Source organism: Lactuca saligna, chromosome 5 (genome assembly GCF_052625555.1).
Source record: "Lactuca saligna cultivar CGN05327 chromosome 5, ASM5262555v1, whole genome shotgun sequence".
In the NCBI taxonomy this organism is placed as follows: domain Eukaryota; kingdom Viridiplantae; phylum Streptophyta; class Magnoliopsida; order Asterales; family Asteraceae; genus Lactuca; species Lactuca saligna.
The window spans coordinates 121,002,501-121,056,103 of NC_136421.1; the positions used below are offsets into that span (position 1 = coordinate 121,002,501).

At 37.8% G+C, this 53,603-nt stretch overlaps 1 protein-coding gene and 2 long non-coding RNA genes across 3 annotated transcripts; all 3 read right to left on the reverse strand.

Annotated features, from left to right (window-relative positions):
* Positions 1-11,258: 11,258 nt before the first annotated feature.
* LOC145045655 (uncharacterized) lies at positions 11,259-13,617 on the reverse strand. The gene is made up of 3 exons (XM_078993978.1): positions 12,158-13,617; positions 11,884-12,073; positions 11,259-11,798 (listed from the first exon to the last, which is right to left on the reverse strand). Exons 1-3 carry the CDS (start codon positions 13,615-13,617, stop codon positions 11,259-11,261), a joined length of 2,190 nt encoding a protein of 729 aa, XP_078850104.1.
* A 5,657-nt stretch (positions 13,618-19,274) lies between these two features.
* Positions 19,275-23,203, reverse strand: LOC145046476 (uncharacterized). Its single transcript, XR_013682007.1, has 6 exons — positions 21,634-23,203; positions 21,113-21,368; positions 20,872-21,008; positions 20,045-20,741; positions 19,667-19,970; positions 19,275-19,554 (listed from the first exon to the last, which is right to left on the reverse strand). It is a non-coding gene; the product is annotated as an uncharacterized LOC145046476 (long non-coding RNA).
* A 4,764-nt stretch (positions 23,204-27,967) lies between these two features.
* On the reverse strand, positions 27,968-28,848 carry LOC144998784 (uncharacterized). Its single transcript, XR_013660428.1, has 4 exons — positions 28,814-28,848; positions 28,666-28,699; positions 28,316-28,537; positions 27,968-28,149 (listed from the first exon to the last, which is right to left on the reverse strand). It is a non-coding gene; the product is annotated as an uncharacterized LOC144998784 (long non-coding RNA).
* Positions 28,849-53,603: the final 24,755 nt, after the last annotated feature.

Genomic DNA, 53,603 nt, shown 5'->3' on the forward strand with positions numbered 1-53,603 from the left:
TTGAACCAAAATTTTCAAAGCTACAATTCAAACTTTAGATCTATCAAATTGGTAAACCCCTACCATTTGTCTCTCTTACAAATTCATACACATACATAGAAAGATGAACAAAATGAATATCTAGAAACCATATGAAGATTAGAAAATTCAACACAAACATACATATAAATCCCAAATTTAATTGGTAATTTCTCACCCACTATTCCACCGACGAAGAAAGGAGGCTACCGATCACCACCTTCGCAGCCCCTCCATTCTACGCCTCCCTCTGATCGTGTAGAACCACCAAACACTCACCATTTCACCCACTACTCTGCTGACCCCCTTAATCGATGGTAACAACCTCGTCAAAGGCTTAACAGACGAGAAGAAACTCACATCCTAACCCTCAGAAATAAAAACCTTAGCCGCCAAGAAACCCTAACTTTAGAGTTTGCAGCAGCTCAAATCAAGTTTCTTTTGGGTTTATAGTCATCCCACTGGATACTTGCATCTGGATATGTAGGCGGTGACAGGTGGTCGGAGACAACAACATTGATGGGTGCTGAAACGGCGACAAGTAGTGGTAGCACATCAACTCTGTTGCTTCCATCTTCCCAATACAGTGATGATCGCAAAGAAAAGAAGGAGCAAGGATTGGGGTTTGTTTGGGGCTGCTCAGATCAACAGAAAAGAAAGAAGATGGGGTGAGGCTAGAATGGTTCTATGGTGGGCGGAGATGTAGCGGTTCACGGTGGAGTTTGGTAGTCGAATGGAGGCTAGCAGGTGGTGCGGTGGCTATCTCCAGATTGTCGGAGGTAGCACAACCTCTTCTTGTTCGTTGAAATCAGGAACGAGAGAAAGAAATGGGTATATGACCCGGAGAGAGAGAGAGAGAGAGAGAGAGAGAGAGAGAGAGAGAGAGAGAGAGAGAGAGAAAGAGAGAGAGAGAGAGAGATTTATTTTTTTAATTAGTTAAATAAATAAATAAGTATTTAGATTTTAAAAAAATGAAAGAAATGAAAAATAAATGAAAAATAAATAACATAAGGGTATTACCGTCATTCCACTTTTTAGGGGGACCAAAAACGCAATGAAACTAGCTCAAAAGGACCATCAATCCAAAAAATGCGTTGTTTGAACTAAAACCCCAAAAAAATGCATACCACAGGGACCATTTTTGCAATTTTGTCTTTTAAAAATTGAAAATTTAGGATGCCTAAACCAATGTGACCGTCTTTGACTTGTTCTATTGTTTGTTTAAATTTTATGCTTAAACGTATTTGACAAAACTATCTAAAATGATAACTTATTATTATTACTTTTATAAAAACGATAGCTTAATAGATTTTTTAAAAGCAACAAATTATTTTTAATGTTCTTTTACGGTTTGGTTTATAATCTGAACCGTATAATAAAAGTACTACCTTTAAAAGATATTAAAAAAACATATAATAAAAGTACTACCTTTAAAAAATGTTTAAAAGAAAAACTATTCTTTCAAGTGACATCAAAATTCTACATCACCATAAAACTTATATTCTTTGAGTATTTTCTTTTAGTGTTTATAATTTATAATTTACCGTTTTGAGTTTAGGGTCTATATATATATTCAAGTTTATCATATAGAGTTTAAGTGGGCTTACGTTGACACGCATAAAGTAAAAATAATAAATGTAACCACCTATTATGCATATCCTTCATATAAGAGTTGTTAGGCAAATCTCTGCAAAAAAACCTTTTTGAAACTAATAAAATCAATCATAGAGTAGTCTATTTCAAACCTCTTTGATAACATACAAGTTCTACTCTTGCTAATTTCGTAATTGGTGGAGGTAAAAGACCAATTGGTTCTGATTGATCTTTTGTTAAAGACGAGGTAATCAGGTAAAGAGAGAATCTGCAACTACCTGAATTAACTTGGTAGCATAATATATACAAATCTGTGAAAAAAAAATGTAAAAAAAAACACTACAAAAAATCCCATAAATCTTTGTAGGTTAGTACCCTAATTTTGTAATATCAAAAAACTGTGGTATATGACAAGAAACAGATTTATGCACCTTGTATTGTACCAAATCAAGAGCAGAGGAAGCAAGGGAAATGATATCTAAATCATCAATTTGAAAAGATATGAAAGCTTCAAACTCATTAACAGAAAAAAGGAAAGAAAATACAGATGCTTACAAGGATATGTAGAAAACACACTTGTATCGAGAACATTTGCAAATATAGAAGATTACTCACAAAAACTGACCTCCAACTATGGATTTTTCATATGGATTCATCTGTTAGGACCCTTACTTCAAGGTTTTGCGATTCCACAACTTGTAAACACACACACTACCCTGCTACTTCCATTACCGATGCTCCTGAGGACTGTCACTTATTGCTCCAAAAAAATGGTAACATAATAAATAGGGCATAAGAATTATGTACATATATTCAAAGTGTAAAAGTTACATGATCAGTAGTATCAATCATAATTGCTATTAATAGCATCAATTGCAATGCAAAATGTAGTGGTTTATGTGAGCTTAGATGTTCAATAAAAAAAACCTCCATTTAACCGTATTGGCCTAGGCTCAACAATAGATTTGATCCCATTGTGGTCCCTCTATTATTTTAATGCATGTTTGACTTTTAATTAAATACTTCACGAACTCAAACATAATTAAACTCTCTAATAATTTTAGCATCATTTCTTTCTTCTCAATCCATTATATGACAGTCAATATTTATCTGGAAATAAGGTATTCCAATGTCAAGTTTACATTTTTCGATTAACATTGACCTTTTCTTGTTGTAAATGTTGGATGCAAATTAGAAACTATGGTAGTGAAAATAATTTACCTTTTAATCAGAATCATAGAATCATTGTAAGCAGGGGTACCAACTCTAGGTTTTGTTCTAGACTACAACAGGGATGACTGGGATGACTGAACAATAACAAAAATGATTAACATTTTGTTTAATTTTAACAATAAGATTTAACTATGTATATAGATGAATATATTCCCATGGCCAAAATCAATATAAGTTTTAACAACGGATATATGATGAATACCTTCCATTAAGTTTTTTTTTTTTTTTTTTTTTTTTTTTTTTTTCTGCATCAACATATGTCACGAGTTGGTTACCAAATAAATCATGGAGGAGCAGCAATGTTACCTTATGTTTGCTTCATTACATACATTAACTCTAACAACAGAGGATGGATCCAACAAGTAGTCCTTCATGTACTTAATCTTTACCTTGATATAGTCTTTTTACTCTCATTTTGTCATGGCTGCTTCTTTCTACAACTTTAACTAAAAAAATGACAACTAAAGCATGTGACAATTGCCATTCATTTAATCATCAGAAGAAACATAAAGAAGAGGAAAACATAGGCTAAATGAGTCATTACAATTTTATCCTCAGGTTTCTTAAGAATCGAAGTTGTTTTTTAGTCTAAGGAACATGATGGCATTTTCATTAGCATAACACAACTATGTACTTACAATTACTTTGGATTCCAGAAATTCTATTGTAATGATGTCACCTAGAACACATATCACCATCAAGGCCCTAAAGAGAATCTTCAAACTTTATCTGTCACCGGTAGAAGAGCACATCAATGGATAGGCACATAACAAAACTTTGAATGTAATTAGGTTTAATTTTACCCAGACATTTCATCAAACATTTTATCTACATTCCAAAACATTTATTAATGTTATATCATCCTTTAAATAACCTTGTATTTTGATATAGTGGATTGCAAATAATATCCAATTGATACAACCGCTAAAACCATATGTATAGAATCAATAAACAAATACAACATCAACAAAGAAAATTATAAAATATAGTTAGAAGAGCGTACACATAAAAATCCAGATCTCAAAAGAATATTTAAACCTCTTCAAGGAACCATAACAAAGTCTCAAGAAACTTTAAACATGTGGATTGCCGCTTCTAAACTCCATTTAGGGAATGCCTTTTCTCTTACAAAGGTGTATTGAATCTTGTCTACAAGAAAATGGAACACATGTAAAATAGTTAACCACATGATTTAGATTATACATAGCAAAAAATTACAGTTCGTTTTCCTGTGATTTAAAGTTCACCACACACACACATACACAAATATATAGAGATAGAGAGAGAGACCTTAGTGATGAGGGAGTGATGCATCTCTGATCAGAATCCAAACATGAAGACATAGAGACGATTCATTTGGTGGTTCGTTATTAGGGTTTCCGGAGGTGCGATAGTAGTAAAGGATAAGGTTTGTACATGTGAGTTAGTGATGTGATGGGAGTAGTAATGGATTTATGGTGTTGGTTTACGAAGGGTGACGTTGGGTTTGCATCGGAGCGTAGGAGGCATCGACCAATTCCACTGGAAGCCCAAGGGTACTTAATCGATATTTTGTAAACATGTATTTTAAATTAGAGATACATGACGTGTTGAAGGTCATAACTAGCCCGATATAATCGTGTTATTGTCTAGAAGAAGTTAACATGTTCTAGAATGATCTGGAAGATTCTAGAACATTATGGAATACTATGGAGAAGTCTAGAAGATGCCAGAAGATTCTAGAATACTTTAGAACGAGATGGAAGACCCTAGAAGGCTATAGAACATTCTAGAACACTATGGAAGAAACAAGAATGTCTATACTTATCTAGGACATTATAGAACATTCTAGAAACATATAAAAGCTTGTAATAGATATAGAATATGGTAGATAGTTCTAGAATAACCATGAATGTATGTAGATCTAGAAACTTCCTACAAGGAGGTGTAAACACCTATAAATAGGTGTGGAGCTCATTTTCTCCAAATAATCCAACATCTAAGTATCCAAGAAAAGCCTCAAAGAAAGAAAAGTGTGTAGTAGTCTCACAAAGTGTAAGTTCTCCTTAAGCGTGTTAATAAAAGTCTTGTTGTTTCCCATATAAAGAGTCGTATTCAACAATCTGGTATCAGAGCAAGGTTTCTTGATAGTGAGAACGAGTGATTCTCGTTGTATCGTGAGTAGTTTGTGACTCTGCAAGTTTAGTATCGAAACTAGCTTGTTTGGTATTACCGAGGTACTGCCAACATGATGGGTGATCTCCAAGTCGTCGGAGGAATCAAGAAAGTCAACAACAACTACTACAAAACGTGGGAAACATGTATGAAGTCCTACTTACAAGGACAAGATCTATGGGAGGTCGTTGGTGGACGTGAAACTACGCCACCAGAGGAAGACGTTAATGGTGCTTTGCGCAAATGGAAAATCAAAGCAGAATAAACAATGTTTGCCTTGAAGACCACAATCGAAGAAGAGATGTTGGAGCATATTCGGGATGAGAACACCCTGAAAGAAGCTTGGGACATGTTTGTGATGCTTTTCTCAAAGAAGAATGATACAAGACTACAACTTTTGGAGAACGAGCTATTATCATTCTCACAACGTGACATGGCGATTGCTCAATATTTCCACAAGGTCAAGTCAATATGTCGGGAGATTACTGAACTAGATCAGCAATCCGTCATTGCAGAAGCTCGAATGAAGAGGATCATTATCCATGGACTGAGGCTGGAATATAGAAGCTTTGTTACTGCTGTACAAGGATGGCCTGTTCAGCCATCACTTGTAGAGTTTGAGAATTTGTTGGCCAGCCAAGAAGCTATGGCTAAGCAAATGGGAGGCATCACGCTGAAGAGTGAAGAAGAAGCACTCTACACAAGTAAAAATCGGAGGAATTTCAAGCCACCGTCTAAAGATGAATACAAAAATTCTGACAAAGGGAGGAGTCAGCCAAGAACCTCACAACCATGGAGATCTCAAAAGACCGACAATAAGAGTTCTCGGGGGAGGTGGTTCGAAGGCAACTGCAACAATTATGGAAAGTGGGGCCACATGTCCAAGGATTGTTGGTCAAAGAAAAAGTTTGTGGAAAGCAATGTAGTAACTGCCAAAAAGGAAGTAGAGGATGAATGGGATGCAGAGGCACTATGTGCTATAGAAGAGAATAAGACTAAAAGAGGAAGGCTAATGTTCGTGCGTGCCAGGGTAAATGGAGGATACACCAAGGCTTTAGTAGATACAGGTGCATCCCATAATTTCCTTGCTGAAGATGAAGCTAAAAAGTTGCGGATCAAATACACCAAAAATCCAGGCCGGTTGAAAGTCATCAACTCTTTATCCAAGCCTATCATTGGTGTTGCATATGGAGTACCTCTTAAGATAGCAGAATGGGAAGGCATCATAGACTTGACAGTGGTGCATATGGATGACTATCGTATGGTATTGGGAATAGATTTTCTAGAAAATGTACGACCATGGTCATTTGAGAGAGATGATACCATGCGTATCACCAAGGGTTCAATAATTCACATTGTACCCTTGAAGAGAAGTATGATTGGATCCCGAATGCTATCAACTATGAAACTCAACAAAGGTCTCAAGAAGAGCGAGACAAAGTTTATGACAACCTTGGAGGAGGAAGACGTTCATTGGAAGATGGATGCTCCGAAGGAGAATAATAACATGACATCACTAGAGTTGCATAAAAAGTCTCATCTTAGACGAAAAATTGGACATGTGATGGAGAAACTGGATAAGGCGAAAAAGAAGAAAAACACATTAATTCGTAAGAGCAAAGTAGAACTTCTCAACAGAGCAACATCTAAACGAGATGAGCAGATCAATAAGGGATCACGTCATAACATGTTAATATTGTGGGAATTTTCGAAGGCTTGTTAAAGGGACAACTCACATGCTTACAAGTTTCTCAAAGGGAGGCATAAGAAACTACACAAGACAGTTCAACAAAGTCAAGAACAATATTATGCTGCTAGAAAATGCAACAACGAATGTCGTTGTCAACTACGAAAACAATATATGAAGCAACGACTACAACAACTAAGAAAAAACCAAGCATGTGGAAGCGAAAAAGTTCTCAAGGAAGAAGTCAATACGCGACAGATCAAGACTGATAAACAAATAGCGGAATTATTCACCAAAGGGATGAGTAAAGGAAAAGGTGAAGGTTTTAGATGTCAGCTCAACATGATACGAAGAATGATGGCTAGTGCTGAGGGGGAGTGTTGGAGGTCATCACTAGCCTGATAGAATCATGTTATTGTCTAGAAGAAGTTAGCATGTTCTAGAATGATCTGGAAGATTCTAGAACATTATGGAATACTATGGAGAAGTCTAGAAGATGCCAGAAGATTCTAGAATACTCTAGAACGAGATGGAAGACCCTGGAAGGCTATGGAACATTCTAGAACACTATGGAAGACACAAGAATGTCTATACTTATCTAGGATATTATAGAACATTCGAGAAACATATAAAAGCTTGTAATAGATATAGAATATGGTAGATAGTTCTAGAATAGCCATGAATGTATGTAGATCTAGAAACTTCCTATAAGGAGGTGTAAACACCTATAAATAGGTGTGCAGCTCATATGCTCCAAATAATCCAACATCTAAGTATCCAAGAAAAGCCTCAAAGAAAGAAAAGTGTGTAGTAGTCTCACAAAGTGTAAATTCTCCTTAAGCGTCTTAATAAAAGTCATGTTGTTTCCCATATAAAGAGTCGTGTTCAACATAACGATGGAGTACGATGATGAAAAAGAAAAATCTAACCTTTGATAGCGAAAGAAAGAGAGAATTGTGGATGGTGCGCTGGTGGTGGCGATCGTCGATGGTGGCGATAAGTGATGGGTCAAAGGTTTATTTCACCTTTTGAATAAGAGAAATGAGGATCAGAAAGACCATAGGGCGTATTTGTGTATTTGACGGGGAGGGAGGGACTAGTTCCACGACAGCTGTAAGATGGGGTGAAATTCGTTCTTTGATCGGTTGAAGATGTTTCTTTTAAATTTTAAATTAAGCGAGTTAATAGGGAAGTCAAATGTAAAGATAAGACCAAATAGAGTAAACAAGGAAATCAATTATAACAAAGTCAAATTTACGGTGGAACATAATATTGACATGGATGCATTATTTAATTGTATTTTCAGCTTAAATATTTATACAATTTAAAATATAATATTATTATATTATAGTTTGTTGTACTTTAAGCTTAACTACTTGGACGTCTTAAATCTATTTTTAGAAAATAGTAAGGTTTGTATAACAATATATATATATATATATATATATATATATATATATATATATATATATATATATATATATATACTAGCCGTGTACCCGCGCCAAGGGTCGGGTGCGAATATTTTTTTCCGAAATTAGTTTCAAGAGACGATTATTTCTTTTGTGCAAATAATTACTACATCTAAACAATTATCAATAAAAGTCGTGCTAGTGGAAACGAAATCAATCAAAAATAAAAATGAAAAGTTGAGATAATTTACAAATGTATATGAACGCATGATTGATTGTGCATTATGAATCGAGCAAAACTTTTTTATACATCACACTTGATGTGTAAACTTCACTGTTGTTGAATTGTTTGTCATAATTCATTATTACTTTTGTATTGGCATGTGATATCCCTCTGAATAATGCCACATAAAGTTGGCCATGCGGGAATCTGAGAGAGATTTGGTTTGGTTAATTCATTTCGTTATAGTTAGGTGGAAACATATTTCCATCCCTAATTTTTTATATAATAATTTGTTTTTATGTCAAAAAGATCTTAATGCTCGGTGGATATCATCTATGTAGGTACGTAAATTAGCAAAAGGTAATCAATGGATCTTTAAGCCGTGAAATATTTTTTTTCTTATCAAATAAGTTAATCAGAAATAAATGACTAAAATGAAAGGGTGTCCATTAGGAGCATATAATGGCAAATACTCACCTAAATTACATTGAATCGGTCATGGAACCAGAAGTGACAATTCCTAAAATGTTGCAACCAGCTTTACGACTATTTAAAAATTGTAACATTTAAGAAGTCGGCTAATATAATTCCAATACCATTGGGTTCCATATCTTACCGATTTCATCTTTATCTAACACTACAAAAATACTAACCTTTAGCGGCGACCAAAGTCGTCGCAGTTGAACATCTCTGTCGTCGCTAATGCGTCGCCGCAGTTGGTTCGTAACTAATACCCCATGTCGTCTCTAATATTGTGGTCGCTAATACACTGATGTTGTCTCAAATAGTGTCGTCCCTATTAATATTCCGGCCACCGGTATTTGTTTTTTTTCCGGCGATACTCTCCGGAGGCCATGTCGTCACAATTGACAGTAGTCGTCTCTAAAGGCGTCGCTGCTAATGTTTTTTTTTTTTTTTTTTTTTTTTTTTTAAGAAAAACTTATTTTTGATAATATTAATTTATATATATTATAAAATGCTGTTTTGATAAAAATACATATATAAATACATACGATATTATATAAAAAATCAAAAATACCATATTCCATTAACTATTTTACAAACAAACATCAAACATACCATATCTAATAAATCTCAAACAAACGCTTAATATATATCATACATAAACTATTTTCCAAATCAAAAGTAACATCCTCCATATCATAAAACAAGAAATACTAGTTGTCTTCGTCTTCCCCACCGTCTTCCCCACCGTCCTCCCCATCGTTGTTTTCCTCGTTGACTTGGTTTTTAAACGAGCGAATAATGTCTCCAATGGCCGTCACAAAATGCCGGGTTTTGAAGAAAAGCGTTCACATCAACATCCTACAATTAAGTCACAAACAAATAAGTTATGAACAATTCAACAAACCATCAAAGCACCAAATCAATTAAGTCTATAACAATTTAAGAAACTACCGAGTTACCAAAAGTTACTACAAATACATTAAGTTCTTAACAATATAACAAAGCAACCAATTTTTTTAAGAATTTAACAAGTACCTGCGTTGGTTGCGATGCTTGTGATTGTGGCTGCCATTGGGATGAAGCACTTGTACCCGCAGTTGAAGAAGCTTTAGGCCCAATACCTCTCACATGCCCCCTTCGAGTACCCAACACCTTCTCAAATATTGTGATCCAATCAATGGTGTCTGGATCACCACCAGAGTCGGCTATGTGATGAGTCTGTAGAGCAACCTCAGCAACTAAGGCATTCTGTATTTCACAAAGATTGTTAATATACGTTAAAACTAACAAAAAAAATTAACAATCTACTTCATTTTTAAGTAATAATAACTTACATATTGCTCTTCAACCAATGGATCAACAAATTCCCCTCTTTTATTTACATGCGCACGATGAAATACTTCAAGTCTATTCAAATTCTGTTTAACATTACAAAATATGTTATAGTTGAATAAACATTAAAAAATATGTTATAACTGAATAAACATTATTGTAACTTACTTTTTTGAAACAAGCACTACCGTAGCTGCACGTCCCTCCACGATTCTTCACTACTTGCTTCTTCCGGCATTCTTTGTTTCCAGCGGATCGTTTTTGATGTTTTTCTGTTAAGAAATGGTCAATAGCAGCATTCCAACGCTGCTGATCCATACCCCTAGGGGTTTGAGCCCTTGCTGCCTCCACATTCCCTGCAAAATCATCAAAACGGTTTTTTGCAATATTTTTGCGGCCTCTATACTACGCACATATCCCATTATTCAGTGATGCCCAATAAGTTGAAGCCATGGGATGATTTGTAATCGCGTCAAAATCAAACCATCTCTACAAAAAAATAGATAAATTAAAAATAAATCAAAATTAAAAATATTAAATATATAACTTTATAAATAATTTACCGAAAGATACTGCAACATTCCAACCCTTTCGGCTTCAGAAACCTCTGTCCATGTGTCTTTATCAAAACCGATGTCCCGCCACATATAGCTCCCAACCTCCCGAATAAAACATTCATACATCTCCCCAATCGGCATGTTAGTATTTACGTCAAATACTATCTTAAGAGGCCGTTCACCGTTAGCTTTATAGAGTTTGTGCATTTTTTTATTTACCGCCATGCCTCTTCGTTTCGGAAGCACCACTGCATAAAAAAAATATCAGTCAGAATAATAATTTTTTATATACATACAATGTGAAATACATTGAATTAGAATAGATTTTAATTACCATCGTTTTGGTGATCACCAAAACCCCCACCGAACGGATGTGGTGGCTCGTCACCACCGTCGCCTCCATGACCCATCACAGCAGCCATGAGATGGAGCAATGCAATCCAAAAAAATGACATCCTGAAAAATTATAACACAATATGAATATATATATATATATATATATATATATATATATATATATATATATATATGACTACAACAAATACAAACCTTATTTTACTAATTAAATGTAAAAAGATTTTTTAATCATTCTCGCCCCCAGACACTTTAGTGTCTGCCGATACATCACTATCATAATCAGAATCTTCCTCATCATAATCAGTCTCGCAATCAGACACATTATTGATGATACTCGTTGGTGGGTCAACTTCAATATCATCTTCAATCGATTGAGAATTTTGAAAGTACTGGCTAAAGTCAATTGAGAGAGTGAAATTGGAAGAAGCATTACTAAGAACGACATCGGTTGAATCATTGTCGATATTTTCAATGGGATCATGATCAACATCATTCATCGGTAGATCCCAAATTCTTCTATGATTAACATTTTCAACAACCCACCGTTGGGTGTCATTTTCGTCACTTGGAGAAGGTTCTTGGATGTAAAATACTTGCTTGGCCTGCGTAGCAAATATGAGTTGATCTTCGCTGCTCAATTCGCGTTGTGGGTCGATAGTGGTGAAATTATTATCAGATTTAACTCCTGCAGTATCGAACCACTTGCAACGAAAAAGTACGGTGGAATATTTATGTGGATAATGCAACTCGATAATCTCTTCTAGCTGACCATAATATTTCTGCATATGCTCTCCCTCAGTTAGAACCCCCCGAGTTTTGTGTTGATCGTTGAGCGTCACGCATAAGTACCATATACCTAACACCATTCACTATGCAAGCGGTGTAAGTAAAGGCATGCGCATGCACACCGATTGAAAGAGTTGATAACTCCTTATTAAACTCTAGAGATTTTTGTTTTTGCATATCATAGACCTTATGAAGAAACCATTTAGGAAATTCGATTTTTTCATCACTTTCAGGATGTAATGATTTGAATTCACTACATTGATGAAAAAATATATATATATTTAGTAAAAATGTGAAATTAAAAAAAGACAATGAATTAAAAGATAAGAACACTTACGCAATATACTTTCTGACTTCCTCACAATTATCAAGCACAAACCAATGTAGACGTTTTCTCTCCTCTAGACTGAGATTTTTCATTTTCCTTCCGCTAGTTGGTCGACACTTAGACTGAAACACCCATAGCTTTGTTTCTTCTATGATAACATCCTCGTTTCTTTCAAGGCGATTGAATTGAGTCTCAACATCTTCAAGGTACATCGAACAAAATGATAATGCCTCTTCAGCGACATAACCCTCAGCTATAGAACCTTCCGGCCTCGCCTTGTTTCTGACATAGTTTTTTAGTTTTTTCATATACCTTTCAAAGGGATACATCCATCTCATACATACTGGGCCTCCAGAAATTGCTTCATCAGGTAAATGCAAAACTAAATGAACCATAATGTCAAAAAACGCAGGAGGATAGATCACTTCTAATTTGCACAATATTTTAATAATGGCTGGTTTCGCTTCTTTCATATCCTTCACCGACAATGTGCTTGAGCAAAGTTGCTTAAAAAACATACAAAGCTCTATTATTGGTGTATAAACACCTTTCCCCAAAAGACCTTTAACTCCAATGGGTAACAAACGTTGCATAAGAATGTGATAATCATGAGATTTCAACCCAATAATGTTAGTATTGGTTTCATTCACTTTCTTACTGATGTTAGATCCAAACCCATCTGGCAGTTTCACATTTCTTATAAACTTACAAAAACGAATGCGGTCAGCTTTCGTGAACGAGTAAGGTGGATGGGGTTTATGGAACTTGTTTCCATTCTTTTTCAACCATAGATTTTTCCGAATGTTCAGTTTTGTCAAGTCCGCCCGAGCATTTGATGTGTCTTTAGACTTATCATTCATCAGAGAAGTACCCACAAGACTCTCACCGACATTTTTTTCAACATGCATAAGATCGAAGTTGTGCTTCAGCTCCAGAGAAGACCAATACTCAAGTTCAAAGAATATGCTCTTTTTGGACCAATTCAACTCGAAATCCTCACGATCTCTCTTAATACCAGCTCGTTGAGCAGCTACTTTACCCGGTGGACGAAACAATAGACGAGCGTGTTGCGCTTGTATTTCTTCCTCACTAAACTTTCTTGGAGGACCTCTTGTCTCATGTTTGCCATTATAGTCCAAACTTTTTCTCCATGGATGGTCAGCATCTAAGAACCGGCGATGACCAATATATACGACTTTATTTGATACTCGGTATGACGGGGTGTCTTCGTTGCAAGTCGGACAAGCTTTGTACCCTTGTCCGCTCCAACCGGATAAACTACTACGAGCAGGAAAGTCATTTATTGTCCATAACAACATCGCTTTCAAATTGAAGAATGTATCTGTCGCTGCATCTTTAGTACGTACTCCAAAACTCCATAATTGCTTCAACTCATCCACCAACGGCCTAAGGAACACATCCAAGTCCTTCCCGGGTGCTTTGGGGCCGGGAATCAACAAGGTCAACATGAAAGATGACTATTTCATGCATAGCCATGGTGGAAGATTGTAAGTGGTGAGTATGACAGGCCACGTGCTGTGAGGATTACACATGTTACCAAACGGATTAAAACCATCAGCAGCAAGCCCTAAGCATACGTTTCGGGGTTCCCTCGAGAAGTCAGGATACTTCATATCAAATTTTTTCCATGAAGTACCATCAACGGGATGAATCATCGTACCATCTTTGGATTGTCCGGTACTATGCCAAATCATATCTTTAGCTGTGTGTCTTGAACAGTACAAACGTTGTAGTCTGGGGGTCACAGGAAAGTATCGTAAAACCTTATGAGCCACCTTCTTACCCTTTGTATTTTCATCAACCCACCGACTCTCATTACAAACTGGACATTTTTGCAACAACGCGTGCTCTTTCCAGAAAAGAAAGCAGTCATTTTTACATACGTGTATTGACTCATAACCTAAGCCGATCTTTTTAAGTGTCTTTTTTGCTTCGTAATGTGATGGGGGGACCCTGTTTCCTTCAGGAAATGCAGTTTGCAACAACTCAAGAAGCTGATCGAATGAACTATCAGTCCATTTGTTGATCACCTTGATAAGCATCAGCTTTGCTAAAAAGTCAAGGGACGAAAACGAACATCCAGGATATAATTTGAATTGGACTTCCTCTAACAGCTTTTGAAATCCAATATCAACACCTCTATCGTCTGTATCTAGGTTCCCTTCGTTGCAGTTGCTATCATTTTCAATCACACCTCCCATAACATCATCAATAACATCAGCCATCTCGTTACTACGCGGTATGTCTTCGACAACCGGGTGAGTTGTATTTTCGCCGTGATACTTCCATATAATATAATGTGGACTAAAACCATGTTGAAGTATATGGAATTTCATTATGGCTAGTAGTATAAATTTATTGACATTGCATTTGTTACACGGGCATCTAATTTGACCTTTGTTATCGACATGTGGTTTGGACCTCTCGAGAAAAGATTCAAGTCCTTGTTGGAACAAGGTAGAGTTACGGTTTTCAATAGTAGTCCACGTTTTATCAATAGACATGTTGCAACTGAAACAAAAGTTAAGTTTTAGTGTTTACTCTACAAGAAGTAAAACTTGGATTGAATATTTATAACAACCGAATATTTCTTAAATTATTTTTTTTATTATAGCATGATACTTTAAACGATAGTATATATATTTGTTATTTATATTATCGTTTTTTTTTTCATAACTTATAGATTTAGCGTAGCGTTTTAACTTTTAATTTTTTTTATTATTAAATTTTACTGTAAATGATATTATATATTTGTTATTTATTTAATTAGTTTATTCTGATTTATTATTATTCTTCTTCTTTTTCTTTTTAAAACCTTTTTGACCAATTTTGATTTATCAACTTATTTTAGTTTAGTTTTTATTTTTCTATTTTGATTAATTATAACTTAGTAGATTTAACATAACGTTTTAACTTTTAATTTTTTTTATTATTAAATTTTACTTTAAATGATATTATATATCTGTTATTTATTTAATTAGTTTATTATGGTTTATTATTATTCTTCTTCTTTTTCTTTTTAAAACCTTTTTAATCAATTTTGATTTATCAACTTATTTTTGTTTTTAGTCTTCTATTTTGATTAATTATAACTTAGCAGATTTAGCATACGTTTTAATTTTTTTTTTTTATTAAATTTTACTTTAAATGATATTATATATTTATTATTTATTTAATAAGTTTATTATGGTTTTTTTTTTTCTTTTAAGAACCTTTTTTTACAATGTTTCTTCATTAACTTATAGAAAAAATTATCTATTATGATGTATTCATTTTATTCTTTTAATATACAATAAAATATATTTCTAATAATCATATGAATATTCTTAAATTTTACATACAAATTCATGATGAACATACAATAGTTTCACAAATATACAAATTCATGATGAACATACAATATTCTTAAATTTTACATACAAAATATATCAATTTCACATATAAATTTATCAAACTCATACATGATCAACAAGTATATATATATATATATATATATATATATATATATATATATAACCTACTCAATTTATACAAAACATATCAAATTAATCAACTAAACACACATTCAACCAATTGAAAAAAAAGATCAAATTCACAGTTCTAGTTCTAGGTTCATAAACAATTTTCTAGTTCTAGGTTCATAAACAATTTCACAGTTCTAGGTTCATAAACAATTTTACAGTTTACATCAAATTATACTAATCAAACTAACCTGTCTGCCAGCAAAATGAAAGCTAGAACAAATTTTGAGTGGTGAAGCTGGTGAACCTGGAACGAAGAACAAAAAAAAAAAAAAAAAAAAGAAATCAACTCAAATAAGAATCGGTGGTGTTAATTGGAGTACAATGGCCGGAGATATGAGCAAGAACACTAACCTCGCCGGAGAAATGAACACGAAATCGAAGCTCCCGTCGAAATTGGAGGACACTCGCTTTGGAGTTAAACCGCCGGTGGGTGGGACTCGGTTTTGGAGGACAATCGGCGGTGGGAGAAGGGTTTGTAGCCCAATCAGCGGTGGAGATCGTTGGGAGTCGCCGGAGTCGCCGGAATCGCCGGTTGAAAGAGAGAGTCACGTCCGTCTGCGTCTGGGGAAGACGAACTCGAAGATAAAGGGTTAAGCTATTAGCGGCGACGCTAATAGCGGCGACATGTGGCTATTTGCGGCGACAAATTGGAGGGAATCATACGCGCACTTTTTGGCGATTACCAACCGTTGGATTTGATTGGAATTGTAGGGTCAGATTTCGTTTTAGGGGGCGTTAACGGATCGACCCCTTTAGCGGCGACATGTCGCCGCTAAAGGCGTCGTCTCTAATGCCTTATCACAGGAATAAACCCTATCCGTTGGATTATTTTCCAAACCAAGGGTCACGACTGAAAGTAGCGTATCTCCGACGGATCACCGGTGTCTGTCTTTAGCGACGACGCTATTAGCGACGACATTGTGGTTTTAGAGGCGACATACAGCACGTCAAGTCAGGTGTCGCCGCTATTGATTGTGTCGTCCCAAAAACCGTCGTCCCTAATACTCCGAATTCTTGTTGTGTAATTTTATTAATTTAATGCAAATCTCGTTATTTTATAAGCATGTCCAGCATCTTTTTTCACAATGTGAGACAAACTTAAGGAGTGTACTGCTCCCCTTCCATGATCAAGCTCCCTAAACTCTCAGCCACGTTATATTTTCCTTACATATACCAAGTTGGGACTCTTAAAAAGGATATTTGATCTCGAAAATGACTTAATTCTCCAAATAATCATTTCGATTAAATAAAGATACAAATGAATGTGAAGTAGAAATGTGAATATCAAAATTTAAATAGGATGCACGTTTTATTGGAATTGGCTAAACCATATTTACAACACATATCAGTTAAATTATGCACGCGCATTATACGGATAATCAAACTACCGGAAGGCATATACCACAAAGTTAGGTCATAAGTGGTGAAACACTCTTCATTTTTGTCTTTGCATCATCGATTGCAACTACTTTTTATGAAGATACGATATGTTTCCGAACCTTTTGGATACCAAGTTTATAATAATAATAATAATAATAATAATAATAATAATAATAATTATTATTATTATTATTATTATTATTATTATTATTATGAAGATTAGATAGAAAAAATGGCATATAAATATTCATAAATATAATTATATACACACGCTATAAGTAATCAAACAAAATTTAAAGACTAAAATGACATTTACATTCCAAACACACCCCAATACCATATACTACCATCAATATAGACCAAGGGAAGAATAAAGGCCATTTGGTGTAACATTGATGTAATTTTTTTTTATGAAAACATGAAGCTTAAATCCATTCGGATTTTCAGCACTTGAGGAACCAAGCTGATGCCTCTTTCAACTTTTAAGAAGAGTTGCAACCCTCTCCCAACACCTATCATATCATATAATTATAATCATAATAAAGGACAAAATTGTCATTTTATCTCATCTAATAAAGCTCAACAAAAAAAGTGGATATTTATAATATATGCATTACAAAAAAAAAAATAGTTTAATAGTAATATGCTTATGGAAAATTTACATATTTGGTCTCTGTAGTATATTGCTAGTTTTTTCAGTTTTAGTTCCAAGGGCAAGATGTTCATTTTAAAAAATTTAACAGCAGATACTTTTTTGATTTAATAGTAAGTTGGAAGAATGGTCCCTGTGTCATATACTCAAAAAATTGTGTCATATACTAAAAAAATTAGCACCTAGGTTTTGTTTTCATCTAATAAAGCTCAAAAAAAAATGGATACTTTTGAAGATATGTATTACAAAAAATATAGTTTAATAGTAATATGCTTATGGAAAATTTACATATTCGGTCTTTGTAGTATGTTGTTGCTTTTTTTTTCAGTTTTGGCTCCAAGGGCAATATGGTTATTTAAAAAAATTTAGCAGCATATACTTTTTTGATTTAATAGTAAGTTGCAAGAATGGTCCCTGTGTCATATAGTAAAAAAAATTAGCACCTAGGTTTTGTTTTCATCATGTAAAATGATTTTATTGCCCATATTGATATTAGATTAATTGTGTTATATAAGTGTAAAAAGTCATTTTAACAAAAACAATAGGTACCTATTTGAAACAACACTAAACTGGAAATTTGGGTATAACTAAGGGACAATTCTTGTAATTTACTCTTTAGACAGACTTACTGATTCATTTTTGTAAAAATCACTATAAGGACCAAAATTGTGAACCAGTTTTGTTTTGGGACTAAACCTGGAAATAAATCCAAACAGAGGGACAAAATTGTAATTTAATCTAAAGAAAATTAACTAAAAATAAATGCAGCATACCGTCATCTGTTCTATGGGTGAAGAAGTGCAGAAACCAAAGCACCAATCGGAATGGGTTGTGAGATTCCAATGTTTCTCAATGCCATTCCACCACCTCCAATTCCAGTTATACGTTGTGACCAGGGGGTAACGGTACATCCTCCCATGTGAGATCATCTATTAGTTGTTAGTTAATTAATTAATAATTGATGTCACTGAAATATTATAAAAAACATGAAGCAGGTTGAGATTAGAATTAAAACATGTTACCTCATAAGGGGAACATGCTGTTGGTTTTGCTAAGCACACACCTGGGCGTGGGGGTTTTGCTGGACCAGTAGCATAAAGAAATTTGGCATTGGAGCACCACCAGGACGCATACTTGGAAACAGTTGTTGTTGATACCCAAATCTAGTCAAGGTTTTAGTTTATTTCGTGGTTTAGGGTCGATTAAAAAAAAGAAAGAAAAGAAACTAAAATTACTTACAGTCAAAAAATTTGTAAAATAAGACAATGATCCAATAGATCCAACCAGAGCCATTATTCTCTACCTGCAAAAAACCACATAAGCTTTCAATTCCTCAAAGAAAACAGAGCCATTATCGGATTATAGAACTGTACTTTATATATCTATTTAAAATAGCATCTATTTGAAACTTGAAGTGAATTATAGAAAAGATGGTTGCCTTCCTAACTTCCATGAAACTTAGCAAGAAGTTTCCTCTATTTGTATTTAACTTGATGGTTGAAAATACAAATAGAAAACAAAATTTGTCAAACTAAGTTAAATAATGTTGGAATAATTCAGAAGCTTAGTTATTTACAATTATGCACGTTTAATTCAATAGGGAGAATAAATCAAGGCCACGTAAGTTGTTACCTGGTCTTTGGTTAAGTGGTAGTTAGTTCCTATTTTTCAGCATTGTTTTATGTTTAAATACCTAGGCATTGTGTACGTTGTAATCATCTCCTCCACTTGAAATAATACAATACAAAACCTTTGCCTAAACTACCCCTCTGTAAAAACTTTCTTTTTGTCCCCTGTTACTTCTCTTCTGCAGGAATCTTGTGAAGAGCCTGTCAAAACCAACAAGTGGTATCAGAGCGAATCTGGGTGTTTTATGAAAATACAATCTCGTGAAGAGATGACAGGAAATAACGGAAACGGTGAAAAGGAAGGAAATATTACTCTGCACTATCCGATGCTGTCCAGGACCAATTATGGTGCGTGGGCAATCAAGATGAGGGTCTTCATGTTAGCACAAGGCGTCTGGGACGCGGTGGAGCCCAGAACAGCGAATACCCTAGTTGATGCAAAGAAAGATAACATGGCATTGGCGGCCATTTATCAGGGTATTCCCGAAGACCTGCTGATGGTGTTGGCTGAAAAGAAAACAGCAAAGGAGGCATGGGAAGCATTGAAGATCATGTTTATTGGGGCAGATCGTGTGAAGACAGCGAGAATCCAAACTTTGAAGGCAGAGTTTGAAGCCCTAACAATGAAGGAATCAGAAAATGTTGATGAGTTTACAGGGAAAGTAACCAACATAGTCAGCACCATACGTACCTTAGGTGAGAAGATCGAAGAGGCCTATGTAGTGAAGAAGCTACTGAGGGCCGTTCCTCCGAAATTCATCCAACTTGCATCCACTTTGGAGCAGTTTGGTGACCTTGACGTGATGCCAGTTGAAGAAGTGATAGGGAGATTGAAGGCTCATGAAGAACGGCTAAAAGGTCACAGTGAGGGTGATGATAGAAAACTTCTCTTGACTCATCAAGAGTGGTCCGAAAGAAACAAGAAAAAAGGAGGAAGTGATTCCAAATCCAAATCGCAAAGAGGAGGTTTTGGGAACTCACGTGGACGAGGAAGAGGTAGAGGGAGGAGTAATGGTGGTCGTAATGGTGGTCGTGGAGGCCGTGGAAGAGGTGGCTCACACCATCAACGAGAAGGTAACAATGGTAGTCAAGACAAGAGTGGCATTCAATGCTACAATTGTCAGGAATACGGTCACTATGCAGCTGAATGTACGAACCCACGGAAAGAACGAAACTTTGAGAACAATCTGATCCAAGAAGATAACGAGCCAGCCTTGTTATTAGTGTCCCTGGAAAACAAACAAGAAGTTGGTGAAGTATATTTAAATGAAGAAAATATTCACCCAAAGTTGAAGACAAAAGGCGGAGAGACAGATCAGTCAAGGCTATGGTATCTCGACACAGGGGCAAGCAACCACATGACAGGCGATAGAAGGAAGTTTCGCAACCTGAACGAAGAAATACAAGGTTATGTTAAATTTGGAAACGAATCCAGGGTCAGAATTGAAGGTAAAGGGTCAGTGTTATTCAAATGTAAAAATGGTGAATAAAGAAGACTGGAAGAAGTGTATTACATACCTGACTTGTGCAGCAACATCATAAGTCTCGGCCAGCTATCAGAGGGAGGTGATGAGATCAAAATAAAAGAGCCGTTCCTATGGGTTCACGACAGAAGAGGAAGGCTGCTGATGAAGGTACAAAAATCCCCAAATCGCCTTTACAAAATTGAGCTTGAAGAAGTTAATTCGCTATGTTTGACTACTGAAATTAAAGACCCAACATGGCTATGGCACACAAGACTAGGTCATGTAAACTTTACCTCGTTAAAGTTAATGGCTGACAAAGGCTTGATTGAAGGAATTCCAAAGATGGTAATTCCATCTAAACCCTGTGAAGGATGCCTCAAAGGGAAACAAACCAGATATCTCTTTCCGACTTGCACGAGCTTTAGAGCAAAGAAGAGGTTGGAGCTGATACACGGCGATCTATGTGGGCCCGTTTCACCACCAACACCAGCTGGGAACAAGTATTTCATGTTGCTTGTAGACGATTTCAGCAGAGTAATGTGGGTGTACCTTTCAAAAACAAAAGATGAAGCATTGCAGACCTTCAAGAATTTCAGAACCAAAGTCGAAATAGAGACGGGTGAAAAGATGAAGATACTTAGAACAGATAGAGGAGGGGAGTTCCTCTCAAATGAATTTACCATGTATTGCAACGAGACCGGGCTCGATCGACACTACACATCACCCTATTCTCCACAACAGAACGGGGTGGTAGAGAGAAGAAATCGAACAGTTTTGGAGATGGTTAGATGTTGTTTGAAAACAATGAACGTACCTGATGTTTTGTGGGGAGAAGCTGTGAACCATAGTGTCTATGTCTTGAACAGACTGAGCTCGAAAACACTTAAGGAGTCCTCGCCATATGAGATGTGGACCGGAAGGAAACCGAATGTCGGGCACCTGAGGGTTTTTGGGTGTATCGCACACATGAAGATAGCAAAGGGTCATCTGAAGAAACTCGATGATCGAAGCAAGAAAGTCGTGTATGTTGGAACTGAAAAGGGGACCAAAGCTCATCGGTTGCTGGATCCTGATACCGGATCGATGTATGTAAGCAGAGATGTCGTGTTTGACGAAAATCAAACATGGAATTGGGGGGAGAAAGATAAGATTAGAGCAATTCCATGTATGAATTTCACGGTGGAAGGTTTCAATTTTGCAGATTCGGGGGAGTTTGAAGACGAAGGCGGATCGGGTCACTATACCCCACAACACGGTATAGGGTCTGATTACGGGTCGGATGCTGATGAGCCCATTACTCCCCACACGGACTCACAAGGAAGCCCATTCGTGTCTGATGGCAGCCCAAACTATTCACCGAATCAATATGATGGTCCAGGTGACTCGCCGATAACTCCAAATTCATCGGCATCCTCAACTTCACCTTCGTCTCCGTCTCCCAGCACTGCTTCGAGTTCCACCGGCGGTGGCGCCCCAAAACGCTATCGTACACTTGCAGACCTATACGAAGATACAGAAGAAATACATTTGCCCCCAGAAGAACTCTTATTGCTCCGGAATGAAGAAGAACCGACCTCATACCAACAAGCGAAGACTAAAGCAGAGTGGGTCGATGCGATGAAGGAAGAACTGGCTTCGATTGAAAGAAACAAGACCTGGACTCTGGTCGATCTACCTGAAGGGCGAAAAGCGATTGGATTGAAGTGGGTATACAAGCTGAAGAAAGACCCAAATGGCCGAATCTCGAAACACAAAGCGAGAATTGTGGCTAAAGGGTATGTACAGAAACAAGGGATCGACCACGAGGAAGTTTTTGCTCCCGTGGCTAGAATTGAGACAGTACGTGTCATTTTAGCACTTGCAGGGTCCAGTGGATGGTGGGTACACCATCTCGATGTAAAATCGGCATTCCTGAATGGAGAATTAAAAGAAGAGGTTTACGTGATGCAGCCTGAAGGTTTTGAGAAACAAGATGAATCAGGCAAGGTGTACAAACTCTCAAAGGCTCTCTACGGGCTCAAGCAAGCACCTAGAGCGTGGAATGCCTGTCTTGACAAGCATCTGAAGAATTTGGGGTTTATCAGGTGCTATCAAGAATACTCTGTCTACACAAGGAAGAAAGACGGCAACACTCTCATTGTGGGAGTATATGTAGATGACCTGCTTGTCACCGGAAGCAGCTCTAAGGATGTCGAAAAGTTTAAAGCAGAGATGAAAGTCAAATTCGAGATGAGCGACCTCGGACTTTTAACTTATTATTTGGGAATTGAAGTGAACCAAAATGAAGAAGGGATCACATTGAAGCAGGAAGCATATGCGAAGAACATCCTTCTTAAGTCTCGTATGATGGATTGCAATGCAACGAGGACACCCATGGATCACAAATTGAAGCTACTTAAAGACGAAGAAGGGGAGACTGTGGACCCCACTGAATACCGAAGCATAGTAGGAGCACTCAGGTACTTAACCCACACACGTCCTAATCTCTCATTCTCAGTGGGAGTAGTTAGTCGCTTTATGGAAAAGCCAACAGTAAAGCACTTTCAAGCTGTAAAGGCCATACTCAGGTACATAAAAGGAACTTTAAATTATGGTCTAGTGTATAGCAAAGGGGACAAACGAGTCACGCTCACAGGGTATTCAGACAGTGATTTTGGGAAAGATCTGGAAGATGGGAAAAGTACAGGTGGTACAGCTTTCTACATGAATGGAAACTTAGTGACTTGGTCCTCTCAAAAACAAAGAAGTGTAGCTCTGTCATCATGTGAAGCAGAATTTATGGCAGCAACACAAGCAGCTTGCCAAGGCATCTGGCTTCGACGACTACTTACTGCAATAACAGGGCAAAAGATACCACCGGTGGAGCTGTTGGTTGACAACCGATCAGCTATTGACTTAATGAAAAATCCAGTATTCCATGGACGTAGTAAGCATATCAATATAAGATATCATTTTATCCGTGAATGTGTCGAAACAGGGGAGATCGTGGTAAATCATGTATGTGGTACGAAACAGAGAGCTGATATTCTTACAAAGTCAATGGCAAGAGTCAAGTATGAAGAAATGAGAAGTTTGATTGGAGTGAATTCAGTCAATCAAGTTCTGAATTAAGGGGAGAATGTTGGAATAATTCAGAAGCTTAGTTATTTACAATTATGCACGTTTAATTCAATAGGGAGAATAAATCAAGGCCACGTAAGTTGTTACCTGGTCTTTGGTTAAGTGGTAGTTAGTTCCTATTTTTCAGCATTGTTTTATGTTTAAATACCTAGGCATTGTGTACGTTGTAATCATCTCCTCCACTTGAAATAATACAATACAAAACCTTTGCCTAAACTACCCCTCTGTAAAAACTTTCTTTTTGTCCCCTGTTACTTCTCTTCTGCAGGAATCTTGTGAAGAGCCTGTCAAAACCAACAAATAACAATTATTAGTATGCATGGAGATGCAAGTTGACTGAGATATAGATTTCTTGATCAAAATCGAACCTGATACATCTAAAATGGACAAAAAAAATAGACATATGATATGAATCTTTCATAGAAAGTGTGATACGAACGAAAATGCAAATAAAAACCAAAAATCATTTATAAATTGGGAAGAAAAGAACACAAAGAAAAACTGACGAAAATAAAAAAGCATACGCAACAAATCAATCTAAATTGACCAGGTTACCATTTGGGTTTTCGTTCCTTACCAGGCTTTTGTCGATTTGGCACATCCAACAAATTACGAGGGTAAAAAGGTAATTGGGTCTAGACTTAGTTTTTAATATTTTTTCCTTTGTAAAATCATATAATCATGAAACTATTCTAGATGATTAAACTATTTATGGAAACCTTCGAATCCCTATTATTTGGGACTTCCAACACCTGCACAAACAAATAGACACACAATACAAATAGATGCATACACCTATGACTTCTTGCACATTTTTTGAAAATGAATACATAAACCCACACATACTTCAAAAATTATAAGTAATTTTGAAAAACCTAGATCAGTAGGAGAGAATTAAGAAATGAAGATTTGTCTAATCCAAGAGAATAAGAAAGCAACAGAATGAGGAGGGAAAAGGTACACCTGTTTGATCCACAAACAAAAAAATCATAGGATCACTATAACATCAAGTCAATTCATGCCAAATGAAAATCCATGAAGTCAAAAAATGTAAAAAAGAAATCAAGAGCATACCTGTGTAATCAGTCATCTTACCGTATATGTGTAGACAAATTGTTGATTCTCTACTACCAAATCGTGATGGTCGATGTCGATGGCAGACTGGGTGAGGGCTTGTGATCGTCTTCGATTAATAAGTCTGAAGATTGTGATAGCTAGGGTTTCTCATTATACCGATGGTCGAGGAGGGGGAAAGAGGACGGTGTTGGTGGTGGAGCATGTTGGTAATGGCAGTGTAATACTGGTGCGACGGTGGTGCTGTGATGTGGAGTTGACGTCCACGATAAGTGATATGGATCAGGTGTAAGGTGGTGGTATAGAGAAGAATGGAGGCAGGGGAGAGTTATATACTTATAAAGAAGAGATTAACAGAGGTATAACATTGTAGGGCAAAAGAAAGGACAATATAACAGTGGAGTTTGTTGGACAGGATAGGAAATGGCAAACAAGTCAAAAAGTTAAGTCAAACAGGCGGGTTATGTTCCTTGACTTTTTCAAGACCAATAAGGTTTTATGCATAAAGTTGTTGTAAAAAATGCAATAACCCTTGTACCTCTTAAAATTCAGCAAAACCTTGTAAATGCTTTTTAGGATATATATATATATATATATATATATATATATATATATATATATATATATATATATATATATATATATATATATATAGGAAGAGCTACTCGGCGAGTTTAGCCCTAACTCGTCGAGTTGGATACGAGTTTTAAGTAATCTACTCGGAGAGTCCACGCATGGACTAGATGAGTAGGCCAATCAGGAGGCGACCCTAATTCTTAGGGTTTGCAACCTATTTAAACATCTTTATGGCCCCCATTTCGGCCTCCATCACCCTCAGAGCATTCCTTATCAAACCCTAACCGTTTCTGTGTGTGTGTGTGTGCGTGTGTGTGTGCTTATTGCTTGTGAAAGCATCTTTGGAGTAAGAAGGAGAAGGAGAAAGCTCGAGAGTTCAAGGAAGAGGAAATAGATATAGAATACACACTCTATTGATCATCTTTTCTGGTATTAAATTCTACACCTTTCTAATTGATCATATAGACCTATGTTGTTCCTAAATTGTGGTTGCTAAGCCCAAAAACCCTAAATCCCTTATGAATAGGCTTTGTGGCTGGGTTATATCTCATATCTGGATACTCATGGCATGCTAGAAGTATAAAGTTTTGGTTGTGGTTGGGATTAAAGTCCCCATTGAGCCTAGAACCTCATTAAGAGCTTATTTTGTTTATATGAAGCCTTTAAAGCCATGCATGCACGTAAAGTTAGCAACCTTACGTGAAAAAAATGCCCTAGAAGTCTAGATCCATGATTTGTAGCAGCTTCATGGCTCAGGTCGGACCTGTATGGAAAAAGGGCTGAATGAACTCGGCGAGTCTACAGGATGACCCGACGAGTTATATGTAGTTAGTCGTCAACTCGACGAGTTGGAAGAACAACTCGGCGAGTCCGATGAAGTTTGCCTTAGAACTCGACGAGTTTTATGAGAACTCGGCGAGTCGGATGAGTTTCCCGAGTAAAGTTGTGTTTGAGTAGGATGGCTTCATTTCTTCGTAGTTACATGTAAAGTTAGCAACTTTACGTGTTCAGATGGCTCCCCTGTAAGTTGCATAATCATTAATGATGCTCAAAACAACTTCATGTAAAAATCATTAATTTTTAATATTTGCAGTTTGCAGTTGTCACCTCTATCATGGACTCATTATAGTTTTATGGGTTAATGTTTTGTTTCAGACTTAATTTGCTCAGGCAATATCATCTACATGCCACATGTGTGCTTAAAGGTTGCCAATTTCGTCAGTCAATAAATCCGGACCATACCTATTCCATTAACCGAATAGGCCTCTTCAGTTTAGTGTATTAGATAAATCGTGAAAACAATGAAGCTGAAACGTTGTTATAACAGAGGCTTACTTGAACTTTATATCGGGATACATCGAGTAGTTCGATCGATTAACCTTTCAATACTCTCCCCTATTAGAAAATGTCAGTTCAGCCTTTGTAGCTGACAAAAATTTTGACACCTACTGAGACATTAAATATGCACAATAAGTCTCAAAATATAAATGGGTATTATTTATATGATGTTTTTTTAACAAAAGAGTGTTTTTCTTTTCTAAAAACAAAGGCAGTGAGACGATAAAGTTAGATCTTGTTGAGGCAATCTTTGCGTGGATCGATAGACCAAATTAACCAACAAAATTATTCATCTTTTCTAGCTCTAATAGCTAAGCAAACGAAGCCAGATGTCACGTATGAACTCTTTGCTGCTCCAGGATTTGCAACTGAAGACAACCTCATGGTGATATCTACATTATCCACAACAGGGCTATCAGATCAGAGGTGATTGGTTCGCTTGATCTTGTTATGCTTGATCTTATTACCCCCGTGGTATAACCTCAAAAAAAAATCAATGGACACCCTAGTAATTAGAAATAAAAGGAATTTCACACTACTAGAAACACAGCCTTTTACGACGCTCATTGCGCGTCGTAAAAGGCTCAGACGACGCGCAAATGCGCGTCAAGGAAGGCCCTGTCATAAAGAGAGATGACGCGCATTTACGACGCTCATTTACGATGCGCATTTACGACGCGCATTTACGACGCGCAATGCGTATCAAGGAAGACCCTGTCATAAAGGAAGACGACACGCATTCGCGTGTCATAACCTTACAACGCACATGTTAATGACACGCAATGCGTATCAAGAAAGCCCCTGTCAAGAAAGGTCATGTCATAAATGAAGATGACACACATTTTTTCGTATCATAATCTTAAATGTTTAAAAAAAATATTATTTATAGATTTACTAATTTTCAAATTAAATAATACATTAAAAATCTCATAATACAAAATAAAATACCATAAATAACAAAGATAATTCATTTCACTAATATGTCAAATACAAATAATTATTCCAATAGTGAGTAAATGTTATAATAAAATGAACTCATTTATATACAATTGCATTATCTAGCTTACTATGTGCCAACAACTCTCTATGTGTTTACTTTTGCTTGAGTCTCGTTTCCTCCAAAGCTTCTAAATCACAAACCTTTTTAAACATACTAGAGACAGGATCCAATCCATGGGGTATTTTTGGAAAATAGTCTGAACATTCTTGACAAATCATCAACCTGCAAGTGAAGGGTAGAAAGGGAAGAAACAAATGTTCACAACCAGTAAGAAATCTAAACACTAGAAGTTTCATAGTGATTGTTGATTCCTATAAACTCAAATGTGAGATGAGAGGCTTGTTCACAACCAGTAAGAAATACTAAGTAGAAAGAAACAAATCAGCACCGTTTTCTGCTTCTGCTGCAAGCAGTAATATGGAGCGTGACCCACGACAGATGAGGCAGTCATCTCCTTGAAAGCTAAATACATATGTTCTCGCAAAACTAACATAAAAAAACAAACAATAATGAGAATAATTTGTGGCATTCATCACCTTTAGTATCCAGCCACAAATCAGGACCAATTCATCCATCAAACACACAATCAGCACTCAGCAAGCCCACTCCACTACCCTCTCCAACAGCAAGTCAAAGTAAGCATCATCCAAGTGTTAGTGCCAAAAAAAATCAAAACATTCATTAATTTTAACGTGTTGGGAGGAGAGCAATTAGGTAAAAGGATTGAGAAATTCGTACCCATGCTTATCTTAGCAAACTTGGTTTGGAACACCTGCACAATAAAATATAAATTATCAAAAGACTAAATGACTATCTTACCCTTACATTGAAAAGTCAAAGTGCCAATTTAATATGAAACATGGGTATGATTGTATAAAAAACGGACCTTGAAGCCAGTGTCACCTAGATTGAAGTAGAATCTCGCCTGGTATCCTGAAAAAAAAAAACAAGGGACTATTTATTTTAATTAAACTTACATAAAATATAAGAGATTCTTTATGCTGATTATATGTGTAGATAATTAGAAACTTAACTGAAAGCATTTTAAGACCGGGGAGGGATAATATTGTAGGAAAACTAGCTGAAGTACATCACCTGAAATCGATCGACAACCACAACTCGAGCCTGGTCGTGATTATAGCTCAACTGCCACCTTCACACTCCCGTCAGAAGTTTGTTAATCAAATATGATCACTCTTGGACACGGGCATTAAACTTAATAAAGAATAAAATTTTGCTTTCCATTTGCTTTTCTTATTACGACATTATAATTTAAAAATCTTCTACATATCCTTTCTATTTGGATAAAATATGTTAGAAATGTTGGATTAGTGTCTAAGTCCATAACTATTTTGGTATGTACTTGACCCGATGGTGCATGGTCCTTTTGGGTTGCCTTCACCAAAGCAACTTGATTGGAGAAATGAATAAAGAGAGAGAGGATAATATGATTTATTAATATGTTATAAGAATAATATATTAAAGGAGAAATCATATTTGTTTAATTAATATTGGTCAATAATTAGTTAAGAATTAGTTTTGTGATCAAATGTAATTAATTAAACTAGAGGGGCTGATTTGTAATTATGTGATAGTTACAAAATAAGGTAAGGATTATCTTATTTATATGGTGGACGAATTTAAGGTTGGAAAGCCTTAGAATTCGAGTATGATAAGGATTCAAGGATTATCTTATTGGTTGCTTAATGGATAATCAACTAGATAAGGATAATGACTGAAACTCTATCTCTACACCTATATAAACACCCCTAGGGTCATGAATTCGTGTATCCCTTCCCAAGAGGTCCTAGATACGAATTCTAACCTCTCACCTCTCTCCTTATACCTTCTCCACTTGCTTATGGTGTTTGTGAACCATTAGAGGAGTGACACTTGTGACTCTAAGCCTTCCAAAGTCAATACAAGGAGATTTGGGATTGTTATTGCTACATAACAATCAAGGTAACACTATAAACTTATTCTCATGTTAATATGATTATATGTATGCTAGAATTAGGGTTTATAGTGTTGGATTCAAAGCATGTACAATAGAGAAACCTAGATCCAAGCATTAGGGTTTGTATGAGCACATAGGATGTCTTATGACCAAAACCCATCAGTGGTATCAGAGCCTAGATTGGTTTCAATTGTATTGATGCATATTTGATCGTAATAAGCACTGAAAATCGATTTTTTTGAGTTTTGAAGGTTTGACTCACCGAGTCACTTGGTGAACTCGCCGAGTCAGCTGGACTCGACGAGTCCAAGCCCAGACTCGATGAGTCAAAGTGTCTGACAGCTCGTTTTCGCGATTTTCTTCCTGTTTTGGTTTTGGATAATTACCATAAACTCGTTTTTGTGATAAAATCCGAATTTTTTCATTATTATGTGATTATCCTTACCTAAATAGAAGATAATTGTCAAAATTTAGATAATCACTTGTTTTATTAGATAAAGTTTGATTATTTGTAATTTAGATTTGAATTATCTTGTGAAATAGTTTCAATTTATCCCTTTAGGTTTTATAGTTTAAATTTGAACCCCAAAAGTTTTGTTGTTTTGAAATTTAAATAGTTAAAACCCTAATGTTTTGAAAAAGGTTTCAAAACTTGCCCTCAAGTTTTGGAATTTAAAAGTTGATTAAAAGTTTAATTAGAAATGTTAAATTCTAAAACTCTTGTATTGTTTTGAAAAAGTTCAAATCACACCCTTATGGTTTTATTAATTAATTAAGGTGTATAATTAAAAGAGATTTAATAAATCCATAAAAGTTTAGGTTAACCTTTTAATTGAATTAAAAGTGTAATTGTTAAAGTTAACCATATAGTATTTTAAAAGTATAAAATACACCCTATACTATATATAACATTAAAAGTCTAACATTATATATATGTATGAGTAAAAGTCAGTCTTACCGTTAGTAGGCCTCATTCACGAAGCTGGTCTATAAGGGGTGTTTAAGGAAATTGCCTATAAAATGGCGATTGAATGGATATCCACTCTTACCCACCGCACTCTTGACTAGTGGAGGGTCGTTAGCCGAACGAGTAGGATAGGACGAAACCTTCCATTATAAGTATAATGAAATACAAAGTAACTAAATGTTTTCAAATTCCCAATCTTAGTTACTTAGGCAAAAGTGAATTGATGCAATTCCATGAAATTACACTTTGTGCCCTTGCGAAGACGTTAGTGGAGCGTGTGTGGTTTACCGGCACACTAAATGGTTCTAAGCAAAGGTTGCAAAGGGTGACTCAATGTTTGTCATAGTTCGGTGGAGCGTGTGTGGTTTACCGGCACATCGAATAGGTGATTGTAACATGTGAGGGCACCATGTAGTTTGCATGGTTATTCACACCCGCTTTGTGATCCTCGGCATCCCAGTCACAAACAAGAGGGGCATATCGAGATTTAAACATGCCATTGAAATGTTCAATGAATCTCAAAGGATCTAGGAGTTTTCATAGATTTAAAACTTAAACTTCCTTTTCGTTTTTCATGGTGGAAACTAGTGAATCGTCATTCACTTACCTTCAAATGTTCTGCAATTTGGGTTACGGCATCCCTCTCCCGAGTTGTAGGATTTTGTGTTGGGTCCTAGCCTTGGAATTTCATTTGGGTGATTTACCAAGGACTCAATCAATCAACTAACTTGAATTCGTTTTTCTCCCGATGTCAAAGTTCGACAACTATGATCTTCTCAAGTCCCGTGGAACAAGCATTCCACATGAAGATGATATTCCACGATTCGATCGAGGAACAAGTAATCATGCTTCACTTCCTCCTCCTCCTCCAATTATTCTCCCTAACCCACAAGATTGTAAAATTGAAAGGTTCAATATCACTCAAGCCCTTTTGGCAAGTAAACATAAAGAGGGCAAGTCGGTGTGTGCACACGTCTTAGGGATGAAGTCACACATTGATAGATAAAGAATGATGGGATCCGTTGTCGGTGAAGCGATGGCTGTTGATTGGGTTCTTCAGTCACTTCCTAACTCGTATAGTGAGTTCGTAAGAGAGTACTATATGATGAACCACGACATGACACTTATAGATCTCACCTACATGCTTATTGCTGCTGAATCAACAATGGTTTGGCGCAATAGAAAAGCAAAGTTGATTGGTGAAACTGCCTTCAAGACCTCTATGGATATAGACAATGGCAATGAAAGACATACAATGATCGAAAAGTTTGATCATAAGAGAAAGGCGATGTCTGAAGTAGTTCCATGTGTTGTTCCAAAGGAGTCAATTTGCTTTTATTTCCAAGAGAAGGGGCATTGGAGACGAAGTTGCCCTATCTACCTAAGAGATCTAAGAGATGGGAGAGTCAAAAGTATGACTACGCTTTAGGTAAGAATCCACTATCTAACTCCATTAAGTTCCTATTCATTGATTCTTAATACATGATGTGATAAGATTGCATTTGAATGTTTTGAAGGATCGGTGAAAAGAAAGGAAGCTTGATAAGAGAGCAAGATGAATCTAATCACAAGAGATGGATCTCGATCTCATGGACTTGAAGATTGGATTTTGAGCTTAGATAGTTATGATAGAGTTGTTAGAAATTTTCTTTTTACATAGTTTTCAATAGATTGTGCATTGTAAGGACAAATGCTTTTCCGCTGCTTTTATATATAAAATAAATTTTGTTTGACTTATTTGCTTACTTCCTTGCAATGAAATCGTTATGTGAAAATTGATGTTTTCATATTTCTACAATGAATGGATATGATTCTTAGTTATGTTATTTATGGAAATGTCGAGAATTTACCAAATAGGGAGAGTTTCTCATCGCCCAAGTTTCAATTGGACAGAAACTTAGAATCACGCAACTTGGTTGTACGATGAATGAGAAATTTCATATTTGGAAATTAGACTAATTCATTGACAAAGTGTCAAGTGAAGGATTAGGAGATCGAGTACACAAAGTTGTGTGTTGATCAAGTTCACCATAAGAGTAACAAATATATTCATCATGATTTACTAAAGGCTTAGTAAATATGATTACACTTACAAGATTAAGTGTAATTTTGAATTGATTAAAGAGTTTAGATCAATAGTAGAACGAATAAGAAGAATCAAGTAGGAAGAAAGATAAAAGTTTCCCCATTCTAAGAAGAAGGGAGAGTAGCTTTTATGCTTTATGATAGGTCTTAATGATTAAGAACCATATCTCAATTGATCCTCTACGTGAGTCTTGGTACAATTGTATGTCGAAGAAGAGGAATCAAAGATTGAAGAAATTGTCAAATCAAGAAGTCAATCATACTTCGTTCCAAAACAAGTCTTAAAGTCAAGATTGTGACATTGAGTGAATAGTATAACATTCATCAATTGTGGAAAGTTGTGATGTCTTGGATAAGACAAAGACCAACTAAGACCAAAATTATGAAGTGTTTTGTTAAAAGCTACACTAACTCTTGAATATTTGTTTGTCAAGAAATGTTTTGATAAGAGAATTGTATATGTCAAGGAGTCAGTGGGAATCTTAATAGTCTTGAAAAGGTTTCAAGAACAAATCAAATAAACCTTATTGATCATCACTAGCACACGAGTTGAAGTTTACAACCTATCGTGAAGACATTATTTTGTTTCTGTGCCAATCCAATCGAGTTAATTATGCATGTGAGTCCTATGAGTTCTCATTTGAATGCATAAAAGGCAAGGACCTTGATCAATGGAAAGTACATTGATAGGAAAAGGTGAGCTGCTTAACTACTTGGAAGACGTGGTGGGCAGCTGTGCTACCATATGGCAAGAAATCAACATTAAGGAAGTTCGATCCATATGAGTTTGAATTCGTCGTAAACTTTAGTTTTAACAAATTCACATGGATAGGAACACATACACCGTTTAAATCTAAGTGTCATAAGATTTCCTCCTTCATGAAAATTATTGTGAGGAAATGCTTTCACTAAGAAAGATTTTAAAAGATAGTGATTGTAAAATTGCATTCTCGAATTCAATCATGGTTACGGTATCCCTTTCCATAATTTGAATTGTGAGGTTTGGCAATTAGTCTTAATTGTTTAGACACACATATCAACTATCAAAGGCAAAGGTGTACAAGTTCAAGAAGCCTTGATAAAAGATTATCAAAGCACTAAGTATTAGAAACATGAACTTAAGAAATTCAATAAGTATTGTTTTTCTGAAAGTTAAAATGTTTATGAATACATGTTGAAGCTAGTGGGAGCATAAGTGTTATGTTTTATAATAATCATCATGATAGTGGGAGCATAAATGTTATGATTGTATGATTATTAAGGCACGTATTGCATAGTTGGCAATATTAATTATAGAAAACAAGAGTCATACTTTGCAAAGTTGTAAGAGTTGAAAGGTTGTTTTGCTATAATTAAGGGAGAGAATATTATGCTTCATTTCAAATCTAAAGGATTAGGTTGTGGAATGTTAATAAATTTAGTCAAAGGTACATAGTGTGTTCTTAAAATTTCGATTGTGATTACGACATTCCTCTTCACAATTCGAATTTTGAGAACATAGCAAATAAAACATTGTGCATCATGTCCCATACGCTTCGGGTATAGGATCGATTGCAAATGCTTTAATGTTTGACCATTCTAAAATTTTCCAAATGTCTAGTGCATTTAGAGGGAAAAGGGACTAGAATTGGTTTTGACTAAAATAATTAAACAACTATCAAAGGACAATCCAAAGTTCGACGAGGATTGGTCGCTTGTGAGTAGTTGGAAGTATAGTATTGGAAATTATGGAAATGTTTCCATATTGGATGGACAATATCGACATCATTACGAATAGATAGGATTCTATTAATAAATTAGTTGTCATATGGAAAATATGGAAGCGTGTCCATATTGGGAAGTAAATATTAAAAATCTATGTCTAGATTAGAAACTTTTATGCAAAAGGATGTTCAAAGGAATGTACTTTGAGTGAGAGACATCATATCTAAGGAATTGTCTTGTAACAATCTCCGATAGAGGAATTTGTAATATCATTGGCAATTGTCTTTGAGACTTTGGTGCAGTGACATTACAAAAGGATCGATGCATAAAGTGTTAGAATCTAGTATATTCTATAAGTAACAAGAATTTGATATTCTTACACTTAAGAAAATGAATTGGAGTTGTGAAATGAGAATGATTGGAAATGTGTTCAATTTGTCTATTTCACAAAAGTAAGAACCATAGGTAAACATTGTGTGCATGCTAGGAGCATGGGACAAGTGTAATAATTCAAGTAAGAAGTTGATTACCTGAAACGACAAATAATGAGTAATCGATATGGTGATAAATAAAACGTGTTTTGTTTATACTCAAAGGGTTGAGGCCATATGGGATTAGTATTATTCTTGTGTTTCACCTTGCATGTTTTGACTTCCAGAATAATTGAGTTTATTAAGAATAATCGAATTATTCAAACGGACCACAGTCGTTCATATGTTGGAAGTAGATATGAATGAAGACTGTCGTGAATTGGTGTGTGGATTGTCTAGAAGAGTATTAGACATAAGCAAATGTTTGTTGCAATGTTCATGAGTGCTTATGAATATGATTTGAGCATTGGATTAAACCCACACTCACTTGGATCACTCCATGAATTGTATTACGAGTGATTGGTGAGACGATGTCATCATAAATCAGAAATCGAGAAGTAGTACAAAGAGAATGATTAGAAATCATATCTCATATGATATCTAGAATGGAGGAATATATGATCCCTTATCTAAGGACACGCGTATCTGATATGACCAGAGTTGACAGCGGCTTTGGAAAGCTACGATTGCAGATCAGGATCTGAAGTCATACGCAGAATAGTTGTTAGACTTATCCAAGTGGGAGACTGTTGGATTAGTGTCTAAGTCCATAACTATTTTGGTATGTACTTGACCCGATGGTGCATGGTCCTTTTGGGTTGCCTTCACCAAAGCAACTTGATTGGAGAAATGAATAAAGAGAGAGAGGATAATATGATTTATTAATATGTTATAAGAATAATATATTAAAGGAGAAATCATATTTGTTTAATTAATATTGGTCAATAATTAGTTAAGAATTAGTTTTGTGATCAAATGTAATTAATTAAACTAGAGGGGCTGATTTGTAATTATGTGATAGTTACAAAATAAGGTAAGGATTATCTTATTTATATGGTGGACGAATTTAAGGTTGGAAAGCCTTAGAATTCGAGTATGATAAGGATTCAAGGATTATCTTATTGGTTGCTTAATGGATAATCAACTAGATAAGGATAATGACTGAAACCCTATCTCTACACCTATATAAACACCCCTAGGGTCATGAATTCGTGTATCCCTTCCCAAGAGGTCCTAGATACGAATTCTAACCTCTCACCTCTCTCCTTATACCTTCTCCACTTGCTTATGGTGTTTGTGAACCATTAGAGGAGTGACACTTGTGACTCTAAGCCTTCCAAAGTCAATACAAGGAGATTTGGGATTGTTATTGCTACATAACAATCAAGGTAACACTATAAACTTATTCTCATGTTAATATGATTATATGTATGCTAGAATTAGGGTTTATAGTCTTGGATTCAAAGCATGTACAATAGAGAAACCTAGATCCAAGCATTAGGGTTTGTATGAGCACATAGGATGTCTTATGACCAAAACCCATCAATAAATGGTATATATTTTTCAAAGAAAGCACATTGCTATCTGTTGCATTCATTTTTTTTTATCTCAAGAAATGTCTAGATTTTCATTAATTGGTAAACAAATTTAAGTCTTATTCAGTTTTTACCTGATTGTACTTGGCTAAGCGCTCTCCACGAGAAGGAGAGCCTGCTTTGATTTGATAAGAGGCAAGACCAACCACCAGGTCAGCAATGAAAGAATCATCTATATCCCCACTTCTCTATGATATCACCACCATAACTTGGAACCATCATAACTAGTCAGCAGATTCATACACATTTGAGAGGTTAAAACATCTTAGAAAACTTCCTCAGGGCATTATGGTCACATAAATGTTATACATCATCTTCCTCAGGCAGTTTCACTGCTGTGTAAATACCTGCACCAGCTAGTGCGCCAAGGATGGGAGCTGTAAGGTAGATCCATATGCCTTTGTAGTTATTTGCAGCTATTGCTAGTCCCAAGGTTCTTGTTGAGTTCATTGATGCTCCTGTCAGTGGCCTATATCATTTCAACAAAGGGAAAAATGTGAACAAAGAGGTTACCCCTTTTTTTTTTTTTTTTTTTTTAAAAAAAAAAAAAAAAAAACTTCTATCAACATACCCAGTTATCAGAATATTAAGAAGCTTCAATTTATACGTACCCATCTATAAGAATATTAAGCATGACAGTTGCCCCAGCTATTCCCGCTAGCTCGCCAACCTATGGTGAAATAAAAATCAGGTTACAGTTATTTGAATAATTGCAAAATTTGTCTATGTTCATGTATATATAAAATTTCCATAGCCAATTTTATATTAATACTATAAAATAATAAATATAAATAAATAAATATATATATATATATATATATTTACATATATATATATATATATATATATACTTACATATAAATATATATATATATATATATATATATATTACCCGTGAAGACCAGGGGTAGATGGGCGATATACACTTGTTAAGCCTAATTGTCTAGCAGCTGAAGCAGTGGTTTCGCTAATGCATGCAACAGAACCCTCCCATGTCTGTGGTTCAGGTAGAAAATCCACTGAAGCACTGTTGCATGATAAAGATTAACAGATTAGAGGTCATTTTTTTGGATTTATTTTTCAGGTTTTATGTTTTTTTTGTCACACCCCGAAAACCGAAGGCGGAATACATTCCCGGGGCGGACTTCCACGTTGAGTATCAATTCCAATGTACATAGTAAGTAAAGTAAAACAAGCATTACATTACATAATAACAATTTTACAAGTGTTTCAAAAGCATAATTTGTACAGTTGTGATACATAGTATATATAGACAAAAGGTAACGAGTCTTCATGAACACCATCTTCAAGCAAAAAGGATCTTCGGGTACCTGTTCTAACGTTGACCTGAGAACACAAGCGGTTTGAAAATCAGCATAAAGCTGGTGAGTTCATAAGTGGTTTTTGTTTGTGAAAATGTTTCAGTTTCCTTTCTGTTTCTGAAATGTTATGTATACCAAAAAAATCCCATAATTTCTTAAAAGTTGGTTATTGTTTCACAAATGTAAAGTATGGTAGGTTTGTACACTGAAAACATGTTTACTTATTGTGTGTAACCAGGAAAGTCCCATACTTTCCTGAATGTATGTACAAATTGTGAAAGATGTAATGTTATTCATTCTGTGACTCTTTCTAGTTATGTAAGTATTACCCAGGAAAGCCCCGTGCTTTCCTGTATGTATGTATCTCATGTAAACGATGTAAAAGATGTAAAAGATGTAATCGTAGTTAGGTTCTATGTTTTTCCCCAGGAAGGTCCCGTACCTTCCTAAATGTTGGTTCCAGTAAGTAAAAGATGTAAAAGATGTAAACGATGTAAACGATGTATAAAGTTATCCATTATTACTGTTAGTAAATCTATGTTATCCTAATTGCGAGTGCCATAACCATACAATAGACTAAAACCTGTGGCAATAAGTCGTCCACATGTGGCAATAAGTCGTCCACATACTTATGACTTTCGTCACCCTTGAACCATTTCGGTTCGGCTGTAGCTAGCAGCCAGGTGTGGGGTAGTCAGCCCCGTATAGATCTATACACTCAAGTCACGTTCTCTAAATACCAGAGATTCTGGTTATGGGTGTAGTCCTCCACTCGCGTAATCCAGGTGGAGTGTTCTCCGAGGACGTGTCTCCAATCATACAGGAATAACAAATTTACTAGTAATAATATGAAAAATCCTCCATTTGTATAAATGTAAAGAGTGTTACCGAGGATAATACAGTGTATAGGTATTAAATTCAAATGTCTTATTGTCATGCTTTTAACTGATAAAATATGGAAAACCATTTGTGAAATACATGTAAAACATACTAGTTTTAAAGACTTATTTCGCAAATATATGTTACGTGACTTGTATGTTCGATCTGTTATCAGTCGTGGTTATCAGTTTTAAAAAGCATAAGAGTATGAAACACACATTTGAAAATATGTTATGAGTACAAGAAATTCCCTTGTACTATGCTTGTGTCCCCCCCTGAAAACAGTAAAAACAGTGAAAAAAAGTAGGGGTATGAACTCACCGGACTCGGAAACTTGTCGGTTTGGAATGCTAGATGTCGGTTCAGGGTTGGATTACTCGCGAGGACCCTATGTAAGATGATATAATGTCCATATATATATACAATTAGAGATACATTCACTAATTATATGGAATATTGCACTCCAGTGAGGTTAAACACCTCAAAATGAGTGTTCGGAGTGACCCGGGTGACATCTATTGATTTGTAATGGCACTAGGGACTTGGGACTTGAGTTTACTCTCCTTTAGTAAACATTTTAGGGATTTTACAACATTGAAACACCCACATACATGAGTTTACGGCCGTAAACTCATGTGGGTGAGGTTTTGGTGCTTTTAGGGCTTAAATGGACTTAGGGATTCTTAGGACTTATCATCAAAACACTTTGGAACACTTGGAATGGATTTAAAACATATGAAACATGAGTTTACGGCCATACTCATAGAGTTTACGGCCGTAAACTCTCAATGGCTTTGAAAAATTGATTTGAGTCATTTAGAGCAATCACATGTGATTCAAACTAATTTTCTAAGCTTTGTTATGAATTTAGAACATCAATCAAGACCTTTATATGAGTTTACGGCCTAGAGGGATGTTCTAGGGCCGTAAACTCTCTTTAACCTTAAGAAAAATTAGTTTTTGGTGCTAAAGACAATCACATGTGATTATAGAATTTTGTATAAACCATTTGAGTGTGTTTTATGCATCTTAAACCTTGTTTTATGAGTTTACGGCCAAAGAGTATGCTCCTAGGCCGTAAACTCTCATAAATCACACTTTTGTGGTGTTTCAATCCCTTAAACCATTTTTAGATGCATCTAGATTATATCACAAAGCCATAGATTGAGTTTGGAAGCATTTGGACATGTATAAAGGTCTTAAATCACCCTTTTTGAGGAGTTTACGGCCCAAGGGAGTGTCTTGGCCGTAAACTCTTCTTTGTTACTCAAAAATCAAGTTTAAAGTGTTCCAAGTCTAGATTATCAAGTCCAAGGTTCATATCAAAGCCCTAACTAGGTATTGGAAGGGTTTTAGGGCATGAAAACCCTCTTTTGAGGAGTTTACTGCCCAAGAATGTTCCTTGGCCGTAAACTCTTCTAAGTCACACAAAAGTTATGTTTTAATTGATCCAAGTCCATATCTTGAAGCCCCATATGCATATCTAAGGTCCAAAGGAGTCAAGGAGGGAGTTTAAGAGCTTAAAACCCCATTTAATGGAGTTTACGGCCCAAGATAGTTCCTTGGCCGTAAACTCATGTTCTTGGACCCTAAACTCTCTAAATTCATCAATTTGAATGTTAAAGATGTTGAATAACATGTTAGTGAAGTTACCTTAAAGATTTGAAGCCTTAACTTGTGATTTTTGACCTTAATTCAAGCTTGGAGGAGAGAGGTTGTAAGTGTTTAGTGATAAATTGGCCAAAGGCTTCAAATGGAGTCCTAATCACGTTTTTATAGTGTTTAAGTTTTGGACACGGTGAAATTCTACCCGATACCGGTGTTAGACGGGGTTTTTGGTCGTACCCGATTGAGTTACCGTAACCCGATACGGTAAATATTAGAAATATTCCGATAACTAAAGTTGGGTGTTGGAATGTTTTCTAAATGTATTAAGACACCCATTAAGTCATTTTAAATGCGTACTAGATAATGACTTAATTAAATGAAGGATCGGAATTCGAAATCGGAACGACGGTCGGTTACGCGAATTGTGCTATGGAAGAGTTACAATATAATGACATGGAAATTTCGGGTTGTTACATTTTTGGTTGCATAAAGCAATAAAAATAGCAATGAAAGAAATGGTGTCTTCTTGAAGTCAAAGTCCATGAAAGCATGAGGAAGATATTTGTTGAATTTCGCAATATATTATAACAAAAAAGTTCGAGAACTTTATATCTAAGAATACAAATTATTGGAGTGTAATGGAGACTGAGAAAACCTCTAAATAAATAATCAGATAAGCTTCAGTTCGGTTAAGCTTTTTAAATTAGGTCATAAAACAAAGCATTGAACTAACCCCAAACAAAACATGTGAAACTCCTTCAAAATTTACAAACAAAAAAATATTTATATTTATATTTAAAAACATGTGAAACTCCAAAAAAAAAAAAAAAAAAAAAAAAAAAAAAAAAAAAAAAAAAAAAAAAAAACAGGTGGCATAATTAATAGAAAATGATCTTACTTTAATTGGATGCACGGCTATTGAAGACAAACTTCAAGAAGGGTAAGAAAGAAGCTGCAGCAACACCTCAACCCCTGCTGCAACAACATTTCCATTAACCCAAGACAGAAGAAATTATGATGCTTAATTGGATCAAACTCCACTACTTCTTCAAAGTTGCTTTCCCCATTTGGAGGCCCTAAATACCAAAATATATAAATAAAATAAAAAAGATTAAATGTTCAATCATTTTTAATAGAAAAAAGGACTCTAACCTAGCCCATTTGCAGGAGGCTCACATGGTTATACATTCATGCTCTTTATGTTACATTTTCATAATTTCAGGTTCGTGAAATGGCAATGGTTTCTGCTGTTCAGGAAGCCCAGAAAGATAATCTCAGAAACTTTAGTGACTACATGATGACAGTGTTAGAGGTTAGTTTCTACACAAAGTCAAAGTTACACTTCAATTCTGTATTCTGATATCTACTAAATTACCCTTTTACCGCCTGTTTAATACTAAATTACCTATTTTTTTTTCTATCTGTCAGGATGACTGGCAAAAGGAAAAAAGGGACTTTCTTCACAGCTTGAGCCGCATCTCCAGTTTAGCAAGGACCAATGTAACTGATTCAAGCATTGGGGCTAACCGATCAGGGCCAATATTATCTCTATTTTCTAGTCCTCACATTTCATCTGGTCCTTCTAACATGGAGCTTTTGGCAATAGTTGATAAAAAGGCTGCAACATATGTCCAGGTTGTGAGAAAACTCAATGATGCAAGAAAACGTAGTTTAGAATATAAAGTAAGTCCATCAACTTATCATACTTTTGTTACTCGACTTATTTATTAATGTGTATTTTGTTCCATTTTTCAGTCAGCTACTACTTTTAAGAATGCATATGATCACAATCTTGGCCTGGATTCTTCTAGTGGTAACTCAGTTACCATGAACAAGGTCTGGCATCTAATTCAGGTACACATTGTTTTCATATGTAGAAGATTGCTCTTTCAAGCATTTTGTCGATCACTTGGAGTGCATATATGCTCTTTTTTTTCTGACCCATTTACTTTAATTGTACATTTATAACCATCGAAAACAAATGCCAAAATCACATACTTTAAGCATCGATTCATTGTAAAATATAAAATAAAACATCAAACTGAGGTTCAACAAAATAACATTAAGAGAGGGGTAGAGATTTTCGAGATGATCTACAGGGGATGAAGAAATAAAGTTCTTCTGTTCAAAAATAAAACCAAACAGATTCATCACTCTCAACATTTTAAAGACAAACATCAAGTAGTTAAACACAAATTTTAAACTGAAATTTAATCAATATAATGAAAAATCAGAAAAAACATACTCACAGTAGTAGTCGTGGCGGCTGTAGTTTTCGACTCCGCCATCATAAACTTTTTTGTTGAAGAAATAGGAGATGGTAGAAGCGTCCTTTTCATAGCATAGTAACACCTCCCATTCCTGGGAGAAATAGGAGATCGTAGTTGTCGACCGTAGTTAAACACAATTTTTGTTGAAGAAAGGAAACTTCAATTAAACGAACAACTTTACCATATTTGGGAGAAAAAATCGGGAATGGGTTACTATTAACGAACCTTAGAGAGTTTATCGCCACCAAGATGATGCAGATGCACGAAAAAAAACCAGAATCCTTTTTTCTTGATTGAGAAGATGAAGTTGAGGGATGAATGAGAAGTCTTGTTCCCCTAATTTGCTGAATGGATGAAGAAATAGGAACAAGGCTAGAAGCGCAACTAGACTAGGGTTTGTAAACGTGGGGAGTCATTGTAGATGGAGTAGGGTAGAGGTGAAGAGGAGTGAGCGGGGTACTTCAAAATTTTGGGGGATTTTCCATGTTTCTAGTGGTGGCGGCTGCTAGGTTGTATAGAGAGTAGCAGGGGAGAAAATGAAAGAAGATATTACTATTTCAAATGTGTTATGTTTGATTAGGGTTTGCACATAGAAGGAAGTGAAAGTCGATCGGAGAAGAAAGGGTTTGCAGAGAGAAAGAAGGGAGAGAATGAAGTTGATTTGGCGGGTGTAGAGAGTAGAGAGGAAGAGGAAGCGGGTGTTCAAAATTTTGGGGGATTTAGTTTCCCCCCTGAGTCCCAGAAACGCGCGTTTATTAAAATTATAAAGCGACATTTGTAGAGGACGCCCATTTTATTATAGGTGCCCTCCGTGTTTTTAATATTTTTACATGAGACGCTAATTTAAGGGCACTCAGTAATGTGTGACCTAAATCCTTAAAATTTTTGAAGAGATGACACTTTTTTAATGTCGCTCTCTAATGTGTAACATAAATCAAAGAGCGTCGTGTTTTGCGCGTCGTAAAAGGCCTTTTTTCTAGTAGTGTCATTTTGGGGATATCTCATCACATAAGGGTGGAATGATAAAACTGATCGGTTTTACGCAAAACAAAAAAGTAAATTAATAAATAAATAAATAAATAAAATAAGTGTGCATGCAACCCTAGAATAAGATCTATGTTTTCTCTAATTAAATATACAACTTTCAACATCAAATAAGAAACACTAGCATACCTAACATATTTTCGAAAATATGATTAGGGCTAAGAGAAACATACCTTGATTGTTGTTGACAAATAACAAAGAACTTTGTGTTGTTGAAGCCTTAAGAGAAAGCACCACAAATATCGTGCCTCTAGTGGTTCACACCCAACACTAGCAACAAGATGAATATGGAGAGAGGAGAGGGGCATATAAGAATTTTAGTTATATGTCTAAAGATATGAGTGGCCAAAATCCTTTGGGATGAGGACTCTTTTATTGTCCAACAAGGATGCTGTAGATAACCCAAATTTTAAGATAATAATAATATTTCAAATGGTTAATTATCCAACGCCTTATTTATATTTATAGAAACCCTAGAATACCCTTATTGAAACCGTCAAACCTTCTCCAAGAAGGTTCTGGAGCCTCTTGTTCAACTATTGAACAATTGGACATTAGACCCTAGACTTTTAATAAATTCTTTTAATTTTTATTAATTTCTGATTAAATATTAATTATATATAACTATTTGTAATTAATATATTGTTCTCACAACATATTAATAAATTATTTATTTCAATTTATTAATTATATAATAAATGAACCTCTCTCTCTCTCTCTCTCTCCAAAAGTCATGTCGTCCAGTTGCTAGTTATGAGGCAACCCAAAAAACTATGCTACAATCAGTTCAAGTATATACAAATTATAGTTATGGGATTCGACACTTAATCCAACAAAAATAGTGGAAGATATCCAAATCCAATAATACTTGCTTATTCTTGGCTTGAAGCTTCGCGTCTTCTTTCTCCCTTCTTGTGGAGGAATTCATTAAGAGTTTAACTCCTCCTAGTTATATTTTGACTATATGCACTTTTGAGTTTACTGGTTATGAACCAAGAGAGGGATTCCGGTTTGAGTCATTTCCATGTAAACAAGGTCACGAGCACGAGAGCTCAAGCGCGAAGCCATACATCCATAGGTTGCATGTACACTTAGGTATATCATAATTTATTTTTTTTCACTACCTAGTTTAAGTGTTTTGGATACATAGAAAACCTAACATCTAAAAGTTTTAGGCCCCAAGTGCGGATGCTACGTTATCCATCCGGAGTCAAGAAGGACATACATGATGGTGCAAGTGGTTGATGGTGGGATACTGAAGAAGTGAAAGACTATTGTAGGGCCATTGAAACGGATTAACCAAGGCCCTTATATGGTTAGAATTAGGTGGTTGGATGCAAGTTATAGTTCACAAAATCATAGAAAAAATGGTTGTGTTGTTGAGTGGTGAAATATGCTTGTCCATTACTTAGAAAACATGCATATTTTTATTGTATTAGATGTTCATTTCATGCAAAATGATTAATAGTAGAACACCATTACAATTGTTTCATTTTTTACCACTTTTTTGTTGCCCCTTTTTGTTTATAGCAAGAAGATGAACAATTCAAGGCCAAATGCTTCCATTGACCAACGTTGATGGTGTAACTTGCTAATTTCCTTTGTAATACATGTGAACATTTAGAAACATAATATATAAATAAATAATAACACGTTATCTATAAATGACATAATATGACATTTAATATTACCATAAAAGAAAATACATTTAATTCATAAAACTTATAGCAATAGACCTTTAAATTTTGCTTCCTCTGATGTTTCCAATTGTTCCACTCGTCCAACTTTATACCTTCAAATTTTACATAAAACTGTAAAGTTTGGGAATAATTATTTAATGATAATCCCTGAACTTGTAAAAAATCAACAAATGACAAGACTTTTAACATTTTAAATTGTATATTATTCTTGTAACCAACAATACTAGTACATTCAAAATCATTAGGTAACATTTGTATTCTTTTACCTATGACCTTGCGAGATCATGCAAAACTATTTAGTTTCACTACAAGGTGCGACACTTAACATAGGATGCTAAACTCATACTATCAGGCATAACCTAAACAGGCTATCCTACTGCTGTCTACTCAATTCTAGCATGCAATATTCATAAAGCTGTAACACATAACCAGGCACATAAGGCATCACTCCTAGATCCTTAGCCCTATTCTAGCATGCGGTTCTACGTAAGATGATAAACATAACATAAACTTGTATGGGTACTATGGGGAATACTTACTTGAGCTCGGCCGGTCGCGCACGTCACACACTTCGCTCTTTCTTATGACTCTTTTCCGAGTTTTAGAGAACATTTTCTATTGGAAAATCTTTCAATCCCTCGATTTGAGTTCAGACACCCCCGAAGGCGTGTCCGAATCCCTCAAACCAGGGCTCTGATACCAACTTGTAACGACCCAATTTTCATGTCCAAAAATTTCATTTTAAAATATTACTTTAGAGAACATTAATAAATAAAAACATTGTTTGATCACACCACAACACATCGCAAACCATGTTTTAAAAGTCAAACCATACATCCCATCAAATATCAGAGTACAATCCCAGTAAATCTCGTAAGTGCGGAAACCGAAGAGTGTGTGTGTGACATGCTGCTACCACGCCGGCTCCTTTCCCCTAGCTGACATGCTGCTACCGCGCCGGCTCCTTTCCCCTAGCTGAGGAGGTACCTGAAACCAAAACTGAAACCGTAAGCACAAAGCTTAGTGAGATCCCCCATAATACCCCATACCATACAGCATATAACAAATAACATGCAATTAGGAGATACGGGCCCCGCCCACACTCGTGAAGATACGGGCCCCGCCCACACCTCACTTTCTGAGAGATACGGGCTCCGCCCACACTCGTGAAGATACGGGCCCCGCCCACACTTCGCTATCTGGGAGATACGGGCCTAGCCCACACTCCATTCTCGGAGAGATACGGGCCTCGCCCACACTCAACCGCCAACACATATCATACAAGTATCACACAGACAACAAGTGCAAACAGTTCTATCATACTGGTATATATCACAATCAACTCGACTAATAGATACGGGCTCGGCCCACACTACAATACTAACGTCTCATCTATACGGGCCGACCTTGGTGCCTTAGACCCGTTACTACTGGAAGGAAACTCACCTCGAAATAGTTGCTGGTCTGTGTGGGAATTGATCACCTACTACTGCTGCTGCTGCTCCGGAAACTCCCCGGCTGTAATTCCCACAATATACTCAATCATACACTGCTAACTATCCTTTGGGTAAAAAGACCATTTTACCCCTGGTCTAGCCCTAAGTCAAATCGAAGTCAACTCTTAGTTGACCCAACTCGCCGAGTGGATCTCCACTCGCCGAGTCCCTAGCAAACTATTGTCCTGGGTCCCTGGTTCTACTCGTCGAGTTGGGCTATGACTCGACGAGTTCATCTTCTAACTGTCATTCAACTCCTTCATCCTACTCGCCGAGTTGTATGAACAACTCGTCGAGTTCATCTTCATCCGAGGAACACATATGCTAAGACTCGCCGAGTCTGTTCTTGATCTATGAAGATTGCCTTGGACTCGCCGAGTCAGGGCATTGACTCGCCGAGTCCTAACATGGGTGAGTTCAGCTCCCAACTCACCGAGTCACCCCCTGTGACTCACGGCTCAACTCGATACATCATGAAGGGACCAATTCGGTGACTCGCGACCAGACTCGCCGAGTCACCTATACGACTCGCCGAGTCGCCGCCATGCATCCACCAAATACACCGATTTACTCGATTTCAGTCCATGCCATTCATAGATCTGGACTTCTAGGACACAAATCACACGTAAAGTTTCCAACTTTACGTGTGGATATTCACTAATATGGATTTTAGGGTTCAAAATGCCTCAAAAGGGTAGATCTAGGATGAACAAGCCACATGGGGCCATAAAGCTAACAGATCTGAGCTCCTGGAGCTCAATCTTGCCTAGATCTAAAGGCCAATCCACTTATTACGAAACATTAAGCACAAACAAGCTTGGGGAATTGCTCAAGAGTGTCTTAAATGAAATCTTAAGCATAGAAACAGGGGGAAAACGAGATATACCTCAATGAAACAGCTGAAAAACACAATGATGCTTGGATGGCTCTCCTTCCTCTTGATCTCCTTCCCCTTCTTGCCTCAAAACCTTCAAGAATGCACACAAGAGCCTCAAATCCACAAGAAACAAGCTTAGGACGAGTTAGGACGAGGGTTGGGAGCTCTGGGGGTGAATGGGGGCTGGCAAGGGGCAGATATGAGGTTTAAATAGGGTGCAAACCCCTGAAACTTAGGGTTTCATCCAACAGCGGTGACTCGCCGAGTCCAGGATATGGACTCGCCGAGTCGCCAACTTAAACGTGTCCTGCGTCTCGTCCCTACTCGGCGAGTCGGACCTTGTGACTCGCCGAGTCCAAGGCTAAAATAGAGCAATACTCAAATAAAATTCACATACCGGAAACCAGGTGCTACAAATCTCCCCCACTTATTTTAGACTTCTTCCTCGAAGTCTGCTGCCCGGTCCTGAAACAGCTCGGGGTAATGCTCCATCATCTCGTCTATCGGTTCCCAAGTCCATTCCGAACCCTTGCGGTGCTGCCATTGCACCTTTACTAGTTCTACCCTCTTGTTTCTCAACGTCTTTGTCTTTCTGTCAAGTATTGCGACTGGGCGCTCAATGTAATTCAAGCTGTCATCAACCTGAATATCCTCCAATGGTACTACTGCTGAATCGTCCACCAGGCACTTCCGCAGCTGCGAAACATGAAAGGTGCTGTGGATCTGACTGAGCTCGGCTGGCAGGTCCAGCCTATACGCCACCTTGCCCACCCGGGCTGCAACCCTGAACGTCCCGATGAACCTTGGGCCCAACTTGCCCCGCTTCCTGAATCGAATGACACCTTTCCAAGGCGACACTTTCAGGAGAACCATATCCCCGACTTGGAACTCCAAGTCGGATCGACGTCTATCGGCGTAGCTTTTCTGCCGACTCTGTGCAGTCTGAAGTCTGCTCCGAACCTGCTGGATCCTCTCGGTCGTCTCTAGCACCACCTCGGTGCTTCCCATGACTCTCTGGCCAACCTCCCCCCAGCATATCGGGGTTCTGTACTTCCGCCCATACAACATCTCGAACGGTGGTCGGTCAATGCTCGCGTGATAGTTGTTGTTGTAGGAGAACTCAGCCAGGGGAAGATAGGTATCCCAGCTACCACCGAAATCCAACACACACGCCCGCAACATGTCCTCCAAAGTCTGGATGGTCCGATCACTCTGACCATCTGTCTGCGGGTGAAAGGCGGTGCTGAAATGCAGACGAGTGCCCAACTCGTCATGGAATTTCTTCCAAAATCTGGAGGTAAAACGCACATCCCTGTCCGAGATTACCGATACTGGCACTCCATGCCGTGCCACAATCTCCCTAATATAGATGTCGGCCATTTTTTCGGCCGATATGCTCTCCTGGATTGGAATAAAGTGAGCACTCTTGGTCAATCTATCCATGATGACCCAAATCGAATCCACTCCACATGCGGTCCTGGGAAGCTTTGTGATAAAATCCATCGTGATATCTTCCCATTTCCACAGTGGGATGTCTAACGGCTGCATCTTGCCATGCGGTCTCTAATGTTCGGCCTTGACCTTCCTACAGGTCAAACACCGCTCGACGTACCATGCCACATCCCGCTTCATGCAAGGCCACCAGTAATCCGGACGAAGATCCCTATACATATTCGTCGCCCCAGGATGAATAGAAAATCGGGACTTGTGCGCCTCCTCCATCAAAATCTGACGCACGCCACCGTGATACGGCACCCAAACCCTACGGTGTAGTGTCAAAAGTCCTCTGCCATCATAATCAAAGGAGGAAACCTGACCCACCACACGCTCGCTCTTACGATGCTCCTCCTTGATAGCCTCCTGTTGAGCCTCCTGAATCTGCTCCAACAGGGGAGTCACCACGGTCATCCTCAAACAAACGTCCCTGATCGGCACCGTCTTGCGGCTAAGCGCATCGGCCACCACATTGGCCTTCCCCGGGTGGTAAAGGATCTCGCAATCATAATCCTTCACCACGTCCAACCACCGCCGCTGCCTCATATTCAGATTCGGCTGGTCCATGAGGTACCTCAAACTCTTGTGGTCCGTGTAAATGGTACACTGAACCCCGTAGAGGTAATGTCGCCAAATCTTGAGGGCAAAGACCACCGCCCCCAACTCCAAACCGTGCGTCGGGTAGTTTGCCTCGTGAGGCATGAGCTGCCGTGAAGCGTAGGCAATGACATGCCCTCTTTGCATCAGAACTGCGCCCAACCCCGAAATGGACGCATCGCAGTAAACCACAAAATCCTCAACGCCCTCAGGTAGGGCTAGGATCGGCGCCTCACACAATTTCTGTCTCAGCATCTCAAACGCAGCCTGCTGCTCGGGTCCCCACCGAAAGACCACGGCTTTCTTCGTCAGTCGCGTCAGGGGTACGGCTATCTTGGAGAAATCTTGGATAAACCTCCGATAGTAGCCTGCCAATCCCAGGAAGCTCCAAATCTCAGATGGAGACTTCGGGACCTCCCATCTCATCACGGCCTCGACCTTGGCCGGATCAACCAGAATCCCGTTCTGGTTGACGAGGTGCCCAAGGAATTGCACCTCGCGCAACCAAAAATCACACTTGGAGAACTTGACATACAAGCTCTCCCTCCTCAGGGTCTCCAATACCTCCCTCAGATGCTCCTCGTGTTCCTCCCGAGTCTTGGAATAGACCAAGATATCATCGATAAAGACTATCACAGACCGATCCAGCATCGGTCTACACACGTGGTTCATGAGGTCCATGAACGCGGCAGGAGCATTGGTGAGCCCAAACGGCATCACCACGAACTCGTAATGACCATAGCGCGTCCGAAACGCAGTCTTCTGCATATCCTCCTCCCTGACCCTCATCTGATGATAGCCCGAACGCAAGTCAATCTTGGAGAACCAAGATGCTCCCTGAAGCTGGTCAAATAGGTCATCAATCCTCGGAAGCGGGTATCGGTTCTTCACCGTTACCTTGTTCAGCTCCCGATAATCTATACACATCCGATGTGACCCGTCCTTCTTTCTTACAAACAGAATCGGGGCTCCCCAGGGTGAACTGCTCGGATGAATAAATCCCTTGTCCAGCAGCTCCTGCTGCTGCGTAGACAACTCCTGCATCTCGGGAGGAGCCAACCGATATGGTGCTTTGGCTATCGGAGCCGCACCGGGAATGAGGTCAATCCTGAACTCCACCTGTCGCTCCGGAGGTATCCCAGTTAGTTCCTCCGGGAAAACATCAGCAAAATCTCGAACCACCGGGACCTCGCTCACGGTCGCCTTACCCGCCTCCCGGGTATCCATCACATACGCGACATAACCCGCGCATCCCTGCTGAAGGTAGCGCCTAGCCCTCGCTGTTGAACATACAGTGGGTCCACACTGCGGCCGCTCTCCATGAATCACTAACTCTCCCCCGCTTGGGGTCCTGACTCGCACTAGCTACTGTGCGCAATCTATCACTGCCCCATTAGGGCTCAACCAATCCATACCAATAATCACCTTGTTCCCACACAATGGGATGTGAACCAAGTCTACCAGGTAACGCTCCTCAAACAGTCGCAGAACACAATCTCGAAACACCATCGATGCTCGCACCGATCGATCGTCGGTAATATCTACCTCTAACGGGCAATCTAACTCGCCTGAAGTCTCATGAAATCTCTTGCTAAGAGTAAGAGAAACGAACGATCGGGATGCACCCGAGTCGAACAATACCTGAACCGGGATGCCGTTCACATGGAACGATCCTAATACACATGTATACACACGGAGCACATATCAATATCATAACAACATAAAACAAAAGATAAAAGGAAAGAATCATACCCATCATCACATCGGGCGCGGCGCGTGCCTCCTCGGCAGTCAACTGAAATGCCCGACTCCTCACCACTGGAGCCTCTGCCTTGCCCTGCCGACCATCCGTGATCTGCAGGGTCGCTGGAGCCGGCGCCTTTACTGGCACTGTAACTGACAACTGGGGGCAATTGGCCTTCTTGTGGCCCCTCTGGTTGCAGTGAAAACACAGTAACTCGGATGTCTGAATAGCTGAAACTGGAGCAGTACAATCCCTGCTAAAGTGCCCTGTCTTGCCACACTTGTAGCAGCCTCCTGATCCCATCCTACATATCCCCACGTGCGTCCTGCCGCATTTCCCGCAGCGGCTCGATCCTGAATGACCTTTCGGTCTACCGTCTGATCCCTAGGGCTTCTTCCCCGAAGCCCCTGCTGCCTGACCGTCCTCAAGTTTCCATTTTCGGATGTGCTCCAAATCTATCTCTCTCTCCCTAGCCCTGGCAATCATAGAGTCCAGGGTAGGGCAAGCCGAAAAGCTAACATGCTCCCGGATGTCAGCTCGTAGCATATCATGGTAACGAGTCCTCCTCATATCCTCGTCACCGGCATACTGGGGCACCAATAAAGCCCTCTCCCAGAACTTGGCGGTGATCTCCGCCACGGTCTCCATCGTCTGCCTCATGTCTAGAAACTCCCTGGCCAGCTGCTGAAGCTCGACCGCTGGTGCAAACTCTGCCCTGAACCTAGTCACAAAGTCCGACCAGGTCATTGCCTCGATAGCCGAGGCTCCCAACGAGTCACCCACTGACTCCCACCAATCCCGGGCTTGGTTCTGTAAACACCCTGCTGCGTACCTCACCTTCGACCCTTCGGGGCAGAAGCTAGTCAACTAGGCAGACTCGATATCCGCAATCCACCGCCTGGCGACAATGGGGTCCTTCACCCCATGGAAATCCGGCGCACCACTGCCCCTGAAGTCCTTGAAGGACAGTGTGCGAGATCCTGACTGGCTAGAGGCTAAATCGCTCCTGAATGCCCGTAGGCGATCCTCCATCAACTCCATGATCCCTTCCTTGATCGACCCAAAGAGGATGGGGGTCGACTCAAGGATGCCCCTGGTGATCTCCGACGTGATGAACTCACGTAGCCTCTCATCAATCGGCTCGGTGCCTGATCCCGAACCTGACCCCTCTCCTGACCCGCCATCTGTCGGTCTCGGTCGAAGTACCACCATTCTGCAAAACATCATAATAATCATTGGTGATACTGCTACCTTCTGAGGGATCTCAACTACTTACAGGTTCCTTGGTCTCGTCTTGGCCTTCCTCGGCTCGGGTACGGATCCTCTGCTTTCAGTAGTACGGGCCCATACTACCTTCCACATCTATCCGTACCTTCTCCGAGGAATTCCTCGACTCCACCAGATCCCCTTTACTAATGCTACTCTCTGCTATTCTCATCCTAGGCTTGCCCTAGGGAAAACTCAAGTTCAACACGACTGGTCCTCAGCTACTGTAGGTCTCCTCATAATGCCGTTAGCCACCACCTAAACACCATCACATGTGATGAGGATTAGATAATCCTTCAAGTAAAAGATCCGTCCCTACAACGGGTGGACTCAAACAAGAGTTGCGCAATAGGGCCAGTTCCAATACTTTCGGATTATTCAAACCTGATTACATGTGGTGTGACGTGTTCACCTAGTGGCTAACTCCCATTACTCAGAACCCCACCAAGCACGAAGCAAGCAGCATTCGGATAAGGGGAAACAGACTCAAGCCAAAACTATTCTTATAACAAGAAACGGCACTTAACATAGGATGCTAAACTCATACTATCAGGCATAACCTAAACATGCTATCCTACTGCTGTCTACTCAATTCTAGCATGCAATATTCATAAAGCTGTAACACATAAGCAGGCACATAAGGCATCACTCCTAGATCCTTAGCCCTATTCTAGCATGCGGTTCTACGTAAGCTGATAAA

Excerpts from the sequence above, each read along its gene's own strand:
- LOC145045655 (XM_078993978.1), bottom strand. The coding sequence starts at position 13,617 with ATGTTGACCTTGTTGATTCCCGGCCCCAAAGCACCCGGGAAGGACTTG. Across the intron at positions 12,074-12,157 it reads GAAGTCAGAAAGTATATTGC|TGAATTCAAATCATTACATC; the intron begins GTAAGTGTTCTT and ends TCATCAATGTAG. Across the intron at positions 11,799-11,883 it reads TGAATGGTGTTAGGTATATG|CTAGAAGAGATTATCGAGTT; the intron begins GTACTTATGCGT and ends TATTATGGTCAG.